The sequence below is a fragment of the Carettochelys insculpta genome, chromosome 15, assembly GCF_033958435.1.
Source record: "Carettochelys insculpta isolate YL-2023 chromosome 15, ASM3395843v1, whole genome shotgun sequence".
Lineage (NCBI taxonomy): Eukaryota > Metazoa > Chordata > Testudines > Carettochelyidae > Carettochelys > Carettochelys insculpta.
Genome location: NC_134151.1, coordinates 3,512,720 through 3,584,641, shown reverse-complemented (window position 1 = coordinate 3,584,641; position 71,922 = coordinate 3,512,720). Strand labels below are relative to the sequence as shown.

The following is a 71,922-nucleotide window of genomic DNA, read 5'->3' as shown; positions in this document are numbered from 1 at the left end:
ATGCCTCACCAGTGGCCACGCTAATACAGCCGAAAAAACGGCTGGGTTATTTTATTTGTGTTCGGTTTGCACAGTAACAGGTGGAGTCAGGTTAAAACTTAAACAGTTTTCTATTTAATTGATAAGGAAAAGCTTAACTTTTATGGTTACAAGGCTTATATTTTACTTCTTTAGTTACAAGCAGCTAGCATACAACAAAAGTACTTTAATTCATAGATCTATTATTAAATGTGCACAAAAGCAAAACACATAGCAGGTCTTATTCTCACCCCTGCGTTACCCAATGTGGCGTGGCCAGCATCTGTCACTCAATGCCTCGGGAAGAAGAGTACAAGGAGGGCGTCCCCTGGGACCTCGGGAGGCAAAGACCTTCCTGACTGGCAGGTTGAGGTAATTGGAGCTCAATTAGAGGGGGTTGCTGGGCCCTACTTTATACCAGTTGGGTGACGTACACTTCCTTATCTTTAAAGATGCCAATTGTGTTAGATCGTCTTGTGACGCTGGTTTTCACAGGGAGTTTCAAAGGCTCAATTCACACCTGTGAGGTGGAGATAATTTAGACTTTCTTTTCTTATGGGCGGGAGATTCCTCTCCTGGGACAATGTGTAGGCATATCAATCACCAGTACTAGCCAAGGGCAGCCTGAGGCCCTGGTTGTCTGCTAGCCCATTTGTCTTTTGTTGTCTGGTTTCGGTCTGTTCAGGGTCACAATGAGACAGTCCATCTGTGCTCTGAGGCATCAAAGACTGTGCTTGAGATTAGCGCGTCTGTGCTTTCAGGCATTCCAAGACTGGGCCGTTTCTTTTGTGCTCTGAAGCACCTGAGAGGCAAGATGGAGTAGAGTTGTGGGGGGGCGGGGCAGGGCGGGGCGGGGCGGATTCTGTCTGGCTACAAGGGGGTGAGTGCCCAGGGATGGGGCAGATCCATCAGAGACCCCCTGTCACTTCCACACTGGCCCCAATGAAGTAGCAACTGTTGTCTGGGGCCAGGAAGGCACAGACATCAATAACCTCTACAGGGTCCCCAAGTCATCCCAATGACACCATCCCTGCAAACTTTTGCAGAAATTCGGGAGGCACCTCATCTGCCGTGGGGTGAGGATGAACCCCAACAACATGACATTACCGCGGATCCCAAATCTGGCCAGCTATCTTGGTCAGCCCCTCCACCCCAGTCTTGGATGCAGAATCGTTCACCTGCTTCATGCTCCCCATCTTGCCCGCGATGCTGCCCAGGTTGATGCTATACCCTCCAGGGATTCCACTCTCCACCCCTTGTGCCACAGCCTGGGTGTCCAGGAGGGTTCTCTTGAGGTTGGTACGGAGCACCTCATTGAACACTGCCTCTAACTGCTTGAGCAAGAACTTAGAATCATAGAATCAGAGAACACTAGAACTGGAAGGGACCTCAAGAGGTCATCAAGTCCAGTTCCCTGCCCTCTTGGCAGGACCAAACGCCACCTAGACCATTCCCAACAGGTGTCTGTCTAACCTGCTCTTAAATATCTCCAGCGATGGAGATTCCACAACATCCCTAGGTGACTTATTCCCGTGTTTAACCACCCTGACAGGAAGTTTTTCCTAATATTTAAATTAAACCTCCCTTGCTGAAGTTTAAGCCCGTTGCTTCTTGTCCTATCCTCAGAGACCGAGAACAAAATTTTTCTCCCTCCTCCTTGTAACTCTTTTTGAGGTACTTGAAAACCACTATCATGTCCCCTCTTAGTTTTCTCATTTCTAAACTAAACAAGCCCAGTTCTTTCCATCTTCCCTCATAGCTCATGTTCTCTAGACCTCTAGTCATTCTTGTTGCTCTTCTCTGGACCTTCTCCAAATCTTTCTTGAAATGTGGTGCCCAGAACTGGACACAATACTTCAGCTGAGGCCTAATGAGCATGAGTAGAGCAGAAGAATGACTTCTTGTGTCTTGCTCTTAACACTCTTGTTAATTCATCCCAGAACCATGTTTGCTTTTTTGCATCAGCATCACACTGTTGACTCATATTTAGCTTGTGGTCCACTATGACCCCTAAACCCCTTTCCACAGAACTCCTTCCCAGACAGTTGCTTCATATTCTCTATGTATGAAGCTGATTGTTTCTCCCTGCGTGGAGCACTTTGCATTTGTCCGTATTAAACTTCATCCTGTTATCCTCAGACCATTTCTCCAGTTTGTCCGGATCATTTTGAGTTCTGACCCTGTCCTCCAAAGCAGTTGCAGCCCCGCCAGCTTGGTATCATCTGCAAACTTAATACGTGTTCTCTCTATGCCAATATCTAAATTGTTGGTGAAGATATTGAATAGAACTGGCCCCAAAACAGATCCCTGAAGAACCCCACTTGTTATGCCCTTCCCGCATGACTGCGAACCATGAGTAACTACTCTGAGAACGGTTATCCAGCCAGTTACGCCCCCACCCTATAGTGGCCCCATCTAAGTTGTATTTGCTTCGTTTATTCATAAGATCACGCGAGACCGTGTCAAACGCCTTACTAAAGGCAGCTCACGCAGACCCATGGTGGGGCAGAGAACCGGGCTTGGATCCGAGTCCTGAAGGCAGAGCTGAACCTCACCCTCAGATGCCTCGTGCTCCTGTCCTGGCTCCCCCACACCATCTCTGCAGCTCCCACTTCATTTCGACCAGTCATGGCCACCAGCGCCCCCTCCTGGGCCAACCAGCGCGGAGTACACCCAGTCCCACTGCCCCACCTGTCACCAGGGCCAGCGTGGAGCGGGGGCACAGCGTGGGCTGCCATGGGATGTCCTCGGAGCGTGACTCTCTGGTTCCATCTGCTGGTGGACAAAGGGAACAAGCCCATGCCACTATCGGAGATTAAAGATCGCCTAGGCACGGCCCAAAGCCCCAACAAATACTGTGCCTGTGCTTTTAATGAGAGTAATGAGGAGCTGTGACGCAGCTGATGGAAATGAGGATCTGGAAGAAGCAGAAACTACCACATCCGAGGTGGAGCTCAAACTCAAACAGCTTCGTAGGACCAAATGGGGGCAGATGGGTAAGCTCTAACCCAAAATATAGCAGGAACTGGCACGTGAAATCACAAGCCCAACAGCAAGGGGTTTACTACCGTAAACAGGGGGGCTCAGACCAAAGGAGTGGAGTATTGCTAATATAATGTGTTTTAAGAAGTGGGGTGGAGGCGGGGGGGGGCGAGAATTGAAGAGAACGTAAAGGACATAGAAGTAAATAGTAATCGGAATCAACTACAGCACCGTTTTAAAAATTGCACCAGGCCAACCTGATCTCTTTCCTTGAGACAATTACTGTATTTCCTTTGTCTAAGAATATTAGTTGATTTAATCTACCTGGTTCAGTAAGGCATTTGCTAGCATTCCCTCTGAGAAATTATTACACGTTGAACCTCTCTAGTTCGGCACTCTCGGGACCTGACTGGTGCTGAACAAGAAAATCTCCCAGATCATGGGAGCTCAGCAGCATCTAACAGCATTACTAATGCTTCTCCTGCTTACTTGGCTCTTAGACATTTGAGGCAAATGACAGCTAAATACCAGCAGAGAACACTGGGAGCCAGGTCTGTTGGCTAAACACATGGGACTGCAGGAAACTTGGTCCTGATAAGTGGTTGCCCAACTAACTAAAATCACGCTGGATTACAGATGTAGTCAGACCACAGAGTGCTGGACTAGAGAGGTTCAATCTGCAGTTAAATTGGAGAAGATGGGGATTAATATCCAAAACGAAAGGTGAATAAGGAACTGGCTCAAGGAAAAACTACAAAGTCCTACTGAAATGTGAACTGTCAGGCTGGAGGGAGATTACAAGTAGAGTTCCTTGGTGATTGGTCTTGGGACCAGTCTTATTTGAGATTTTTATCAATGACTGTCACAAAAAGTGGGAGCGTGGTAATAACGCTTGTGGATGACACACAGGTGGGAGGGATTGCCCATTCAGCAGAGGACCAGAATGTCTGGAGGACCTTGGAAACTGCAGTAATAGAAAGCATATGAAATTAATAGTATAAAGTCATGCACTATGGGGCTAATAACATGAATTTTTTATTATAAACTGGGGACCTTTGAGTTGGAAGCAACAGAAGAAGAGAAACACCTGGAGGGGCTGGTTGATCACAGGATGATTGTAAGCCACAAATGTGATGTGGCCATAAAAAGGTGAATGCAGTCTTAGACATCAGGAATGTTATCTCCAGCAGCGACAGGGAGGTGTTAGTACCATTGTATGAGGCACCGATGAGAGTGCCTCTGCAATGCTGGGTGCACTTCTGGGCCAGGTTTTAAGAAAGATGGATTGGAACTGGAAAAGTGCAGTAGAACAGTGTAATTTAGGGCCTCCCCTATCTGCACACAACAGATATGCTGGAGGGTAGGGATAGGGTCCAGAGTGACTTAAACAAATTGGAAGACTGGGCCACAAGAAATCTGATGAAGTTCAATAAGGACAAGTGCAGACTCCTGCACTTGGGCTGGAAGAATCCCAAGCATTGTTACAGGCTGGGGTCCGACTGGCTCAGTAGTAGTTCTGAAGAAGAGGACCTGGGAGTTGTAGTGGACAAGAGGCTGGACATGAGTCAACAGTGTGCCGTTGTAGCCAAAAAGGCTCATGGCGTATTAGGTGGCATCGAGAGGAAAGTTGCCAGTAGATCCAGAGAAGTGATTGTTCCTCTTTATTCGGCTTTGGTGAGGCCACATCTGGAGTACTGTGTCCAGTTCTGGGACCCCAGTTGTAAGAAGGATGTGGATACACTGGAGAGGGTCCAGCGGAGGATGACCAAAATAATTAGGGGACTGGAGCATATGACCTATGAAGAAAGGTTGTGGGACTTGGGTCTGTTTAGTCTGCAGAAGAGAAGACTGAGGGGGGACTTGATAACAGCCTTCAACTTACTTAAGGGAGGTTGCAAAGAGGCTGGAGAGAGGCTGTTCCCAGTGGTCACGGATGGCAGAACAGGGAACAATGGTCTCAGGTTGCGTTTGGGAAGGTCCAGGTTGAACATGAGGAAAAACTTTTTTCTAGGAGGATGGTGAAGCACTGGAATGTTCTACCCAGGGGAGTAGTGGAGTCTCGGTCCCTAGAGGTGTTTAAGTCTTGGCTCAACAAAGCCCTGGCTGGGCTGATCTGATGGAGTTTGGTCTTGCCTATGGCAGGGGGCTGCACTTGATGGCTTCTTAGGTCTCCTCCAGTTCTATTGTTCTATGAAAATAGGAGGTGTGGCAATGTAATTGCATGGTGTTAACAATGAAGTTGGCAAAGCTGCCCATCTACCTCACGGGTGTGTCCCCGGGCCAGACAAACTCATACAGAGGCACGAGAGGGCCAAAAGAAAGGGTAGCTTGTGCTGCTAATACATTCCCAGGCTCCGCAGTCAGGCCCATCGGATTGGATGGGCATCTGGCTGCCACGAGCCACTGTGATCGTGGTGGGTGTAAAATTACCCTGACCAGCAGCACCAGGAAATGAGCCAGGTGAGGGCACTTTGAAACACTCTGCAGACTAGGAGATACCCCTCTTCTGTTCACACATCACACGGGTACTAAGCTGGCACCAAAAGGGAGCTTACGTATGGGGCGACTGATGCCTGCAGTGTGGGTGCATGGACAGACAACCGGAGGCAGGGAAGGGACCTGTGGGGACATCCCATTTAGCAATTAAAGTTTTGGTGCGGGGGAAGGGAGAGGTGCATCTCCCAAGTGCTACCACGAGTCACCTCTGATTACATGTGTGCAAATACCATCTACACCTCCCCTCTGAATCACTTCTAGCGTGGAGCCATGTTCCTGGGACACGTAGCCAGGAGAGATTTCTTACATCCTGCACAGCCAAGAGTTATAGGACCTGTTGCCGCCATAAAATCAGAGAGGCCTGAAGGGCAAAGTAAGGCCTTTGATTTTTTTTGGCAGGAGGGTGGGATGTACATCTTAGCATTCAAGCAAATATCCTCACCAGCCCAAACGTCTCAGGGGGCTCATGGCTGGAGGTAGAAGGTACAAGATCCTGCAGATTGATGGCCCGTTCAGGACACTTGCTGTCCTCTGCAGAATCTGAGTCTTTATTTAAAAGGCCGTACTGGTTTCTGACACTGTACGGAGACCCAGTGCTTTTTTTCCTATTAAACAAGGGGCTGGAACTCAGCCCCAAGCCCCCAGGCTTAGCCCCCTCCCACCCCCAGGCTTACCTCCTCACAGCCCCCAACCTGGGTGCACTCCTGGTCCATGTTTTAAAGAAGATGGGTGCTACTCTGGAGTTTGCAGAAAGCAGCTATCTCCACATGGGTCTTTACTGGCTGCCTGCTTTTTATAGCGACTGTGCCAGGTCACTCATGTAAATGGGAGGGACTGACAGCTGGAAGCAAAGGTCAGCTCTTTCTTCAGGTGGGGGGAGGACAATGGGGGGGTTGGGTCACCTTGCACTCCCCCTGGAATTTCTTCATGCCCCCCCAGGGGAGCACACTCCTGTTTGCAAAACCATGACCTCGATAGTGCTTGAGCCTGCTGTAAGGGTCAGGGGACTGGACTTGATGACCTCTCAGGGTCCCTTCCAAGTCTAGTATTGGATGATTCCGTGATAAACATGTGGACAGAGTTGGCAACAGGGCCTGTTGCAGGGACTGGCTCCTGCATTAGTGTTTCTATTGTAGGGTGAGTGGTTGGTTTGAAGTGTTTCAGGTTGATGGTCTGTCTGTAAGCCAGGACTGGCCTGCCTCCTAAGGTCTAGGAGAGCTAGCAGTCATCAAAGATAGGTTGTAGATCCTGTGGCTGAGCCAGTCTCATTCCTGGGAACCAGGTCCTCTGTTTAGTCCGCTGGCCCCACCATATGAACCCCATTACCCTTGCTGGGGTAGGGAAACCAAGTCCCCACCCACTCGCTCTGGGTACCAGTCCAGGGACACTGGACAGCCACTACCCATGAGGGCTGACTCCCTTCACCCTGGCCCCTGTAGCTCCTCTCCCTCGGCCACTTCCCACAGACGCTTCCCCCTGGTACCTCCTCCCTCCAGTGGTAGCCATGGCAGCAAGTCCCCTCCTTTGTTTGGCTCCTTCAGCTGACCAGTTCCTCAAAGTCTCTGGTGGAGCTCCAGGCCCCACGCCCCAGGGGTTGGGGTAGTCCAGTCCCCTGGATTGCAGAGGCTCCTCTTTTCTTTCATGGTCCCTGGTGTTTCTCTATGTCTCCTTCCTTCTCCTCACTTGTCTCCCAAACTCTCCTTCTCCACCCTCCCCTTGCCCTGCATAGAGAAGAGCTTATAAAGGTAGCCCTGAGTGGGATCAGCTGGCCCTAATTGATTTAGGGCAGTCTACTCCTCAGCGGCTCCCACTTTGATGGCCAGCTCTGTCTCCACTCTATTTTTACTCCTGCCTCCCCTCTCCTGGCCGTGCCCTGCCACAATCCTTGATGATGTGTTGTAGTGGTTTTACCTGGGGGCTGTAGGTAATAGGCAATGGTGTTCTGTAGCTTTCTTTGTTGGTCTGTCCTGTAGTAGGTGACTTTTGGATACAAGCCTGGCTCTGTCAATGTTTCTTCACTTCCCCAAGTGGGCATTGTAATTTTAAGAATACTTGACAGAGTTTACGAAGGCATTTATCTCTGTGAGGAACTGAAGCAAATGCATTTGTATGTTAGGGCTTGGTTGTAGGTGATCCATAAGACATGGACACAAATCAGACCTCAAGAATGGTCACATACAAGAACTAGTGGAAGAGCATTTTAACCTCTTTGGAAATAAAGTTACAGAATTGAAATTTGCCATCCACATTCTCACCCTTCTTTACTTCATCCTTTAAAATAAAAAAAAAAAAACTTGAAAATCAGGCTGTAATGTGAAGCTGCTAAATTCATATGCAATTTGACACCATCAGAATGGGTCTGAATATGAACTGGGAATGGCTCTCTCATTACAATAAAACAAAGAAGCAGTCTTGTAGTTCTTTAAAGACTAACAAAATAATTTATTAGGTCGTGAGCTTTCATGGATCAGACCAAAATTTTCCAGAGTTGAAGAAGTGGATCTGTCCTACAATGAAAGCTCATCACCTAATATTTTGTTAGTCTTCAAAGTGCTACAGGACTGCTTTTTCATTTTGTGAGGCTACAGACTAACACGGCTACCTTTCAGTGACTAGTCATTACAGTAAGCAATTTCCACTGTGGGTATTCTCACCTTCTTATCTACATCCATCCTGAATGAATTAGGTGTGATGTAACTCTCCGATCTCTGCATCCCTACTCTGTTTCATTTTTTTCACTTCATGCATCTGACAAAGGGAGTTAAACCTCATGAAAGCTTATGTCATAATAAAATTATTAGTCTTTAAAATACCACTGGACTCTGAATCTTTGTAAGTGTTTTTTTTTAATTTTATTTTTATTTTTTTAAGACAAGTGCCAGGGAAGTAAAACAAGGGAATGACAACAAGAGTCCTTAAAGAGAACCAAAATGTATAGGTGCACAGGAGTTAACTGGAAATTCACCTTAAAGTTGGTCACCCAAGAAGAATTTCTGTAACATTGTAGGAAGGGCAGGAATTAAAGGCAGAAAGAGAACACTTGGCTAATGGTTTCCCCAACTAGGGGGCATGCCCCACTGGGGGGCATGAAGAAATTGCAGGGGGGGCACGAGGCCACCCAACCCCTGCTCTCCGTCGCCCACCATTCCACTCACCTGAAGAAAGTTTATGGAAAGCATTGAAGAAAGAAGTGGAAAGCATTCCGTTCAGGTGATAGTTACCAAGTCACAATATCAATTTTGCCTCCACCACCCAGCTAGAAGCTACTTCAATTACACTGTTGAAAAGTGCGGTCAGAACCTCACTTCTGAATTTGGCACACAGAATGGCTGGGGTGAGAAAAAGTGATCTATTGTTTTGGGAAGGAAAAACCTGACTTCCTCTCCATAGGCACTCTGCCTGCAATGTTAGAGCTTACAGCCCTTAACAATTCCACTAGAGTGGGCCAAACTCATCCCTAAATGACTCCATTGACGCTTGGAATGCATATGCTCCATTGTGTTTATTAACAGGATGTTAATAGTGTGCTATTGCAGAAGGTAACACCAGGAACGGAATAGTTTTACAACTGCATTGTTAACTAACTTGCAGTGCACAAATCCTGGGTTATCTGCAATGCTAGAGCCTGTGTTTTGGGGTTAAAGTTAACGCTGGGTGCTTATTGTTTTAAAATTAAAATTTCCCTTCTGCACTGTAGAAGGTCTTGCCTGGTTCCTGGCCTCTGCTAAGTGATTTAGCAATTGAGGTGCTCACAGATGGGGTGCTGCACTGAAAGCCAGGGCATGTGGGTTCAGTTCTATACAGTATCACAGACCTTCCCTGTGACTTTAATTCATTTCAGTGGCATTAGGAGCCTAAATACCTTTAAGCCTCAGAGCCTTTACTTCTGTTTTCCATCTGTACATTGGGGAGAATAGCGCTTGGCTGCTCACAGGATAATAGTAGGATAAATGTCTTAAAGACTGTGAAATGCTACAGTAATGGGCAGGGGGAGCATATATGCCAATTAACTTGCTTTAATTCCTCTTACCATTTGTCATCTTCTCCACAACTCCAAATCAAGCCAGGTGAAAGCCTGTGCTCTCCTACAGCTGCAATTGATCAAGTGTAAAAAAGCAGATGAGAACTTAAAATATTGGATGATGTGAGAGACTGCAGATCCCAGGGATGATCCCCGGGGATACTCTTAACAAAAAGACCCTTCAAGCATGCTTGTCCTTGTTTGTAGTGCTCCACAGAATGACTCAACGGACAGCATAGGCCTAACAGAATGACACACAGCGACAATCCTGAAATATTATTAGATAAGACAGAATGTGTATGTGTAGAGATTGTGATGGGGTCCTACCAGCAGCTCCCTGATCACTAACACGCTGCAACCCGAGGAAGGCTGCAAGCTCAGCTGAGGGCAGTTATACTTCTGGTGGGAGATTGGGAATAATAGGGCAACTGTCACCGGAGTAACAAGGATTGGGGAGGATATAAGGGGAGAAAGCAGGAAGTAAGGGGTAGCTCAGATGGTGGACCTGGGTGAGAAAGAATACTGCAAGGAAGCCTACAATAGGTGTTGGAACACGGGGTGTGGTTGCACCCTGTGATTTAAGCAGTTTCCAACATATATGGGATTTACAGTTTTGTTCTATAGCTTTCAGCATCCCCAACATATGAATTGTTCCAGAACCTCTGGCACCTATGCATAGCATAAGCTTTCATTGCCTGGTATTCCCGTGTAAGAGGGGAAGAAATGTGCATCTTGGTGAAAGATGACCCGTCTGGAGTATGTTTGTGACTGTGAAACCACCTGGCCTAAATGGGGTGTGGCTCAGCTGTGGGTGACAGAGATGCCCTGTGACAATGGCAGACAGCTGTGTTGGCTGCCCTCTGGTGTCTGGGTGGAATGTAACATGCTGGTTTTCACCTATAAAGCCCAAAGTGGCGTGAGACCTGTGTTCTTGAGGGTCTATCTTTCCTTCTGTGCCCGGCTGCCACAGTTATAAACTGAGTGCTGGAGCCCCCTTGGATTACTAAGACTGTAAGATATTTTCAAGGCCTTCTGCCTTCAACACAAAATCTACTTCTGCCTAAACTAGCCTGAATTTGGTGACCCACAGGTCTGGCTGCAAGGGACCTCTCTTTACCCAGGCTTTTGGAGGAGAGTGGGTTGTAACAGAGGCTCTTGTTTGCACAGTGTTGTCAGACTTGGTTATTTTTGGCTTGGCTGCACGCAGCAGTTGTAGTTCTGCTTTTGTTAAGTGCACTGTGTAGGACAGATGCTTGCTTGACCATACATTGGCTTTACATCAAAATAAATTAAAATGAATGGGTGGAATGTTATAATGAACACCAGTAAACAGGACTGAAATGTGCTTTCCGTTTAGTATAGACTGTGCTTAGCATTAAGTCCCACTGGCTCAAGTTAAGCACATGCAGTCAGGACCTTTGCTCCTGGCTCACCTCAGGATCTATTATTTGCTTTAAAACTGAAGTCATACTACGACTCAAGCTTGACTTCCCATGCACACATATAAGCAAACAGATGCCTTCTTCAGAGGTCTTGAGGGTTACAAATCTTTTCAGCATTCAGAAAGCAAGAGACTAGCCAAAAGGTAAAAAACCTGCTGCAGCGCTAGAAGCCCAGCCACACTACAGTAAGAACCCAAAAGAAAATCTCAGCGTGAGTTGCAACTGAATAGTCTCATTCTACAGTGTTGAGATGGTTGAGAAATATTATAGACCAGGAAAATATTAATTATGAAAACTGAAAATTTAAAATATTTCATCTAAGGAACTAGCAATAGCTCAGAGGTTAGGGGAGAAGCAGACAGATTTGTAAGAAGTTTTTAAGAGACTCTTTTAAGGATTTTGTTTTTAAAGGAATATTTACCTAGTCAGTCACTATTTCTAGCCCTGGCTCGATCTACTTAGTCCAGCACAGAAAGGAGGTTGCTCTTTTATTTTTTCTCTCTCTCATGATGATCAGCCATTCATGCCTTGATATTGCAGCTATGCAAATAGGAAGAGATTAGATGGCTCAGAAGTTTGGTAAAAAGACACAGCTCACAGTTACTGGTTTCACTTCATCCATGATTGCCTGTATATCACAAAACTGTAGCTATAATCTTCAGTTATTGGTACCCTTGATGTACAGGTCAACACCTGAACGGAACCTTTCCTTTCACTCCTAGATTTGGTAATCTTCTGGGCATGGTGGAGGACCCTCCCAGAGAATCTTGCATTTCTGCTATATATGTGGTCTGTACAGAAAACTTTATTCTCTGAGCCTCTCAGACTAGTGTTTTTCACAATCGATACATTTCCTTCAATAATGTAATGATTGGCTTTTCTTGGTACAACAGTTTCAACTGAGAAGCTCAATAAGCTTGAGGCTCAACACAGATTTTTTTTAACTATTGCAGGTAAAACATTGCTTGCATGATATAACTTCTTTTATAATACAGAGCAGTAAAATGAATGGCTGGGTATCCTTTCATCTAAAATTTCTTGCTTTGAAGTTAAAAAAGCAAGTTGCTATGAGTCATAAAATGTTGCTTCCTGAGTTTGAAAGGGCATAATCTAGCCCATTAGAGCCATTTAGCTGTTAGAACAAGTAGCCAGAAATATTTTCCATGTTCTTTGACACACTTCTTGGGTATTTCCATCTTCTGTCCTGGCCTTCATTTTTCTCAGCTGCTCTCAACACTTTTTTGCAAAGTCCCATATCATCTCCACTTCCCACCATTTCTGAGTGCTAATGAAAAATTACTCCATCCTGCTCTGATTAAGTCAGCAGCAGAACTCCCAATGACTTCAGTAGTGAAGGATCAGCCTATAAATCCTTTCACAGGACAGCTGTGTATTTACACCACCTTCTGCACAGTTTGATAGCCTATTTGTCCCCTCCAATGCCCCTTTTTGGGTGTGTAGGTAGAACCCACTGTAAAAAAATCTGACCCTCTATTCACTTACGCACAAACACTCACGAGCAACCACACAACACAAGTCACAGTGCAGGTATAACAGAGTTAAAAAACCAAAGGACATTGATTTCAGTTTCAAGCTACCAGGATCTATACAGACTTTACCATCAGAAGGGACCATCTTGATCATCTAATCTGACCTCCTGCATGTTTATAATACAACAGTGATCCTAACACCTGAACATTGTCCTTTTCCATAAGTCAGTCACTGGTTTTTGGGAATGCATAACCTGTGATGGACAGACAAAGGCAGCACTAGGAGTGAAATCAACAACTTTCTTTGACAGGGCTGCTCTCTGTTTACCCCACCAGGGAGTTCAAATTAGACCGCACACATTTGGGGGTAGAAAGCCTGTCGTTTTATACATCAGTGTGATATCTAGCATGTGCCCTCTCCCCACCCTAACTGGGGTCTTTAAGAGCTAGACAAATGAGTAAGTGTGGGATGTCTGAAAGCACATCAGCAATCTCTCCCTTCTGCTGCTAACTTCCCCTGAACCTGAGGGAAACATGCAGCACAGCATGTTACCTAGCAGCTTGTCATTGGTTTAAAAACTAGCACTGATCACAAATGGATGTGTAGGATTAACCCTGGTATAAAGGTAAACCTAACTCAGAGAGAGATCTGGGAGTTCTGTCATTTTTACAAGTGTGGCAATGTTTGCATGGCATGTCATACCCAGCAAATGTTTTGAGATGGATTTCACCCACAGGGTGTTTGGGTGCAGTGTTGAGCCTTGTTGGTCTGAGGATATTAGCAAAACAAGGAGGATAATAAACAACTTCTTTGGACAAACTTCTGTTAGCGAGACAAGTTTTGACGTACAAAGCTCTCTGGGAGAAGTTCAGTGTCACAACTAAATACAAGGGTAAATGAATCTTAGACTAACTAGTGAGCATATATTCTAAGGGACTATTTAAGGGGAAGTGGTTTGTTAACCCCTGTAGGACCGACCCAACCAACCAAAAAAAGAAAAAAGGAAGTTAGTAGCTTATAGATTGTTGTACTAAACCATAAAACCAGTCTCCTTATTAAGGCCATGATTTTTAGCTATCCATTTAAGATTCCCTGCTATACTTCTGATAGCGTGCAGGGCTCTTTTCAGGATGAGGGCTGATAGGTTAGACATAAGGGGATCTCCCACAGGTGATAAGGTGTTTGTTATCTTTTTCATTCTCTTGTGAGCTCATTTGAGAACCTAGTGATTGGTTTCACCTACATAAATGTTACAATGGCGTTTAATGCACTGGATGAGCTACACCGCATGTTGTGGTTGGCACATGTGGGACCCAGGGATCTTGAAAAGTGTTACAGAGGATGTTGATGTCAATGCTGCTTTGAGTATCTGCAGATTTTGCATCTGTTCTGATAGGGTCCGTGGGGAGCTTCCTTCTTATGAGCTCAAAGATGTTAGGGGATGATTTAAATAGGGGTTGAGGAAAGATTTCTTTCTGCATGGGGTCCCTAATGAATATGGCTTGTGGTTGTTACAACCCCATCCCAAAAGGGTGTTGAACATTTAACCTGGATTGCATTAGGGAGAGTGTGACTAAGGAAGTTTCCACATTATTTTGGCCAGACCTTCCAGTTTTGTGTCTGTAAGAGCAGATTACATGACAATGATTCACCCACCAGCTCACTTGAACTAATGAGCCACTTCCTCAGCTTTGGTCTCCAGATGGCTTGCAACTGTCACAAAAGAGGAGGATCCTTGCAAGGGAAGTGACTTCTTCCTGAAGTGCCACAGCAGCTTCCTTGAAGGAGTGCAAGCTAGAGCCAAATAGTAATAGGACTACATGCCCTGAACCAGAAATCACACAAAACCAAGTGGTCAGACCAATAAAGCAAGTTGATTTCCCCCCCGCCCCACTTTTCCTTACTCAAAGCTAGTGACTCATCTGTACCATGCTCCAAATGGGTAATAAGTCATGATCTAGATTTCCACTGTTATCAGTGGTAGAAGTGCTGGGATCACAAAAAACAACTTTGCTAAATGATCAGTGTGAAAAAAAAAAAACCATACTTCCAGCTAAGCAGCTGGTTAAATAGCTGGAATTGCTGTTTTTGTTTCCACACAGCACATGACAAAGCTGAGAAAAATGCCTACTCTTCTCTGAAGCAGCTGGTGACAAACTGTTCTTATTGTAATTTAAACCACAGCAGCACTTTCTACTGCATCATCTCTGCCATGCGTTAATTGGCTGTTTGCTCACTCGTCTCCAGATGTGTCCTGTTCCTCACTTGATTCCCTTCACTTTCCCTTTAGGTTACCCCTGCCTAAGTAAACCCGTTTCCCCACAAAATTCAGAGAACATGACACTTGCTGCAGTTGCTTTGTTCACTCTTGTGTCCTACCTCTTCCATCCACATGCACGTCTATTTAGCATGTTAGCTCTTCAGAGCAGGAATTGACTACTACTCTGTGTTTGTACACTGCCATGGGCCCTAAGGCCCTGCTGTAATAAACCTGATGAATTACTGTTCAAAAACACACGTCGAAGTTGTGGACAATCTCAAACCTTGCAATGAACTTGTCCTTTCAGGTACTCAATTGCATGAGTTTTCACTAGGTTCTTTAGGTGGATTAATTGGGTGTGCCATTCATTTTAAATCATGTTCAAATACCGTTACGTGGCACACTGACAAGGCACCAAATATACATCAAAGAGGCAAGCACTGGAAAGGCAAGAAAAGAGGATAAGAACAGCATAATGGGACAGAGCAAAGGTCCATCTTGCTCATTATCCTGTCCCACAACAGTGGCCAAAGCCAGATGTCCCAGGGGTAAGCAGAACAGGTAATCATCAAGTGATCCCTCTCCTGTCATCCACTTCCAGCCTCTGACAGAGGCTAAGGACACCATTTCTACCCATCCTGGCTACTAGCCATTGATGGATGTATCCTCCATGAATTTCTTTAGCTCTTTACTGAACGCTGTTAAAGTCCTGGTATTCACAACATCGTCCGGCAAAGAATGGCACAGAAAACAAATGCAACCCAAGGATACAGTCCTCCAGACACTTTCACATTTTGCAGCTGTGGGGCAAGAAATTATGCTATATAGAAGAACAGGCAGTGTCTAAGCCTGCTCTGTATGGTGAGAGGCTGCAGGAGGCTATATCCTGATTTATGCTACTGCAAAGTTGTGTAAAACCATGGGGGAAACACAACGGATTATTACAGCCTTTATCAAATTAATTTAGGACACAATGTCCTACCCCCACCCCCACCTAGGCCTTGTCATTTCAGTACTGTCTGCAGAGAAGAGCATCTAGGCTTTCACAGGGCCAGCCTTGGTTCAGGTGCCCACTACTCCAAGGAGCCTCTCCTTTCAGCCAGGCTTTCAGAGGAAGTAGGGTTACCACATAAAAAATGAAGTGGGTCTTCGCCCATGAAAGCTTATACTCCAAAATATCTGTTAGTCTATAAGGTGCCACAGGACTTCTTGTTGTTCTCGAAGACACAGACTAACATGGCTACCTCTCTGATACATATAAAAAAGTGGACACCCCTCAAAGGGAATGTATGTCAGTATCTACCAACTTCTGTTGTATTAGTGTGTTGTACGAAAACATGAACAAACAGTTTTGCTGGATTGGTCATGTTAGGAGGATGGATACCAAAGATGGTCTTCAACCTATGGCCAGGTTACTCTTGGAAAGCACTTGAGCAGTGGCCAGTATAAGTGACACAAAGACCTCTGAAAGGCCAATGCGAAGTCATGCGGCGTATCTCCCAATGATCTGGAGCCTCCAGTTCAAGACAGACTGTCCTGGTGGCAAACCATCATACAGGCTCTTAACTGCTTTGAGATTCAGCATATCCAGGCACTACAGGAAAAGCGTAGCTCCGAAAAGAACATACACCACCAGCAGCTGGTGGTGTTTTATGAGACCCGTCGTCAGCTCTGCCGACCGAGGACTGGTTTAGTCTGATGAAGCAGGTCTTCCCCATGCAAGATTATGCTCCAAAATATCTGTTAGTCAATAAGGCGCCACAGGTCTTCTTGTTGCTCTTGAAGACACAGACTAACCCGGCCACCTCTCTGACAAGGGCCGGCTTCGTTGCTCACCAACAGCGTCACAGAAGAGATCCCTCGATGGACGGCTCAGCCCAAGCAGAGGCAGTACTGCATTAACACCACCCACAGGCGCCCTCTTCCCTGAAAGGTCAAACAGGGGAGCCCGAGAGCGAGTCCAGGAGAGGCTCCATCTCCCCCGCAGCGCCGATCACAGAGCGGCCGGGGCAGCAGCTGGGGAAGATCCCAGGGCCTCGCTCGGAGAGGGGAGCACGGGGGCCCCGACCCCGGCGCGGGGCGCAGGAGCAGGGCGGGTGGGCGGCGACTCGCCCTTCCGCCCCCTGGGGCCCCAAGGGGATGGGGGGAAGGGCGGCTCGGGGGGGGAGGGGCAGTGAAGGGATAGGGGGAAGGGCGGCCCGGGGGGGGGGCGGGGGTGGGGACCGCCTCTGCCCTTTCCTGGCTGCACCGGGCTCGATGCGCAGACCGGGCGCAGAGCTCTCGGGGCCCCCGTCCGGCACACTCCCTACGCAGGCGCACTAGGCCCCTCTGCCTCTCCCGGAACCTCTTTCTTTCCGTTCTCGCGAGAAGTCACCTCACTCCCTCCCTTTCCGTCTCCGAATCGTATCCTTCCGCTTCTCCCGGCCCCTTTCTGGAGAGTTCTGTGTGCACGGAGAGTGGGAAAATAGTCCCTGGAGCCCGAGCGGGCCCCATCACCAGGTGCTGCTCCCCCTCCGCCCGGCGGCCCGGCTGGTGACTACTGGGATGGTGGCGCAGTGATACGGCCTGGGAAGCGGCGGCGCATAAAGGCCCCGCGGAGTGATGCGGTCGCAGCTGCGGCAGTGAGCAAGAACCCAGCGGCTGCCGGGGGGGGGGAGGAAAAAAAAAAAACAACAAAACAAAAAACACGGAGCGTGAGGCCCGTCCGCCGCACCGAGACTCCCGCCGCGCCCGTTCAGCAGGAGCAGCAGCAGCAGCAGCGCCGCCGCCGCCGCCGCCGCGCCCCTCCCCCCGCGAAATAATCCCGAGCGAGCCCCTCCCTCCCCCGCACCGCCCGAGTCGCGCGCCCCCTCCCCGCGCCGAGCCCCTCACACACACACAATGGCGCTGAAGAGAATCCACAAGGTAAGAGCCCGGCCCGGCTGGGGGCGCCGCGCGCAGGGAGGGCCCGGCCCGGCCCGGCTGCCACCTCGGCTTCCTCCTCCGCGCCGGCCCGAGCTCTAGGCCGCAGCCAGGGGCCGCGCTGCGGCCCGGCCCGGCCTCGCCCCAGGGGCAGCGCGGCGGCCCGGCCCGGCCCGGCCCCTAGTGTGCCGGGCAGGGGTCGCCGCCCGCGTTCCTCCTCTGCCCCGGCGCGGAGGGAGGCCGGGCTGGGGGCGGCCCGTCCGCCCTTACGTAACCTCGCCGGCTGGGGCTCCCCGCGCCGGAGCTGGGCCTGCCCGGCCAGGGGCCGCGGCAGAGATGCTCCTGGGCGCTGCCAGGCCTCGGAGCGGCCCTCCCCAGCCGGCGCCGGGCGAGGCGAGCGGGCCTGGCGGCGGCGCGGCCCGGCCCGGGGCTCTCGCCTCCCTTTGTTGCGCTGAGGCTCGAGGATGGCCCGGCAGGTGTCCTTCGGGGAGCCGGGCGGGCTCTCGCCTGCCCAGTGCGGGCTGTCGGGAGAGGCGAGTGACCCGCTCCGCTCCGCTCCGCTCCGCGCAGAAAGCGAAAGCCGAACCCGTGACCACGAGGGTTTGTAGCCAGGTTCCCCCAAACCCTCTGGGCTGGAACCAACACGTGTTTGAGGGCAGTAAGTCTTCACTGGAGCAAATCCTTGTTAAACCTGGGGGGCTGTTCCCCTGAGGGGGTTAGCGCTCCCGGCATGCTCCCGCGGAAGCTGGTATTGCTCATGGCACGCACGAAGGAAAAGCCTCTTGAGTACGTTGGAGTTGGAGGATGCAAACTATCTTTTAAGCTGGGTGACAGACTCTTGAGGCTGAGCAGTCTTGACTGCTCACTTGGTTGCATGTCTCTGCGTAACAAAGCAAGCAGTCCTGTAGCGCCTTGAGGCTAACAGCTTTATTTATTTAGGTAGTAAGCTTCCATGGGAAAGAACCACTTCAGATTCAGGAGCAGGGCTGACCTCAGGGGAGCTTTGCCACAAAAGCTCATTACCTAAAAAATAAAATTGTTAGTCTTTAAGGTGCTACAGGAGTCATTGTTTTTGTTTTGTGAAGATGCAGATTAACACAGATACCCCTCTGTGACTGTGTCGGCATAGTTCACAGGAGTAAAAAAAGAGAGACTAATTTTGGCTCTTAAAGTTGAGATTCTAATGCAGGGAATAAGCATATGGAAAAGAAGGCAGTATTTAGGAAAAAAAAAAAGTCAGTCCCAGAGCACAAAGCCTCTTAGGACTTGAGGAAGGCCTCAAAAGTTTCCTTTCTGCATGGAGGTAATGTAAATTGCAGCCCAGGAGTTTTCTTTTGAGGCTGGAGGTAGTCCTTTATGTAGGAGTTGCCATCTAACCCCAGTCCCTGAAACTCCGGAAGTTCTTCCCAAGTGCAAATTTGCTTTTTGTTTAACTTCATTGTCAAGTGTGGCCACACTAATAGGCTTATACATTTGAGCTTGAGGATTTTTCCAGCTGAGGGAAAAATACCAAGTAAGAATCCTAAAACTTTAAGGGAAAGCCATAATTGATCTTTGTAACTGTTGTATTTAGGAGACTGTTACTCTGCATAAACCTGGCCCTGCCCAGTTTGATATTTGCTAATCTGAAGCTACACTGTATCAGATTCTTACATCATGGTAGACTAGTACCTGCTAAATTCTCATCTCCTCCCCCCTTGTAATCAGTTATGCTGGTAGTGGTGTAACAGTTTAGCTGCTAGTGAAAGAACAAATAACAAGCAGTCCTGTAGCACTTTAAAGACTAACACGTTTATTTATTAGGTAATGAGCTTTTGTGGCTAAGACACACTTTCTCAGATTCTGTTAGTGGAAGGTGACATGACTATCAGTTTCTGACATTTGGCTAGCCATATTAGTACAATGACACTTATTGTATGCTACTGGTCATTTACAAGTGGCTTCATCAGAACTTAGATATTTAACATAGGACAATACACCTAAAAGCTTGTCCTTGCGGGCTATAATATACAAACACCTGTGTCTCAAACTTTTTTCAGGAGACTCTCACTTTCTCTCTTACTCTGGAAAGCCTTACAAGAAGTTACTAAGTAGTCATCACCATGGTTCCTAATAAAGATCTGCAAAGAACAGCTGCCTAAGAGTAGACTCTCGAGGAATCTTTTGCTAACCTGCTTAGTCTGCCAAACAAATGGTGCACGTATCCAAAACAAAATCCAGCCTTGAACTGACTTCTGTGTCCAAACTGACTGTGCAATCTTAATGTCTGTTTTCAAATGTAGATTACTTGTTTAGATTATAATGTAAAAATTGGATAAAATACACAGCTCATGGCTGATGTGGTGATCTTTGGGGTGTTCTGCTGCAGCATTTGTGTCACAGATGCAGGCCAACTTTTTTCTGTTGCAATTGTATGGCATTTCTAAGTATTCAGAGCGCTTTCTTTTAATGTTTTGTATTGATTACATTAAAGTAGCTCATTGAGTGCCAGAAAGTATCACTTTGAGAAAAGCTTATAAGCTTAAGATTTGTCTGCAGAAAAAACTTACTGGTATAATTGTACCGGGTTACTTATAACAACATAACTTGTAAAAATAAGAGTGCCCTTCTTTCTGATGGGCCTTGTGTTGCTTTGGCCAACTTTAAAGTGTCTGATTTGCGGGTCTTTGCCCATGAAAAGCTTATGCTCCAAAATATCAGTTAGTCTATAAGGTGCCAGAAGACTTCCTGTTGTTCTTGAAGGTACAGACTAACATGGCTACCTTTCTGATACATGTGACTTGGAAAAAGGCACTTGTCCGGAATAAAGCTGTAAACACGGGGAATTAAATTACCACTATAATTAGCAAGTAGCTTCCTGTATTGAAAATAATTGAGATTTTTAACAGATGCTTAAGGATACCACTGGGTTTACACATGTTCACGAACTGATATGCCTGTTAAATACCGCTTGGATTGTGTTTGTTTTAGGCTGGGGTAAATACCAGTTTCATTGGTATCCTTGCTGTCTGCACCCGTGTAGCACCCATGTCAACAGCACTAACACAAGAGGTTCAGACAATTCTCTCCGGCTATGTCTGCGCTATGCCAGAACTTTGAAATGGCCATGCAAATGAAGTTTACTAATGAAGTGCTGAAATACATATTCAGCACCTCATTAGAATGTTGGCAGCCGCGGCACTTCGAAAATGATGTGGCTCGCAGCCGCGTGGCTCATCCAGATGGCGCTCCTTTTTGAAAGGATCCTGGCAACTTCAAAATCCCCCTATTCCTAACAGCAGATAGGAATAAGGGGATTTTGAAGTTGCCGGGGTGCTTTTGAAAAGGAGCTGTGCGGCTGCGAGCCACGTCAATTTCGAAGTGCCACCGCTGCTGGCATTCTAACAAGGTGCTGAATATGTATTTCAGCGCTTCATTAGTAAACTTTGAAATGGCCATTTTGAAGTTTTGGCGTCATGTAGACAGCCTCCAAGTGGTCTTGTGACGTTTTCAGTCTCCTTGAGTCCACTGTCTCTCTAGGTCTGTGCCAGGAACTGAGAAGAATCCAGAGGGAGTTCTAGCTAACTATAGAACAACACTAGAATGAATACCCTGCAGAACAGGGGTAGACGTTACGAGAGGGGACTTTTGTCTTTTGTACGAGGCACCCATGTTTCCTGTAAACTTGGCACTTGTGTGGCCATTCAGGAGAAATTCAAATGCTGCCCAGCTGATTAGCAGAGCATCCACAGCTAGGTTTTTTGTTTCTACTGATGGTGCACGTTGGCACATGCCTTGGTGCACACAAAACTATTCTGCACATGGATGGGGGGGAAAACTGCACATGAATGGAGAAGATAAGAGGGAACATTGCTAGGAACTTGTTTCAATGCTAAAATTGAGACCTAAGTGGTGAGGCCATGACATGGCTTACCTTAGTTGCTCAACCTTGAATTTTGTGTATTTAACAACCCAAGACTTGAAGAAATTCCAGTCCTCGTAACAGAGGGAAGAATGAAACTGAATAATTATGTATTCACAAGGGTGCTGGTACTATGGCTGCCCATGAATTCTGATTTTGTATTGCAAGATTATAGTGGAGGGGACAGGAGGGAGGGGGGAAATGGGACACTTTAATCATATAAGCCAAATCTTGGCACAAGATAATGTCTAAATATTTGTAAGATGGTTGTGCCATGTAGTACAACAACTAAATCTACATATAACCTCTTTAATCTAACATAGGAGCCATTCCAGTGGAATGAAATGCACATTCCAAAATGCTAGCTTACACAGGGGATGGTGTTAAGGTGGGGAAACACATCCCTTTGTGTGGGACGGTCTCCCTAACCTGTACATTTCTACAGAATTTAAGCTTTGATTGAAAAGGTTTCTAGCCCTTTAAAGTAGTTTGACACCTAACCCACATGGTATATGTGGACAAGGGTTTTTTCTCTTTTCCAGTTTGGATTGTGGGCAGTGTGCAGTGCAGGGAAGTGCTGAGCAGTAACTTCACGTGGATGCTGCAGGCACTAAGTATAGAATCTGTACTTTACTTTGAAGTTCTAAAGAAGTATCAGAATTTTTCTTAGAGGAAAACCTCCCTTAACTACCTCAGAAGCTGAAATAGCAAATTATCTCTCAAACTTTACTAGAGGGGGGAGTTGTGAGAAGTGGCAAAAGTAGTTAGTAGCAGTCCAGTCAACTCTGGAGTATGGGATAGGGAAGATTTGTAGATATGTTAGCAAATAGGGTATCAGTCTGTGGCCTGCAGGAAGAAGTTCATAGTGAGTAAGGCACTGAACAGGGATTTGAAATACCAAGATGTAAGTTCTCAGGTTCTGCTAAAGAGCTTTGGACCTTAGTCAAAATCTGGTTTCTCTTTGCCTTGAAGGAGTGGGTGGGTGACTAGTTCATTAATGATGTGTCCTGGGGATGAGAGTTACAGAAGTACCTGCATTTGTGATCCAAACATTGAAGTCACTGGTCAGTTTACCAGGACAGTACCCTAGTGGAGTGATGGCCTTTTGGGAATCGGTCGCTTCAGAGAGCAAAGCAGAGTTGCTTCATGTCTGTCAAGAGTTGCAGGTACTCTTAGAGGGGACCTCCTGTGAGGTATGAAATCTGATATTTGGCCTTGTCTCACTCAGCAGGTGCCCCCAGCAGAGACATCTGGCTTTTGGAGTTCTGTGCTCTCCAGGCATAGTATTGAGTTTGTGCTTTGAAGAAAATTTAGTTCTAAGAGAGCTGTTAGATCTGTTGGGTTTGTTAGTCTGTTCTTAGAAGAAAACTTTGCTTCAGATTGGACAAGAGGCAATCTTTGCACACTTTACATGTTTGATTCCTGTACCCTAGACAGCTTGTGAAGCATTACTCTGTTGGCAGAAGCAGATCCTGCACATCCTCAGGTTTGTGTGAAGATGACCCTCCAAACCAGTCAGCAAATCCACAGTTGTTTCTTCCTCCCCCTATCTAGGGAATATTTGTCCCAGCACCTTGTGAAACCGGTTTGCGTGATGAGCTGGTCAAAGTAATATACCAAATTCCAGCTCTCTTTCATGGATCTATTGTGAGAAAAGATCTTGATTGTGTTGAAAACAACCTTTAGAAGTGATGTTTGAGCTTTGTGAAGGGAAAAAACTCTCTTATTCTAGTACAGTAGTAGGCAACCTGTAATCCATTGGATTGTGTGTGTGGACCAAGAGACTTTAGTTTACAATTGTGTACACACAGGGTTGCCAGGTTTTGTGAGTTTCTATCTATGTAGTTTTTTCCCTACTGGTATTACTAACGTGACACAATGAGCAAGGGCAGGTGAAGTGAGATGTTGATTGCACACAACATTGGGTGCGGAGGGAGCGTGTGCTTCTCAGTCAGTGTTGCTACAGTTTAATTGACGCTTCCTGCAAATTCTAGGTACGCAAGCACGGGAAGTAAAACTACCCTGTCCTGGGAGACCATCTTGGTTATGACAATCTTGTAACCCACTGAGAGGGAGGGCTGCTCGTGTGGCCCAATCGCTGTTGCCTATTGCTGTTATATTTCCTTATCCTTAAGAGGATCTGTATTCTGTGGCAGGATTCTGGATCACTGCAAACATCTAAAGAAAACAAATCTGTAGCACCTCTTTTGGAGATAACTTATCAACATGAGAAAGCAAGCAAAGGCTCAGGTACCAGCTCAAATCAAAGTTTACAACTGTAATTGTTGGCACAGGATACCACCCTTAGATATTGTCATAAAAGCAGGGAGTTGAATCACTGGTGTCTGAATAGATTGCTGTGTTTAGTGCACACGGTGTTCTGCACTTGAGCTACCTGTGTTGGATTGATTTAAATTTTGTCCTGTGTTTACACTGCTCAAAACACTTGCAATACCGTGTGGGTACTAAACCCACAACTCCAGCTCTGCTCCTCAAATCGTATGTTTGTATGTTTTGGGAGACTTCAAAAGGTCACTGATGTATTGTGGAAGGATTATATGTATCATCTGCATCTACACTGAAACCAGTCTATACTGTCTAAGCATTAACTCGTAGATTTTCCTTAAAATTTGCCACCAGAGAGGCTCTCTCAACCTCTGAGCACTCTTGACACATAGTGAGACTTACAAGCAGGTGATATTTGAAAAGTGATCAAAGCAGCAGCAGCAGCATTCATCATGAGCAGTAACTCTTGTTCTCAAAACAAGATGCTTACATTGAAATAATTTGTCCTGCCCACTCTCTTCTGCAATCCAGCTCCAAAGACCTCCCCAGATGTGGGAATGGGGTTGGGTATTGTTATTATACCCCAATCTATGGAATGCAGGACTTGTTCCGAACGTGCCCTTAAACTCAACTAATGGTTAATGTTCTGTGGCTTGTCATGTGAAATAGTTTTTATAGAAGTAATAGGCCTGGTATATAATCCTTATCAGTTCTTTCCAGAGAATGTTTTGTTGGAAATTTAATTGCTCTGATCAGTTTTAAGGTACATGTTGAACCTTTCTAATCCAGAACTCTCTTCCTGCAAACTTCATAATCCAACATGATTTTAGTTAGCAGGATGACCACTTTTCATGAGTGTAGCCAAGTTTCCCATGGTCCCACAAAGTTTGTTTACAGATACCAGTTCTGGCTTTCAGTGTGTTCTGTGCTGTTGTTTAGCTGTAATTTACCCCTGAATGTCTTCTAAGGACCCAGTAAGCAGTGGAAGTGGTGGTAATGTGCGGAAAACATTGACCTCCCATCATCTGGCTCTGGTCAGGTCCCGAGGGTGCAGGACAAGAGAGGTTCAACCTGTACAGGCAAGTGCCACTATTCTCTTTACCGTACCAGTAACTTTGCTGCCACTTCACATTTACCTACTCTGTTCCCCACGCAACCGTAATAAAATCAGTTCTTTTGGCTGTATACCTTTTAAATAGCTTTATCTGTTAGCTTCATAGGTCTTACATAAATTCTGTTAAAGTGAACAATAACTTGAGTATCTGTAGGGCTGAAACACAATGAAACAAAGGTATAGAAGAGAATGAGAAAACAAAAAATTGCTTTATATCCCATGAGGGACCTTTCAGAGTGCTTACAAGCTATGACAGTGGACTGTGAATCTCCTGAGGTTTATCGTACATGGTACTTAAAGCTTTGCTGGCAGAGCTGGTGGAATTTGAAAGTACACTGAGAAGTAGATGATTGTTAACTGCTAGGTACATATAGCGCTTAGAACTGCTGTGACAAATAAGAGTCATGAGCCACATTTATGAGCAGTGCATGGCGGCAAAACCAAAAAGCTCATCTCTCGCTGAACTGAACTCCAATGAAACTGGTGGACCCTGTGGATTTGGTTAGAGGAGGACACCGCTGTTGTATTTTGTGGATGGGGGTAGGGCTGAATGACTGAGGGTTAAGTTGCTGAATACAGCAGGTCTTTACATCCACTCTAGATAAACATTAACCTTGAGTAAGTTCTGATACTTGGCTGATGTTCTTAGGCTTTAACTTAGGACTAGTTGTTGGTAGAATCTCTTGCAGATGAGCTGGCTGAACTTGAAACTGCATTCTGTCTTGAGCCCATAGGGTTCTTAAAAGGTGTTCATAAAGGCAAACTTGCTTGGTGGTTCAGCTGAAGGTTTTTCACATAGCTCTACCAGTTTACCTGCCCTAGTAATCAAGAACTTGTTTGTCAGGAATTAGTTTAAGAAGCAGTTTAAGAAAGATGGCAGACTTCATTATTCATTCATCTTGGAGCAAGGCCTTTGTAAACTAAGGGAGTCTTTTTTAGCGGGTCTTGTAAGTCATGAAAGTCTCTGGCATATGTGGTGACAATTACTTTTTGTACCAGCTGACCCATAATGGAGTACTAGGTGCACCTCGAGTTAAGCTCATACCTGATGTAGTTTTGAATCATTCCTTTTAGCTGATGGCAAACCAGATTCTCAGTTAGTCAACCTCTAGAAATCATGCACAAGTTCTAAATTCTGGAACTTTCTGCACAATCAAAGGCACTTTCAGTAATGTTTCCATAGGCATCTGCCCACTAAGTGGGTGCACGTTTTTTGCACAAACTTACGAAACTAGTGTTGGTGCAGGCCCATTTCTCTTGCACTTGTAATTGTATGGGCAAATGCAGCTTTTCTGAATTCTGAAACAATTAGAGAAATCAAACCATTGGCATGTTGATAGACACAGTGGCACATGAAGATTATTGGTGCCTAGGTTTTGCCAGCAGATTTTGTAATCTTAGTCTCTTAGGGGTTCAGTCCTTTGCCTACTGAAGTTAATGCAATCCATGGAGATGGGGGTGGAGGAGCAAAATACAACTTGCTGTCTGAATCTAGCATTCCCACAGCCCATCAGGAGTCTGACAGGTTCCCTGGCTGCCGTGGCTGGCAGCAGGGCCCAGGTGCTCTTAGCTTGCTGGGGGGCTTTGTGCACTCCCTGGCCCCCCAGTCTCAGAGCTTCTATTGTCCACAAACCAGCCTGGGCCATACTTGCAGTGCATGCCAGAGGGGGGCCCCCCCACTGAAGTGCATAATTTGCAGAGAACACATGGCTCCTGCAGACAGCCACTTTGAGTGCCACATGGAGCCATGGCAGGCAGGGAGGCTGCCTGACAATCCCACTGGGCTGCTGGCCTGGAATCGCCAGAGGTAAGTGCCTCCTGGCCAGAGCCTGTACCTAGGATCCAACCTTCTCCCCGCCCCAGGTCACAACCCAAACCTTTGCGCACCCTTCTGTACTCCTGCTCAGGATCACAACTCTAACCCTCTACACCTCTGCTCCTGTACCCCCAGCTGCTGCCCCAGGCACAACTGTCTCCTGTAGGTCCCTGTGCAAACCTCTATGCCCCTCCCAGATCCTGCACCCTTCTTATACTCCTTCCCCAGGTCAGAATCCTCTCCTGCACCCCAGACCCGAACTTCCTCCATTAATAGCATGGAAGAGTGGCCACTTTCCAAATTCTTGGAGTGGCCCCAAGCAAAAATTATTGCCCAACTCTGATACAACCAGAGCTTTAAAGAGAATGTCTTGTGGACTTTAATTCCTCATGTCATTCTAAAGCATCAAGAACTTTGCTACTTTTTTTGAGACAAGCAGGGCCTGTAATAAAAGACTTGGGTTACTCAGGTCTACCAGATTCAGTGACCGTATGCATCAAATTCCACACAACTCCTCGGAATGTGTGATGCACACAGACGCGAATCTGTAGACCAAACCTGAACTTGCAACTTAGAGTAAGTGTTACATCATTAACATGACTACATATGTATGACTTGTTCTAATGAATCATGGCTTTCCTATGGAAAATACAGTGCACAGCTTTATTCACTGAGTTCCTTTTTAAGTGTAGGAAATAGCATTTTGGTAACAGCTCATTTTCTAATGCCATAACTCTGTACTGTATTCTCACCTATTATATATCCCACAGGACCCTGGAGGTCAGCATGATAGTAGCAGATTTTTACATATAATAGCAGCACTGCAAGATAAGTTTTGAAAAACTGTCTCTTAATATAGTGCATTCAGTGAATAGGTTTCATGTTAAAAATACAGCTTGTTTGTCGTACTCATTGCCGTAAAGCAAAGGCAGGGAGGCTGTACAGTGGGTTCTTAGGCCTGTAGTGGGTGGTGGACCAGAAGAGTTATGACTCTAATAAGGAGGCCTAGCCTGTTAGGGAGGTATGGTAGTCTTGGTCCTGTGTATCGTAGTGGTCCAACAATGCAATGTACAGTAGAAGCTTGATTATTCAGCATACCTGGGGAGCAAGTGTTGCCAGATAATCAAATTTTCCAGTTATCTGGTTGGCTGACCCAGGCAGGATGGGGACTGGCCTTGCTCCTGAGTTCTGGATAACATGGCCTTTATTGTGTTGTTGAGAGAGTGGGTGACTTAAAGTGGTGGGAGAGGTTTAGTATGCAAGATATATTTTGGATGGCAGAAATTTCAAGTATTAATCAGTCCTAGAATGGTTTAGTTATCTTGTTCAAATGACAGTTAAAGCAATAGTGGGCTCATGATGATATCTCCCTCTTTAGTCTTTGTTTGAGGTTAGGATCTATTTCAAAGTGACAAGGTATCGCATCAGCTGGAGATGGGGTGGGTAACTTTTGCTTGGGGGGGGGAGGGGGGCGCAACTGAAATTTTGGAAGGGTGCCAGGGCCACACTTGAGTGAAATTTACTCATCTATTGCAGGGGTGGGCAAGGTATGGCCTGAAGGCTGCATCTGGCCCACATGCTATTTATAGGCTGCTGCTGGGATGGGGTGGGTCCAGGAGCTGCAGGCATTTTAAATAGCTGCAGGAACCCCAGGTGGCAGCCAAGCAGCAAAGTAGTGGCTGGGAGCCAAGAGCCTGGAGCCCTTTAAATTTCTGCTGTTTAAAGATCCTTGACCTCTGCCACTACCATGCTGCCTGGCCACCACCTGGGGGTTTGTGCAGCTATTTAAAGGGTTTGTGGGTCCCAGCCCTGCTGTTAACTGGGGTCAAGTCATTACAGGGTGGCTAAGAATAATTTTTTTTAAATTTAAAAATAATCAATAAAATACTAAATTTCTTAGTTACAATTAAATCATCACAAACATGCTACATCTACACATCCAGTCTCATAAAAATGAGTTAGTGGCTCTAGTCTGTCTAGCCAGCTCTTGCTGCTTGAGAAGTTCTGGGATGTCAGTGTGCTGAGAAACAAATTAACATGCACAGACTGGATAGGATTGTTTTTATTCTTTGCTTTTGTAGTGGTAGACCTGAGCCAAGCCAAGCTAAAGACTGTGTAAAGGGAAGGAAATAAGGAGCATGGAAAGGAACAGAGGAGTGAACTGGAGAGAGAGGGGAAATATTACTCAGCACTCATACAACTTCCTATATTCCCCCACACTTTTACCATAGAAAAGCTGTCATGGCTTCTGGACCTGAGAGCCCTGTCTGTGAATATTTGAAGAAATTTGTTCCCTGGGTGAAAAAAAGAAAATGTGTGAAGAGTCAGCAGTGCAAGATGATGATGCAGGGTCTGACTGAAGGAATGAACAATAAGAAACTGCTTATTGGGAGAAAATGTGTGCCTATGTCTGAAGAACAATGTAAATCAACTGGCTAGTAACTTAAATAATTCACTTTGAGAGCATTGTTTTTTCAAGACCATCTCTATGCCTGTTGGTATGAGTAGTTTAAAGAGTAAATTCCCAAACTATGTTGGATGTTAGGGAGAAAAATGAGCCTAGCTAATCCTTATGGCTTATTTAATTAACTGGGTTTAGACTCTTATCCAAGTGTACAATTTGGAAACCTGTAGTAAGAGAAATCTAGAGTTGCCAGTTATCACTGACATTCTTATTGTTGTCAAGATGCCATAGATGAAAAGAAATGGTTCATTTAATTCACAAATTCTCCTTTTTCCATTGTTAATCATGTCAGAGAAGGTGTTCAAGTTCTTATGGTCAGCCTGTGCTCCACCTGGTAGAGCAGATGTTGGTGAAAGGTTGCTGGGTGGTGTAAGAAGAAACAGGAATAGCGTGCAAGAAATAACTGAGGGGAAATCTGTCCATTTAAGCCTTGATGGGGTGGAGCAATGCACACAGTGAACCAGTTATGTCAATGTGGCAGCAGAAGATGGAGTTGCATATCTTTCAGGAAAAACAGGTTTATTGGGGGAATGCTCACATAACAGAACATTTAAAAAGCAGTGGCAGTGAAAACTGTAAAGCTATGAACAAAAACTCAGTCACATGCACGGTTTGTCCTCATCTTTGCCACTTTTGTAATGTTGATAAGACACAGTAGATCCCCGACTTGCGCTGTTTTGACTTATGTTTCCTGCAATAACCTGAGTTGAAATTGAGTGGCCTGGTCTCCCCAGTGCTTGAAACTGACCAGCACAGCCGTGTTGTCAGTTTCCTAGCTCCTGCAAGCAGAGGAGAGCTGCAGGCCAGGCTGCTGCCTGGGTCCCCAGGCACAGCCAGGACTGGGGGATGGAAGGTGATAGGGCCCCACTTCCACCCAGTCCCAACTTGAGCAAAATTTCACTTACCCATGGTTGCCCAGGAACTCAACCTATGTGTAAGTTGGGTGTCTGCTGTAATTTGAAGAAATGTTAAGGAGCATATGGCTGCGGTGCTCATTTAATGCATGTTTTTGCCAAGTGCTTAAGTATGGGTTCTCAGGAAATAAAAGAAAATGTTGAAATCTTGATACTTTCGTAACGGTTTTTTACTTCAGCTTCACTGAAGAGAACAGGATGATCCAAACTGGTTCTCCCTCAGAATGTTTGATGGAACTTTGTGGTTGATTATTTTGAGCAGTTTAAGAATTGTCCTATTCTCATAAAACTTGGTGGAAAAAAGACTGTGGTTAAGTAGATCTTATCCATGGCCTCTAACATTGGCTTAAAGAGGGAATGTAGCAAATATGCTTTGCATACTGAAACCTATTATCCATAACCTAAAATTGCAGAGAAATGGTGGCTACATTGTTGATGCCTTTTAAAATTTGGAAGGCACTTCAAGAGACATTGAAATGTCAATCCACTATAAATGTAGATGCCTAACCTCTAAAGATGCTGCTGCTGCCATCGCATGGCATAGTCATTGGCATCACAAAAATTACTTCAGTTGTGCTAGTCATAATAAATTTCAGGGATGGGTCAAAACCATGTAATCAGTACATCTTTACTGATGGTGTGATCTCACTCCCCTGTATTGGTGGGAATCATTAGCCAGCCAACTTGAACCAAAGTTTTAGTTGCTAAATCAACTGTTCATAGCAGTAGCTTCCTCTGCAAGCAGAGAATGTTTTCATTGTTTGCTGTTATTCATTTAAAGCAATTTGATTGGCAGTTGAAAAAGCAGGAAAACTCATGTTTCACTATAAATCAAAGTGACAGTGGGAATGGGGCAGATGAGCTTGTTGAAGAAGTTTTAAGAATGCTATATATCTAGTTCTGAGGACGTGTCTATTGGAGTAAATGAAAATTAAACAACTGGCAGCAGGTTGGAGACTGCTGCTGCAAATGTGAAACATTTATGTAACATTTAATCTTTAGTTTAATAAAATATAAGTGCTGTTTGTGTATGATTTAGTTCTTCCCATTCCCAGTGTAGTGGTGTGCATCTGCTGTTTGACACAGGTAATAAGTATTATACCAATTCCTAAATCAAAATCGAATTACTTTGAAAAAAGTGTGACATCCTAGATGTTAGAAAGTGCTGCAGTTAGTTGTAAATTAACATGTTGTAGTGATAAAATTTGCACAGTTAGAGAGGTGAAGTATCAGTGGGAAACTTGATTTACATCAGTGATTTTATTTGCCTTGGTCTAAATAAATCCATCCTGCTCCAATAAGACTGATTTGTGATTCAGGGCCTCTTTTTAAGGTGTGCATTAACTTCTATGACCCATGCTATGGGAGGTAGAAGTTAAATCATATGGACTTATTTTAGAGACTTGTTCTAGTGATGTTTTTAATAGAGGAAATGTGCATAAACAGCATGTTACTGTAACTGAATCTTTGCTAGCACTTAATGTGGCTAGTTCTTGGTTTATCAGATGACTGGTTTCAGATCTATTGTAGGTAAACATTTAATTCAGTGCCAAAAAATGGATTAGATTAAAAAGCCATAATATTTAACTTGAAGTTAGAAGGCTCTTAAAATTGAGATTCTATATGAATGCTCCCTGGGTCATGCTGCTGTCCACCCATTCAGATTGTAGCTCCCAAGAACCATACTTCAGCAGTAGATGACTTAATTTTGTAAGAAATTTAGACTGTAAGCAGCATTGGTATAACTAAATTGGTGGGAAGGCAGAAAAACTTGGATATGAGGAAAGAAAGCTCTGGCCAGAGCTATGCTAGGGATCGAAATTTGTCCCAGATACATAATTCTAGCCATGCAACTTGCGTGGCTAGAAAAGACTTATCAGGACTGACCTTCTTCCCTGGTGTAGATCAGGACTCTTCGCCAACATTCCTTATTCTACATGTCAGCATGGAGTACCAGAGTCAATGGCAATGCCCAGAGAGATCATCTTCACACACACACAGCAAAATTGATCCCTGGAAGATCAGTCGTAGCATGCTGCCCTTTGCCTCCATAAGTGTAGACATACTGTAAGTCCCTTTTCCACAAGCTTGTCAACCAGAAGCAATAGGGGAGTCAGGTGCTGCACTCCCTCAAGAGTGGGGCTTGGGAGCTCTGAGTCTTTCAGGCATGAGAAGGAACAGAAGTTCGAAGCCTAAACGGTCCTTTTAGGCTGCAAAGATCAACTTCTCTTTATGCACACACTATTTGAGGGAGGCTAGAGGGTGCTGGATATTGGTACTCTGTTGTGCATTGTCTGCTGGCTAGAAAGAAATGTGGTCAATGTTCCAAATGGAAAACTACTTTGTTTATGTAGCTTTCTAGGCCATGAGCCAGTGCTGTCAAAATTTAACTAAAAGTATGGTGCCCTAGCATAAAATTTCCAAAACTATCCTGATGTTTTAATCCAAATAGCCAATTTTATAATACCTTGAAATAAAGGTATTCAGTAAATGTCAGGAAACTCATAACAAGAACCCCTTTCAGCACGAAACTTCTCCAATCTGACATCTAGCTCAGTAGATCTGAGTTCTTGACAAAGGAAATTAGCATCCCTGTTTCATAGGGGGGAAAGCTGAGTTACAGAGGCAGCATAAATGTCCTACAGTCACTAAGTGGATCAATAGTCAGAAATAGAACCCACATCTGAGTTCTGGTCAGTAGCTCTGTTTGTTGTGCAACACTGCTACCTGCTTAAATCCCCACGACTGAACTGTGTAAGAGGAAGTCTTCTAAAGACAAGAAGATGTCTAGGAAAAACAAATGGGCCTGACTTGTTAACATTTGGATTCAGTGACTGCTTACATAAAGATAAATCGGAAGAAATGTTTTTGAAAACTCTAAAGCATGAAGCTTTTACAATTTTCTCTGTTCTGTACTCACGCGAGAACGTTGTGGTTGACGCAGCCCTCGATGCCGTCGAGCTCCTACCAGTAATGCACCAACTGGATCAGGAACCGACTGTGGATGAACTGAAGAGAGCCATCGACAGCATTGCAGCAGGAAGGGACCCTGGCCAGAATGGTATACTGGTAATCACGTGTGCCGCAGACACACTCCTGGAACCCCTACATGAGCTACTGTGCCTGTGCTGGAAAGAGGGTGAGGTTCCACAGGATATGCACGATGCTAACATTGTAACGTTGTATAAGAACAAAGGAGACAGAAGCGACTGCAACAACTACCGTGGAATCTCCCTCCTAAGCGTCACTGGTAAACTGTTCGCTCGCGTCATCCTTGGCAGACTCCAGAAGATTGCTGAGAGGGTGTACCCCGAATCGCAGTGCAGTCTACCGTTGACATGGTCTTCTCTCTAAGGCAGCTGCAGGAGAAGTGCAGGGAGCAGAGGAAGCCACTCGACATAGCCTTCATCGACCTGACCAAGGCCTTTGACTTGGTCAGCAGGGATGGTCTGTTCAAACTGCTCCACAAGATAGGCTGTCCTCCACGGTTACTCAAGATGATCCAGTTGTTCCACGAAGACATGAGGAACCATCCAATGTGACGGCGCATTATTGGATGCTTTCAGAATCAGGAGCGGCGTCAAACAAGGATGCGTGCTTGCTCTGACATTCTTTGGGATCTTCTTCGCTCTCCTCCTGAAGCATGCCTTTGGATCTTCAACAGAGGGCATCTTGCTGCACACAAAATCTGATGGGAAACTGTTTAATCTTGCAAGGCTGAAAGCTAAGTCTAAGGTGTGGGAAGTCCTCATCAGAGACATGCTGTTAGCAGACGATGCTGCTGTAGTGTGTGTCACAGAAGACCAGCTTCAAAAACTGCTGGATCAGTTCTCCAAAGCATGCAAGGACTTTGGGCTTACCATCAGCCTAAAGAAGACAAACGTACTCGGTCAGGATGTTGCTGAATCCCCAATAATCAGCGTTGACAACTATACATTAGAGGTCGTCCACGAGTTCGTTTACCTCAGGTCCACCATCACTGACACCCTGTCGTTGGACACTGAGCTAAATAGGTGGATTGGAAAAGCGGCCACAACTCTGTCCAGACTCGTTAAGAGAGTGTGGAATAACAACAAGCTGTACACTCACACCAAAATGCAAGTCTACAGAGCCTGCATCCTCAGCACCCTCCTTTATGGCAGTGAGACTTGGACCCTGTATGCCCGCCAGGAAAAGAGGCTGAACGTCTTCCACTTGCACTGCCTCAGGCGCATCCTTGGAATATCATGGAAGGACAGAGTGACCAACACCGCTGTCCTCGAGCAAGCTGGAATCCCAACCATGCACACCCTCCTCAGGCAGCATCGGGTCCGCTGGCTTGGCCATGTCCACAGGATGAATGATGGAAGGATTCCAAAAGACATCCTGTATGGTGAGCTAGCCTCTGGCAAAAGACCTCCCAGATGCCCCCAGTTGCGCTACAAAGACGTCTGCAAGAGAGACCTCAGAGAGGTAGACATCGAGCTGGACAACTGGGAAGAACTAGCAGACGACCGCAGCAGATGGAGGCAGGCGTTACACAAGAGCCTTCAGAAGGGCGAGATGAGGATCAGACAGCTAGCAGAGGAGAAGCGAGCGCACAGAAAGCACGCTAAGGACTTGCCAGACACCCACCACATCTGGAAGAGATGCAGCAAGGACTGTCTCTTGTGTGGGTCTTCATAGTCACAGTAGATGCTGTAAATGAACTCCTCAGGTGAAACTATAAAGGGTGCGATCCATAGTCTGTGCAGACTGAAGGATGCCTACTGTTCTGGACTGAAGTTCAAAATATGTGGCTACTAAGAACACTTCTGAAGAAATTTCAATACAGGTGTAAACCATGAAACACTGACTTCAGCATAGGTTTAGTCTACGCTAATAGTTAAGTTGGCATAACTACATGGCTGAAGGGTGTGAAAGAGCCTGAAAGATGAAGTTAAGTTGACCTCTGTCTACCTGTAGACACTGTGAAGTCAGTGAAAGGGTTCTACTGCCTCTTATGTAGCTGGGTGACCTCCCCAATATGAGAACTCCTCTTCTGGGTATAGGCAATGTCTAAACTGAAGCACTAAAGTATGGCATCTGCAGTGGTGCATGTGCTGTAGCATTCAAGTGTAGACAACCCCATAGGTGCCTGAGACTTCCAAACAGATTTTTTTCAGTGCAACTTGACTGTTGGTTGGGCATTTATAAGAAAGTTTTGAGGGTGTGTGTGTGTGAGAGGGAGAGGGAGGGAGAGAAGAAAAACCAGGTCAAATTATGAGGATGATCTTCCTCAGTCTGTGGGAGTAGAGGAGGATGGGCTAGCAAAATAGGGATCCACTGCCTTAAGGCTGTAGAGCAGAGGTTCACAACTGGGGAGCTGTGAGCGCTTTCAAGGGTGTGTGTGGAGGGGGTATCCCATGGCTGAAACCCAGAGCTTGATCCTGGGTGTGCTTCCACAGAGCTGAAGCCCTGATCCCTAGTGGACCCCCCCCCCCCATTAGGCTGAATTATGGAGCCCTGATGCTCTGGGGCAGAAGCCCAGAGCTCCTGGTCAGAATTGTAGACATGGAATGGAGGGCTTTGTTCCCCTTCTCCGCAGCTGCAGTATGAGAGCATGGCAGTCCCAGGAGCAGCTACCCACTTGCTGTCTCCCAGTCCCCCCTCTCTGGGAAACAGGAGCTGAGCAATGAGGGGCAGCTGCTGCTCTGGTACGTGCCATGGAGCAGGCAGCATCAGCAGCATTCTGGTGTCTCCTGCTGATGTCCCAGGTTGAAGCTCCTCTGCTTTCAGCCCCTTTACTCCTGCAGAGCCATCTCTGACTCTCATACGCTTGAGAACAGAGACCACAGAGGAGCTTCCTACCCTCCAGCCAGGAATGCTCCTAGGATGGTGCAAGGACCTGTATAACCCTATCTCTTCCCCAGGCCCGGCCCTGCCGTGCCCTTTTGACATCCCTTCCCCAGAGCTCCTGACCCCTTCTTTCCTAAGTGATGCTGGGAGCCACTGAGGCAGAGCAGGTCTGTTGGTTTTGCTGCTGGCCCCTAAGCCCCCCTACCCCCACATCCCCTGATGCAGGAAGCAGGCCCAAGCTTAGCAGGGGTCAGTAGCACTGTGGCTGAGCAGTGGGGGACCTCCCCATGTGTAGGTCCCAGGGCAGCTCTCATACGGATGGTATGGCTCTGCTCTCCAATACACGGCCTTAATACCCCCTCCCTACAATGAGCTGTCCCCTGTCTGCACACTGTCCCTCCACTTTGAGCTACCACCATCTGCACACAACCCCTAGATACCCTCTTCCTGAACCCTAAGTTTTGAGCATCTGAGCTGACCTACACCCCCCACCTCTGAGTTAGTTTTTTAGTTACACCCCCTACTCCCCCATAGGCTGGGTGGCCTGCCGAGGAGAGTTTTGGATGGAGGGGTACTCCCTCTGTGGACCTTACCATTCAGAGATGGCTCAAGCCACCCCGAAACCTCCTCTTTGCTGTGCCCCACCAGTCAGACTATCTGTGTTCAAGATCCTGGTGTTTCTATAGCGTGTTGAGGGGTCCGCCAAGAGGGAAAGGCTGAGACCCCCTGCTGCAGAAAGTAATGCTACTTCATACACAGGAAAATGCAAGTTATCTGCATGTTTCACTCGGGCTACTTTATGCTTGGGTAAAAATCTTACTTTTTGGAAAGCTTTGCTACTAGATTAATGCATGGTTTTTAGCTTTATCTTTGTGGCCTGGCATAAAAAGTGAGATTAATGTCACCTATTTTAAATGTAAATGTTCACAATCAAAGCACAAATAGCTGAACAGAAATAACTTGGAAGCAGGGTGCTAGACTTTTCAGGTCAGTTTAGTTTTTGTCAGATTCGATCTCTGATTGTATTAATATGGTACGGAACAGTCTAAAGGGAGGCAACTAAAGGTAAAGGTACAAGGGATTTGAGGCTAAGATGGCTCATGGGGTCTTCTGAGCATGTTGGCTGACAGGGAAACTAGTTCAGCACTGCTTACGGAGCACACACAATGGATGTCATAAGTGCAGGTTTTGGTTAAACTTCAAAACCAGCTTCATTTACCTGGTGAGGACTGTGTCTTAGTATGTTTTATTTGAGACTTAAGAATAGGCCACTAAGTTGAACGTGCTGCTGAAGTACCAATGTTGGGGTTTTTTGTGAGCAAAGTGACTTGATTTTTTTTTTTTTTTTTTTTGAATTAACTGTCCCTCCGTTCTTTTTTTAGGAGTTGAATGACCTGGCACGTGATCCCCCAGCACAGTGTTCAGCAGGGCCTGTTGGAGATGACAGTAAGTACTTCCTGAGTAGCAAGACATCAAGCACGCACGTTCATAGGCAATACTGGAGTGGAGGCCCCTATCTCTAAAATGGGAATACCTAATTTGTCAGAGTCTGCAGCCTTAGAAAATGCTTGTAAAGTTTCTTCTGAATAGAATGTCCTAAAGTGCTAGATGGTGCCCCACATATACTTCCAGATGTTAGTCCAGGGATTCCCGCCTATGGGTTGGGACCCAAACATGGTGCACGATTACAGTTGTTCAGGGTCCCTAGCAGCCCCAAGCTGTGTGTGGCTCTTAAAGCCATTTACAGCTCCTTAATACCGCCACATCCAGCAGCTATCTCTGTCAATAGAGAAACAATTACAGCTTCTCCACCTCTGATGTTCATAGCCATCCTATGCAAGCCATTTAATAGACTTGTGCAGTAACTTTCACCTCCTCCCCTTTTGTTGTGTGCTGATATGTCATTTTTCATGTTGTTTGGGAATGTCCCACCAGCCTGAGTGTGACCCTTCCAGCCACCACCCCAGCCCTGAAGTGTGACCGCCTCCAGTCTTTGAATGTGGGGCTTAAGCTGGGGGGACTGGGGTGGTGGTTTGGGGATGAGGGTCTTCCCCCACCACAACTCAAGTCAACTATAACAATAACTACATTTATTATTTCATAGAAAAAAGGGAAAATACATTAACAATAACTACTATGAATATATAAATGAGGGGGTGCAATTTTTATATTCTCACCTCAGGCGTAAATAAGGTAGTTACTTCACTGCTCTCCCCCACTCATCCATTTTTGAATTGTCTTGGGCCACAAGTCTTTCTGAATTGTCAAAATGGGTCCCTGTCTGGTAAAGGTTGGGAACCGCTGTATTAATCCAACACCTTAGTATTGTCCTGCTGGCAGTGGAGGTATTCCAATCACTCTTAATTATTGCCAGCCTCTTAAAAATCTACCATTAATTTATGCATTTTCTTGTATGAACAGTGTTAGCCTTGGCTTGCTGCTACAGCAGCGGATGAAATGCTGTAGTAACAAGTTACTAGCTAAACCAGCAAGGTACCTTGGTTTAATATATTCTGTGATCCATTATCTGCCTTTATATAGAGGGTGCCATCAGGATTACAATGTATACAGGATCATCTTTGAACGAACAGTGTCACATCAGATACAACCTTTACTTAAAATTGTATAACCCTTGCACAAAAGAGATGATAAATCCTAGTTTAAAAACGCTGTAGCATTGTTGTAGTCAATGCAAACAGCACAGTCCAATTTCCTCTACTTTTTTGCTTTGAAGAGGGTTATGTGTGAGGGTACTTTCTTCCTGTGATCAAACAAGTTGCGCACAAACAATCCCCATCCTCACTCTGAGCATTGAGCTCTCTCTCTATTAAGGATAGATCTGAGTCGTCCTTTTTTGGGTAAAGTAAGGAAATCAGGGATCCATGGTATGCATTAAAATGGGTGTTATCACCAGGACTCTAGTTCTTCTAGGGTAGTGTTTCTCAATCAGGGATTTGAGTACCCCTGGTGGTACAGGTGTCTTTTGGGGGACCATCAGCTCCCCCTGGTATTTGCCTACTTTTACAACATGCTGTACAAAGGGCTTGTCTGCACCACTTCCCTACTTCGAAGGGCAGATGTTAAATAGGGTGTTGCTAGTTCATTAATGAAGTTGTGTGGTGCATAGGCAGCACTTAATTAAGCAAATTCCCTGCATGGCAACTTCGAAGTATTAAACTTCGAAGTGCCAGCTTGCATCTTTTACAATTTACAAAATTTTGAGGAGTAAAGGGACTTTGAAGTTGCCCAAGCACTTAGAAGTACCAGCGGGTTAGCCATGGCTAGATGCAAGCAGGCACTTTGAAGTTTAATACTTCAAAGTTGCTGCAGCGGGGGAATCTGCTTAGTGAAGTGCTGCATATGCACCGCAGCCCTTCATTAATAACCTCCCAACATGCTACTTACCATCCTCCCTTCGAAATAGGGAGGTCGTGTAGATACAGCCAATAAATACTAGCAAGTCGGTAGAAACTAAAATGCTATACTGACAATGACTTGTTTAAAATGTTGTGTATACTTTATGCTGAAATCAAGTGTGTTATATTTCAAACAGTATTTTATAATATGATTAAAAATTAGAACAGTTTTATAAGCCTTTTATGTTTGATTTTGTAAGCAAGTAGTTTTAAGTGAGGTGAAACTTGGGGTACACAAGACAAATAGGACTCCTGAAAGGGGTGTTAAATAACTCATATTTTGAGTTTGTTTAAATAAATGTTCTGATTTTTTTAATTAGTTTCTAACTTTAAAACACTAGTGACTTTTTTTTATCCATCCTTGTTCTTAATGGTGTAGGTTAAATGGCTGGCTAGATCAGCCTGCCATTCCCATTTATGCACGTCAAGTTTATAAAAGTATCTGTATGTCTAAAGAGGCAGCTAGGATCCCAGTGGATTTTACAGACGTACCTGTTTAAATCTTTAGGCAACTAAATAACTTTGTAAATCTGGCCCGTGCTTTCCAGACTTGATGGCCACGCCTACCTGTCCATTCCATTACTGACTGGGGCTCCTGGTCCATTTCTTTGTTCACTGTTCAATTTAACATTTTAAAAACTATATTTAAAGAGCTCATGTTACTATGATAAATGTGGGTATTTATGGAAAGGAGTGCAGGTGACCAGGGAGTATGAAGGAGTCTTAGGGAGAGGAGGACTGCAGGAATGGGAGCATGGGAAGGATGACTTCTGATGACTGATCTTTGAAAGAGTGGAGTGTTGGGAACTCTTTAATTTTAGAAGTTCCACAAAAGCATTTCCCATTAATGCAGTTACTGCCAAAAAAAAAAAAAAATCTAAGCATCCAGTCCATCCTCATGCTATCTTCAGAACTGCATAATGTGCATGTATTGCCTTTCTCATGTCACCAGGACACGAAAATCATAGAATGTAGGGCTGGAGGTGATCTCCAGCAGTCATTTAGCTCATTCTTCCTCACTGAGGCAGGACTAAGACAGTCTTGGCAGGTGTTTGTCTAACATGTTCTTAACCTGCTAGTGATGAGAATTTAACCTGTTCTAGTACTTAACTATCCTTATAGTTAAGCTTTTCTCTATATTTAATCTAAACCCCCCTTGCTGCAGATTAAGCCCATTACTGCGTGTCATACATTCAGTGAACAAGGAGAAGAATTGAACTCAATCCTATTTATAATCATCTTTTGATATCTTTTAAGGCTTTTCAGGTTCCCCTCAGCTGTGAGAAGGAGCAACTAAATATACCCAATAGAACAATGCCTCATGCCAGTTTTTATCACTTTTGCTCTTTTGGACCCATCAGTTGATCTACACCTCTCCCAAAGTTTGGAGCCCAGAACTGGATGTGTTGCTAGACTAAACTAATGTACCCAGGCTATTTCTCTCTCACATTTGTATTGCTGTTGGCTCATACTTAGTCTGTGACACCCTGTAATCCCTCAGATCCTTTTCAGCAGCATTACTGCATGGTCCGTGTTCTCCATGTTTGTATTTGATTTATTCCTCCCTAAGGTTAGTGTGTAGCACTTGTCTATTGAATTTGTTCTTGTTGATGTCAGACAAATTCTGAAGTTTACCAGGATCCATGTGCATTCTAAGGCTGTCCTCCAAAGTGCTTGCACTTTCCTAGCTTGGTATCTGGGAATTTTGTAAGTGTACTCTCCACTCCAATATCCAAGACAGCAATGAAAATATTGAACAGTTCCAGATGATGCAAGAAGAATGCAAAGGAGGTACTGATTTTGCATATCGTGCTTCATTTGCAAAGTCTCTTCAGAAGAGATTCTTTCGAAAGAAGAAAGCAGTGTAGACAGGTCTCTTTTGAAAATAAACCCCATCTTTGAAAGAACCCTTCTTCCTATTTTGTTTCAGGAAGAAGAGTTCTTTTGAAGATGAGGTTTATTTTCAAAAGAGCCCTGTCTACGCACCTTTCTTCTTTAGAAAGAATCTCTTCTGAAAAGATTATGTGGATGAGGCACTTGCTTACATCGTGTGCTTCATTTGATTCCTCTTTCGAAAGAGGAATGCAAGTAAAGATACAGCCAATAATGGAAAGCCAGACAGGGCAAGTTTGAGTGATACCATGACCTCCTTTGCCGGGTCACAATACTGCTCTGACCAATCCAGGCCTGGCCAGCTCCTGTCAGGGAGTGTAGGCCAGACCTGAGCAGCACTGTGACATGAAAGGTTGTGATGCCTGAAGCAGGGAGCTAAGCATTGCTCGACCCATGGGATAAGAGTAAGGATGGGGCAGTTGGTATCGTAGTGGGAAATACTGTGGGGCCCTCAGCATAACTCATGTGCTGCAACCCAGGCCATCTTCTGTACTTCTTGCTTGCTCTGTCCTAAACCGCTGAGATGATTTCCCCTCATAGTGGGATGATGGTTGTTATACCACTCCTTTATTCTGTGCCCCCACGGGCCTTATGTGGAAGCTGTTTTGGGAGAAACCATTTGCTCTCCACCTATTTGCCCCCTAGTTCTTTCCCAAATCCAAAACTCCTTTCATGCTATACCTCCGTTTCTCCAGTTTTCATTCAGATCCCCAAATTTCTCCTGTCCAGTTCCATGTATCTTCCCCAGGCTATTGAAGAGAGGTTGGGTTTTTTGGGATAGCTCAGCCCATCACTTCAGTTATGGCTGTGAGGTCCTTTTGCTGAGTATTTGGAGTCTTAGTTCTGAACATCCCAGTTGACCCCTGCAGGGGAGGCATCAGGTCTGGGGAAGTCCCTCTATGATGAGGGGGTGTGGTGGACTTTCTGTGTGACAGGCTACCAGGATTTTACAAATGTCTTTTGAACCCAAAGAGGTTGAAGCCTGTTTACTTTTTCAGTTGTCTTTTAGCAGTAACCTAGGTACGCTACATGATGTACAACCAATTAGGAAAGGCAATAAGCTTCACTAGCCATAAATTGTTTAGCCAACTAAAATTTCTGAAATATCAGTCTTTGTACATTCATTGTACTCTTCGGCTACATCTACACTAGCCCAGATATTCAAAATGGCCATGCAAATGGCTATTTTGAAGATTACCAATGAGGTGCTGAAATGCATAAATCTGTTGATAGGAATAAAAGGATTTCAAAGTTGGCGCCCCTGTCTGGATGAGCCATGTGGCAGGAAAAAGCAGCAATTTTGAAGAGCCACGGCCGGTGGCATGCTAATGAGGCACCGAATATGCGTTTTGGTGTCTCATTAGTAATCTTCGAAATGGCCATTTTGAAAATTTGGGCTAGTGTAGACACAGACTTCATGTTTGTCGTGGTCTTAAAACTCAACTTAGACCCTTGTGCTAGACCCAATGGCTTCTGTGCAAGGCTGTATTAAATTTCAGGACTGTGCAGGTTGAACCTCTCTTGTCCGGCACCCCTGGGACCTGATCAGTGCCGGATGAGAGAATTTGCTGGGCCACGGGAGGTCAATGTTGCCTAGCACATTACAAACGAGCATTGTTAACTGGGTTCATAGAAGACATTTAGGGTTAAATTACAGCTAGGTAATAAAGAACACAGAGCCAGGACTGGTGGCTCTAAACAAACTTATGGGCTTATGGGAAACTTGGTCACATCGAGTGGTTGTCTGGCAAACTCAAATCATGCCAGATTATGCATGTTGCTGGACAAGATAGTTCTGTATTAGAGAGGTTCATCCTGCATTTGATTTTTGCCTTGTGAGTTGTACTATGGTATCGGAACTAAAACTAATACTTCAGTATTGCTGGGACTGAGAGCGCATTAGTTAACTTAGTATGTTTGATAAACTAGTCAGTTTTCCTTTTTGCCTGTATAGTAGGTCAAGCTATTTTCTTGCACAAAAGTTTCTTTAAAACCCCCAAAGATTATTCAGTCTTCCATCTTAAGAGGTTTTTAAAAACTATTTAAATCACGTCAACTGACCTAGTGTAGATGAATATTTTGATCTTGCATGATTGGATATGTGGCAGTGCATATTTGTACTGTAGCAGAAGGTGCGGTGCCTTTATAGGGTGGGAGTGTAGATGGCATGTGAATGGTTTTGATTTTAGACTTCTGGGATTGCTTTGCTGGCTTGGCACTAAGTATTTCTGCTTGCATAAATGGTGGCCTTCATGTAGGAGTTTCCTGGCTTACTACACGCTGCCTTCAGAAGACATTTTTTTTTTCTTATTGAAGTATGCATGTAGTTTACTGACCAGTGTCTTCATGACGACTGCAACTACTTGAACTTCTCAGATAAGACACATCAAGTAATTTTGTGTTACCTTTTTTCAGTGTTCCATTGGCAAGCTACAATAATGGGACCAGTAAGTATATGAATTTCTCATTTTGGTGTAAAACTCTTGAAGTTGATTCTCTTCTAATAATGATTCTTTATTTTAACAGAATGACAGTCCCTATCAGGGTGGGGTATTTTTCTTGACAATTCACTTCCCAACAGATTACCCCTTTAAACCACCTAAGGTGAGTGGCTTGTATAAATCTTAGTGTCATGTTGTATAACCTACATCAATGAGCCTAAACTGAAATTTCCCCTCTTTCGCAGGTTGCATTTACAACAAGAATCTATCATCCAAATATTAACAGTAATGGCAGCATTTGTCTCGATATTCTACGGTCACAGTGGTCTCCAGCATTAACTATTTCAAAAGGTAACTAAATGAGTATTGGCAATAATCCTACTTAGTTAAATTATTTTATATGGATTATTGTGGAAAAACTGCCAGGTGCCTGGTCACAACTTCTAGTCAAATATTTAATTCCACAAGTGCTGTGTATAGTCTTCATGTAAAATCTTAAACACTGTCCCTATGGCTCAATTATATCAATAGGTCCTTGATTTATCCCAGTGATCTAAGTAGGGGTAATTCCATCTCATTACCATTTCTTGTTGGTCTCTACGTTAGTTCAGATACATTTGAAAAATGAAATTGTTCAGGAATTTAAGAACATGGGGTGTCATCTTTAATGGTGAATTTTCATTACTATACTGTAAGCGCTTTGCAGCACAAAACACACATGGCGGATTTAATCTTTTACCCTATGAAAAATGCATTTGCTATAGTAAGTTCTTTATGTGGAAGGGAATAAATCATGTTGTATAGGCACTGTTCTGGAGTAATGTGTAACAAAATAAGCTGTTTTATAAACTGGTTCAAGTAGTATGATTTTTTTGAGGGAAAACCTCTTAAAGCTGGTTTCCTTTATTGAAAGGAAAATATGTACTGGGACAAAGTCTTATATCTTTTCGTGGTGCTGAATGATAAAACAATGGGAGTATGGGTTTGCTAAGATCACATTATTCCAAAACAAATTGTCTTGCACAAAAGTTTTTTTTAAAAAACCCAAAGATTTAACCTTGCATCTTAAGAGGTTTTTAAAAACTACTTAAAGTCATGTCAACTGGCAAATTGCAAGACATATTGTTTAGTGTTTGACTAAACACACAATGGCATGGATGGCATTCTTTCAAACTGGAGGATCTTGCTTTGTCCAGTATTGGGCTGGTAATATCTGTTAAAGGGCTATTCATGTCCAGTTTGACATAATCTTTTCCAGGCTAGTACATGGATTTTTCAGGTTCTTAATCTCTTCTCTAGATGTTTGTCTAAGGCCATTAGTAGCCCAAGAAGGCAGCTCCTTTTTAACACTTGTTTTATAGTAAAAGCTCCAAATTGGGGCGGTTAGGCTGGCTCGCTTTCAGCTACTGTCCTTAAAGTGTGAATTTCAAGAACCTGTGCATCTGCAGAAATAGTTGGAAACAAAGAGTTAGTACCACGTGACTTGCCAGCTCACCAGGGATTGCTGCTAGTCCATGAAGCTGAAACTGTTACTGCTATGAAGTGAAGGTCCAGCATCAATAGGGAAAATAAACTAGATTTAAGTCTCTTAACTGTTGCATGATACCAGTTTTCTTAATTATGACCTTTGCCTACAGTGAAGATTTGTATCAGTGAAATTTGCCAAGGTGTGGGGAGAATAGGTAACTTTGGTCACCACAGACCTCATTTATTTTTTTCTGAAGCAAATACATTTTTCTCTCTGCAGGGAACAAAATAATAAAGGAACAGTGAGCAAAGTATATAAATAGCATGCATATATATATATATAGTGTGTGTGTGTGTAAGTAGAAAAAGAGACAGAAGAAGCTGGAATCAAGAGGGTTAACAGCATAATTGTAAATAGCTAATTTGTGTATAATATGTGGTATAAAATGAAAGGTGCAAGGTGTGAAAGCACCCTGTGCTGATCTTTGGGTTCTGATAAGCTATAATTAGATACTTACTAAGCTTCCCTGAGTCTCAGTGGACTTAGCCACCATCTTTGGCTTCATGTACCCTGGTACGCTTCCTACTCCAGTCTGTTAATCTTTCTTGGAATTGGGTCCTCCAAATACTGCAGTAGCTCAAGTACACCCTTCAGAGATCCAACCTTTTGAGCACTTCATGGTACCTTTCCAGGGATACATAATAAGCAAGCTTTGCAAAAGCTTCTTATCAATATAAGGAGAAGTTGTTAATACTAGAAATAGGTATAGATAGACAACACACACATCCATTTCCTTTCAATTTCCTACCCGCTCTGTGTTCCTCGGGACTGGAGTAAGTCTTCTACCACCTCTGTAGATGGGTTCTTCCCTGGAACCTGGCATTTCTCTCTGCCATGTCCTTTCTGACTTTTATTAGCAAGATCTTTCCTTGAACTTCCAGTCAACTTTGTTGGACTCCTAAGTCTCATCAGGTGCCCTTCCCTACCAGATGATCCACTGTTCAGTCTAGTCTTCTGGGGTCCTAGACTAAAATGTTGAGGCTTGCTGAGCGGTAGTTATCTGTGTGGCTTCCTCGTGACTAGAGGTCATCAAAAGTTTAGTGACCTCCCCTGGTTAGCCTAGTCACTATCCCTTGGAAATTCAGCCATGAATGGAGCTAAAAATGCAACAAAGCATTCAGCCCCACATTCAAATTGGAGTTTAGTTTGATAAACTCTTTATCATCCCAAGCTGGAATTCATAAATTTACAGATTCCCCAAATGGCTATACTGGGACAAACCATCAGCCCACTAAAAAGTAGACAGTGGAAATGTCAACTTTGTCATGTCCTCTCTGAATACCAGCTCTCAGTGTTGAGACAGAGGAGAATCAACTTGAGTTTCCTGAACTTTTTGTGACTAGAGTTAATAAAGAAACTGGTGCTCCATGGAAATTCTGTCACTTCTGAAGTGCTTGCTGTGAATTTTAACAGACAGAATTTACCCATGAGAGAATCTGTTTGAAAAAGTTGACTTTCAGTAGGTTTGAAACCTAATACAAAAATATTTACTACTTTAACTATATTTGGCCTTCATCCACTCAATCTTTGGCAAAACTGACATTTTGGCAGTGCTCACTTTTTTTTGACAAGTGAATTTTTTGACAATTTTTCCATTAGCATTAACATTCAGGTTAGTTGAACCTTTTAGAGAAGTGAATAACTGAATCATCAGTATGCACGGCACTGCAGTATGCTAACATTTTTGTGGCAGACTTAGAACGACTCCTTAGCGTTTGTCACCGATCTAGCATAAGTAAAGGAGGGGTGACAGGGGACATCTTTATCACTTGGACCCATAGTATGGAGACTCTGGAAGAGTTCCACAGATTTTAGCAACCTGTATCCTACCATCAATCTGAGCCTTGACTGTTCCGCATGAGAAATACATTTCCTGGATGCAACAGTACAGTGGCCCCACTGATGGCCACATCAACATCGCCCTCTACTGGAAACCCACTGACTGCTATACTTACATGCCTCCAGCTTCCATCCATCCAGCTCACACCACACAATCATTTACAGTTAAACCCTTAGATACAATCACATTTGCTCTGATCCTACTGACAGACCAAAAACTACAAGACCTCTACCAAGTATTTATAAAACTGAATTACCCACTGGGAGAAGCAAAAAAACAAAAAAAACCTCCACAAATTGACAGGGCCAGATGAATACCCAGAAAACAGCTACTTCAAGATAGGCTTAAGAAGATCAACAACACAACACTAATTGTCATCACCTATCGCCCCCAACTCAAAGTCTTGCAATGCATCATTTAAAAATCTACAGCCTACTCTGGATCAGGATGCTACACTCCAGAAGGCTCTAGGTGACAGGCCCCTCCTTTCCTATGGACAACCTCCTAGCTTGAGAGAGGTTCTCACCAGCAATCACAGGCTACACCACAGTAATACTAATCCTGGAACTGTTACTTGAAACAAACCCCACTGCCAACTTTGCCCACATATTTATTCTGGGGTTACCACAATTGGACTTAATCATGTTAGTTACAAGATCAGAAGCACGTTCTCGTGCACTTCCAGCAACATTATATATGCCATTATGTGCCAACAATGCCCTGCCATTATGCACATCGGATAGACTGGGCAAAACCTTCGTGAAAGAATAAATGGACGCAGAGCAGACATCAAACTCAATACACATAAGCTGGTCAGTGAACACTTCATAGTAGTGGGCCATTCTGTTAGACCTGAGAATTTGTGTTCTAGAACCAAAAGAATTTAGCATATTAAACGAGATTTGTGAATTAGAGTCAGTATTCAAATTTGACACAGTAACACATGGTCTGAACAGAGAAGTCAGTTACCTCACGCATGACAAGGACTGCTTCCTTCCTTTGATGCTTTTTTTAGATGTTCTGTTATAATGTCTAGCTAACACTTAGCTTCTTAACTTGAGTTCCCTGAAGCTGAGGCCCTTCGTAAAAATGTTCTGCTTTTAGTTCCTGAAACGTTCACCCTCGTACCCTGTTTGCTACAACAGCTGTACCCACTGTAAATGTTGTAGTACAAAACATCCGAGTGGTCTGACACTGCAAATTCTTAACCTATTGAGGCCGTCCCAAATAGGATCAAGTTTAACTAGATCCAGGAACTAACATTAAAATTCTGAGGTGCATAGACCATTTGTAAGCTAACCATAGCAGCTCTCCCATGAAGTGGAAAAAACTGCTCCATTGCACAAACTGAAGCTTATATGTGGTCTTTTTTAGACTTGGGAAGAGGGTATTACCATAGTTGAACTCGGGTTTTGATGGACACGCGTGCGTGTGCACACAGGAGGCTGTATAGTCACTGTAGACTATGCCAGGAACCATAACCCTGTTCATCTTAGACTCTCTGGCTTTTAGTAGGGTGAGTGATAGCTTTAAAAATTACTTTAGTGAGACTCATCTGTCTTAAACTGATACAATAGAGCCTTCAAATTATGGAATACTAGACTTGCACGCTGATGGGTCAATGACTCACCTGACTAAGAAGCGGAAAGATGCAATCAGGCAGCAGATGCAGAGGAAATACTGTACAGTGCTGTTAAAGGTAAACTAAAAGTTTATTTAAAACATTTAATAAGGAAACTATTTCTGTGCTTCTTTCATTTAACTTAAGATATTAGAAGCATTTTTTCTTCCGAAAAAGAAAGTTTTAAAGCTATATTATGCAATGTTCACTTGTAAGCTTTTGGAAGAACAAGCATGATGGTTTTGTTCTGAGATGTACAGCCTCCATTCCTGGTATGTTAATGCTGCTGTTCTGCTTTGTTAAATGAGAAGGAGCAGGATCTGCCCCATAAGTGGGGCTTTGTAGCCTGTATGGATACTGCAGAAACATTTTTGCCTCTATGAAACTTCTTAGGCTCTTCTGGGAGGGTGAAGTGAAAGCTTTCAGTCTGTTTGGGAAAGTCCTTCCCTAACTCTGGAAGACAAAAGGAACTCAGGAAAATGAATGTCTGGAAAAGGCTAGTCTGTTCAGTTTGTAGTGGTAACAATGGCAGTAGGGCCTCTTATCCTGGTCGGTGTCTTGGAGAAATAATATGCAAAATACATGGGATATTAATCCTAGTAACTTGTGAAGAGAAGGCCAAAGGCTACCAAGGTACTGCTTAACCTGACGTCTGTATTTTAGGAATCATGTTGGTAAAATGCCTGGTATGCAACTCCACGGACTGACAAATTCAATCTTAGATTATTAATGTACTGTTTTTGAGGCCTAACTTCTTCAGGGACTGGGAATAGTCCTTTTCTATACAAGATATCAGATGCCGCACCTCTTCTACAAAAGTGACTTGTTTAAAGCCATTGGAGAACCACCAATTTGAATATTACTCCATTTTTCTTTTTCCGTAAATTTAATCCCCAGGCTATTGAGTCTTAAGTGTGCCAAAACTCGGGATCCCCATTCTGTTGACCTTCAGAAAAGTTCTTAAATAGGAAGTCAGTGCTCCAGTATGGACTAAGAATCAGTGTCCAGTTTCAGAATGTTAGAGGAGTTGAAAGTATTTGAAGATGAAGTTCTGTAGTTTCTCTAGAAGACAAATTACATCCTTAAACTCTCAGGGCTTGTTTGAGCACTCAGTGAAGTATTCATGTCCTAATCTCAAGGATAAACATGCATTGTGGAAGTTCCTTTGGCTCAGAGCAGGAAGTGACCGCTCAGTATACTACCAGTATTGGAGTTGCTAGCAGCTCTGTCTATACCAAGTAATTGGCAGATACTGTTCCACCTTCCTTATCTAAGCCTATAACTCTAAAATAGGGCTTGAGCGTGAGTAACTTGCTACCCACTCTGCTTCTGAATGTATGTTCTTCCTCGAGTGTCCCCGTGGGTGCTCCACGATAGGTGTCGGGCTCGCCCCAGCGCCGCAGATCGGATCTTTCCAGCAGTTTCTGCCAGACCGCGTATGCGCCAGCGTGCACCACTCCCTTGCGCGCTCCTGGCCACGTGCGCGATCCGGTTCCCGCCAGTTCCTTCTTAACCACCATCTGCTCAGGCTGCGGCCAGAGTCAGCGTATTTAGTGTTTTTAGAGTTTCTTTTCAGTCTTTCAGTTAGCTTGTTTTCTCTTATTGCGCAAAAAAAAAAAAAAAAAAAAAAGTATATAACAGCATAGGCAGAAAGCCTTAGTAACCAGAGGAGCAGCGGAGGGCCGGGGACGTAAGGCCATTAGGCCTCCTGCCGCAGCAGGCTGGGTCCGAGAGAGGGGAACAAGCACAGAGAAGGTGCTAAGTACCCTATTAACAACTCAAAGACTTACCGCAATGTCCTCTTCAGGATTCAAGAAGTGTGAGTCATGCCGCGAAGCTATGCCGGCCTCCGATGGGCACAGTCAATGTATTAGGTGCCTGGGGGAATCTCACGTCACCCAGAAATGCTCCTTCTGCGCAAAGCTCACGGCCAGAGCCAGGAAGGACAGAGAAATGTGGCTAAAAATGCTGCTCTTTGATAAGGCCCTCCAGCCAGACGTGCTGGAGCGGCCTCAACAAGAGGGACCCACAGGGCCCCATAAAAGGAAGGTGGCCTTCCTCACCCCATCAGTGCAAAAACGGAGGAAGCTTTCTCCAACCCGATCCCTGCCAGCAGCCACAGCGAGCAGGACGGGTGCAGCACATAGCCCCCAGCTGCAATTACAAACAAGTGGCGGCACGGAAGCGCACGTGGCAGAGGCTGAGCCTCCGATGATTAAACAGCCGGCCCGCACCGCGGTCAGAGCGGTGGCCAGGCAAACGCCGGAACCGGCGGCACGGCAGCTAGCGGCACAGACCCCCGGGGCGCTGACGGTGCAGGGCTTGCAGGCATGCGGCCTGCAGGCGCCGGGGGAGACCACCCGCGCGGCACCACAGTTAAGCGTGCCGAGCACGGCTCCGACAGCAGGGCCGAGATCCCTGGCGTGGAAAGGGGCGGAGTCAGCCCCACAGGGGAGGGGAAAGGCAGCAGAGAAAACCCGGCACCTCAGCCCTTCTCTAGACTGGGCTGCAGGGCTGCTCTCTCTAAGCCCTCCCCTTACTCTGCAAACTCCAACAAGGAGACAGGGGTCTCCCCCAGTCTTCCCTGAGCCTCCCTCCCTGTTCCTCCAGCCAGCGTCACCATGGCTCGGGCCACCCTCGCCTCTTCTGGGATTTGACCCCCTGGAGTACTACCACAAATCAGTTTCACCACTGTCTCAATCACCCAGACGATCTCGCTCCCCCAGACGCTGGGGGTATGCGCCTCGAGAGTGATCCAGGTCTCCATCCCAGGAACCGTGCCCGTGTTGCCATGGTCGCCCCTATCACGCTGGGCATAGACAGCACACCCCCAGGGACAGGTCCCCCCAGACGGTTCACTATCCCTGAAGGCAATCGCGGACAGGGACGGATACGCAGCTATCTCAGGGGGAGTTGGTTCTGGAACCCCGAGATTTTTCCCTCGCAAACCTCCAGCGAGAGGATGTATCATCGTCAACAGGACCCTGAGGGCTCAAGGGAGGCTTACCCCAGTGGTTCCTCTCTGTCCTCCCCCGACGAGGCTATGGCCCCAGGGGATGTCCACCCCCCGGACGATCTCAAACAGTTCCAAGAGCTATTTAAAAGGGTGGCCTTTACGCAAGGCATCCAAACAGCAGAGGTGCAGGAGAAGCGCCATAAGCTCCTCAACAACCTGAGACCTCCGGCCTCTTCTAAAATAGCTGTTCCGCTCGACGAAGCAATTATGGAGTCCACTACCATGATATAGCAGACCCCAGCGTCCGCTCCACCTATAAACAAGAGAGTGGATAAGACATACTTCGTCTTGGCGAAGGGCATGGAGTTCCTGTTTAGTCACCCACAACCAAATTCACTGGTGGTGGAATCATCTCAACAGAGGTCGAAAACTTCCCAGTACAAGGCAGGGGGAACGGACAAAGATGCCAAGAAGCTAGAGCTATTCGGCAGAAAGGTCTACTCCTCCTCTACCCTACTGTTGAGAATGGCAAATTATGCAGCACACCTAGCAAACCATAATTTTGAAAATTACTCCAGACTGACTTCTCTCATGGACTCGCTTCCAGAGGATAAGAAGCCGGTGCTGAAGGCCATCGTGCAGGAAGGCTACGCAGCCTCGAGGACAGGAGTTCAGATCGCCCTGGATGTAGCAGATACACAGTAATAATAGGAGATTTCAATTATCCCCATATTGATTGGGTGCATGTCACCTCAGGATGGGATTCAGAGATTAAATTTCTTGATGCCTTAAATGACTGCTTCTTGGAGCAGCTAGTACAGGAACCCACAAGGGGAGAGTCGATTCTCGATCTAGTCTTGACTGGAACGCAGGATCTGGTCCAAGAGGTAACTGTTACTGGACCGCTTGGAAATAGTGACCACAATATAATAACTTTTAATATTCCTGTGTTGGGAAGAACACCGCAGCGGTCAAACACTCTGGCATTTAATTTCAAAAAGGGGAATTACACTAAAATGAGGAAGCTAGTTAAACAGAAACTAAAAGGTAGAGTAATTAAACTAAAATCCCTGGAAGCTGCATGGAAACTGTTTAAAGACACCATACTAGAGGCCCAACTTAGATGTATACCCCAAATAAAAAAACACAGTAAGAGACCTAACAAAGAACCACCATGGCTAAACAGCCATGTTAAAAAGGCAGAGAGAGAGAAAAGGGCAGCTTTTAAAAAGTGGAAGTCAAATCCTAGTGAGGAAAATAGAAAGGAACATAAACACTCCCAAATCAAGTGTCCTAATGTAGTAAGAAAAGCCAAAAAAGAGTTTGAGGAACAGCTAGCCAAAAATTCAAAAAACGATAGTAAAATGTTTTTTAAATACATTAGAAGCAGGAAGCCTGCTAAAAAAGCAGTGGGGCCCTTGGATGATAAAGATATAAAAGGAGCGATCAAGGAAGACAGTGCCATTGCGGAGCGATTAAATGATTTCTTTGCTTCAGTCTTCACGGCTGAAGATGTTACAGAGGTTCCTAAATCTGAGCCAGCCTTTTTAGGTGACAAATCTGAGGAACTCACTCAGATTGAAGTGACATTAGAGGAGGTTTTGGAATTAATTGATAAGCTGAATAGTAACAAGTCTCCAGGACCAGACGGCATTCACCCAAGGGTTCTGAAAGAACTCAAATGTGAAATTGCGGAGTTATTAACAGTGGTTTGTAACCTATCCTTTAAATCCACTTTGGTACCAAATGACTGGAAGACGGCCAATATAACACCAATATTTAAAAAAGGCTCTAGAGGAGATCCTGGCAATTATAGACCGATAAGTTTTTAACATCAGTACCAGGCAAATTAGTAGAAACACTAGTAAAGAGTAAAATTGCAAGGCACGTAGAAGAGCACGAATTGTTGGGCAAAAGTCAGCATGGTTTCTGCAGAGGGAAGTCGTGTCTAACTAATCTATTAGAATTCTTTGAAGGGGTTAATAAACATGCGGACAAGGGGCACCCAGTGGACATAATATACCTAGATTTCCAGAAAGCCTTTGACACGGTCCCACACCAAAGGCTTTTATGTAAATTAGGTGGTCATGGGATAGGAGGAAAGGTCCTTTCATGGATCGGGAATTGGTTAAAAGACAGAAAACAAAGGGTGGGAATAAATGGTAAATTTTCACAATGGAGGAGGGTAACTAGTGGTGTTCCCCAGGGGTCAGTCCTGGGACCGATCCTGTTCAACTTGTTCATCAATGATCTAGAAAATGAGGTAAGCAGTGAGGTGGCAAAGTTTGCAGATGACACCAAGTTGTTCAGGACAGTCAAAAGCAAAAGGGATTGTGAAGAACTACAAAAAGATCTCAGCAAACTGAGTGATTGGGCAGCAAAATGGCAAATGAAATTTAATGTGGGTAAGTGTAAGGTAATGCATGTTGGAAAAAATAACCCAAATTACACGTACTACATGATGGGGTCAAATTTAGCTACAACAGATCAGGAAAGGGATCTTGGAGTTATAGTGGATAGTTCTCTGAAGACATCCACGCAGTGTGCAGCGGCAGTTAGTAAGGCAAATAGGATGTTAGGAATTATTAAAAAAGGGATCGATAATAAGACAAAAGATATCATACTTCCCCTATATAAAACTATGGTACGCCCACATCTCGAGTACTGCGTGCAGATGTGGTCTCCTCACCTCAAAAAAGATACATTGGCATTAGAAAAGGTTCAGAAAAGGGCGACTAAGATGATTAGGGGCTTGGAAAGGGTCCCATATGGGGAGAGGCTAGAGAGACTGGGACTTTTCAGTTTGGAAAAAAGGCGATTGAGGGGCGATATGATAGAGGTATATAAAATCATGAATGGTGTGGAGAAAGTGAATATAGAAAAATTATTTACCTTTTCCCATAATACAAGAACTAGGAGACACCAAATGAAATTGATGGGTAGTAGGTTCAAAACTAATAAAAGGAAATTTTTCTTCACACAGCGCACAGTCAACCTGTGGAACTCCTTGCCTGAGGAGGCTGTGAAGGCCAGGACTCTATTAGGGTTTAAAAAAGAGCTTGATAAATTTTTGCAGGTTAGGTCCATAAATGGCTATTAGCCAGGGATAAAGTATGGTGCCCTAGCCTTCAGAACAAGGGCAGGAGCTGGATGGCAGGAGATAAATCACTTGATCATTGTCTTCTGTTCTCCTTCTCTGGGGCACCTGGCATTGGCCACCGTCGGCAGATGGGATGCTGGGCTCGATGGACCTTTGGTCTGACCCAGTATGGCCATTCTTATGTTCTTATGGGTTCGCTTCCTAGTCTGTCACAGACTTGATAATGTGGTCCTGTCACTGTCTTAGTGTTAGCCGTATTTTACAAGATACACTTTTTTTTTCCTGTTTGACCCTACAGCTGTATGGGAGAAGGACTGCTACTCCTACGTGCTTGTTCAGTGCATGGTTTGACTTGAGGTGGAAATACTGGTTGAGGTTTCCATGCCACCAGAATAGAAATAAACACACTGACAGATATCTGCCTGAATACCCAGTAGGATTGCCTTTTTGATCCTGGAGTTTATGCACTCATGTGAGTGTCTGCACCCATCTTGCATAACATTGAATAAGTTGAACAGCAATAATATCTGAGGCTCTTAATGAAATTACTTGTCTCTTTGAACAGTTTGCAATGTAATCTTTGCGTGCACCTTTCTCTTCACGGTCATCTCTAGTTTTATACAGCTGTGTTTCCATAAATTGACATCTCGCTCCAAGCTAGTTAGGGTATACGCCATTGGTATTGAAAACTGTTAAATTTGCTCTCATATACTTTTAAATACCAAATCAAAGGTCAGACCTTGCAAGATTCTCTAGTTACTTCCATGTAATATCTGAGCACACAGCTGGAATTACCATTACAATGTTAAGAGCCCCCTATCAATGGTTAAAAGTACTCTATGAAATAACCTTGTCATTCTTTCTCATTGAAACCAGGCATTCCTTAGCGGGCAACTTTAAATTGCTCAGACTGGCCACCACATGCTCCCTGTAGAATTTTGGGTAGGTGGGTTAACTTTAGCCTGACAGGAACTAGTTAAAACAGAACAGTGCAAAATGTCTCATTTCAAAGGATGTAGAATCTCACTCAATTGCATGTTCGTTTTCTGTTGGAGGAGGTGACGTCTGATTCCAAACTTTGAGACTGTGGGTCAGTATGCAGGCAAACTGATCTCCTGCTTGTGATCGAACTTTCAAATCGGAAGGAACAGGAATGTCCTTGATAGCTTTCTCCATCTTTATCAACTCCGGCCTTTGCTATAAAAATGTGTATGTTTTGAACTTGTCCTTTCCATCTGGGAGATTGCCATGTTGCTGAGAGAGATTCTTACCTGAATAGGTCATCGTGGCCAAGCAATAAAACTTACATAATAAAGCATTTCCTGCACTCTAAATGAAAGTACTAGAAGGATTCCTCCTGAATGCTGTCTGTCTGGGTTTCATTTTATTCCTCACTGCAGTGCAGAAAGACCACCCTGAAGTTAATGAAAAGTCATCTGTTTGCCACGTTCCTGTTGAGATGGCCTTTTGTTAACCTCCTCATGAAATTGTCCCAGAAAAGGTTAAATTTATAGTTCGGTTTGGAAAGCCTGAGTATTTTTCAGACTCAATCTTGGTGCTCGCTGAGCTCACGTAAGGTTTTGTCTTTTTTCTCTTTCCTGGTGACTGTCATATCATCCACTAGTATTTTGGAGCTAGAGACTTGCCTCTCATTTTCCCTTATGAAGACAATGGTAAAATACCATTAGACATGTATGGTATACTGTTACCATAATTAATAATGGTAGCTTGCTCTAAAGTAAGCCTGGCTAAAATGCCTGGATTCTTTTGTAGGTTGAGCCTTCTATACTATTTCTCTAGCTTTCTTTTGAATAGCAAATTTGAAGTAGACTACATTCCTATTTAAATACATTGGTTAGACTGTTTTTGGTTTTTAATGTGACTCTCAAAAGTTTCAAGTCAAGGAATTGTCCTAACAATTGTTTTTCCCTTCAAATTAAGAACCTGCACTTTTTGGCACTCAACCTTTTGAGTTCAGGTTATTCTGCTTTTAAAAAAAATGAACTGAATTCACTGCACCACAAACACCTCTTTGAATGTAGACAGCTTGTCATTGCCACTCTATGGTGAAGTTGGTCCAGTAGGATCCCATTATTTTTCTGAATTAACTTGAATCATTGTTTTAGACTCAAAAAATTAGGGCAGTATTCCCTATTCTCACTTAAGAACAAAGAAGCTATTGGTTGCCTAAACTATGAAGGCACAAAGAGTTCTGTAGATTAAGGAAGAAAGGCACCTGGATCATCATGACCTCGTTGGACACTGTATGGTAGTTGAGACATGTATCTTCTAGTAGTAAAAGTTCTGTTCTTTAAGCCTATACAAGATATAGAGCATGCCTCTTTCAGAAGTTAGTCTCTCTAGTGCATGAGCCTTGAAAGCTTTCATGGGCCTCAGTCTGACATTCCGTATGGGAAGACAAGCTGGAAAATACAAGCAGTTTAAGAACCTGTGATGGCTTTAATGGTGAAGTGGAGGAGCTACTGTGTCCATGATGTCATTCTGAAAGAGTTCTCCTTAAAATATATTCATGACTTAGTAAATAGCACAGCCTATCTTTAGCATATTGAGTAGCCTAACTATGTATAGCCAAACTCGAAGTGTAACAGGGCAGGGATGAAGATATGAGTTGATTGTTTCTTTGGGAAGGGGTAGGAGTGCTAGGGCCCAGCACTAAATCAATTTGAAGCTCTGTATTGCGTGTTTTACTTCTGTATTTTTAATTCAAGTACTACATGGCTTGACCATGGTCTCATACAGCTGTGCTTGAGGCAGAACTGGCATGGTGGAGGCAGGAGAACTATGCATGCCTAACAAAACCCAGGGTCTTTGGCTTCAGAGTTCTGTGTTAAAGGTGCCAGCAGCTCCAAGGGAAAGGTCTGCTAGCCAGGGTTGCTGAGGCACTTCAGCATGGGGAAGTCCCCAGGATCAGCAAGTGCCTGAAGGAATCTGCAGTGGGCCAGTTAGGCTAGAGCTCCTCTCTTTTTCCTAGAATGGTGGGCGGGGGTCTTACTCCAATTTCATGAGCTACTTGAAGGTGCACTTCAGTGTAGTCCAAAAAAGCATTCATATTTCTGTAGTTGATTGCCATATTGCACTTGCTCCTTTCTCAAAGCGGTCAAGCTAGAAGGAATTGCATTCTCACCATAACTGAAATTGCAGTGAGAGACGTTGTTCTGCGGGTGATACGCAAGATAGCACCATGGACATAAACCCTGCTCCTCTATTCCAACGGTAAAGTAAATCGTGAAACTCTTAATGGAATGGCTACACAGGGAAGCATCTCTTAAGGTTCTGTGAGTCCTAACCATTGCTCTTTAGAGCATGGTTTCCCAAATTGGAGGGGCATGAAGAAATTCTGTGGTGGGAGGGATTCATGAGGCAGTCTGCCAGCGTTTGCTTTTGGCTCTCAGCCCTTGCCACTTTTGGTGGGTGACCTGGTGCAGCTGCTATAAAAAGCACGCAGCCGCTGAAGATGTGCAAAAATGAGCGAGTGTGGGTTGGGAAGGAGGAGGATGGGGTGCTAGGGGTGCATGGTTTGGGAGAGGGGGAATGAGGTAAGAGTGGAGGGCTGGTGGGTGCCTGGCTTTAGCGAGGGGGTGCTCGGGCAGCTGGCCCTGGCATCGTGGGGCTGGTGGGCAGGCGGCTGGCCACAGAATTGTGGGGCTTGGGTGGCTGGAGCTGACAGGTAGGTGGCTGGCCTTGGCAGCAGGCATCCACAAGGGCCAAGAAAACTATTTGTGCTTATTTTTAATTTTAAATAACTTTTATCAAGAGTTTGTGTTTAACAAAAAAAAAAAAAAAAAAAAAAAGAGATTCAGTTCCTAATTTTAAAATAAAGGGTGGGGGTGGGATGATAAAGAGAGGTGTGTGTGTGTGTGTGTGTGTGTTCTCAAAAATCAAAAGGGGATATCATGCCGAAAAGTTTGGGAACCCCTGCTTTAGAGCATGCAAACAAGCTCCCAGACCTGCCCTCTCCCTTCTTTCCCCAATGTCACCCACCTCCAAGGGATGTAGCTGTGGGAAGTATGTGCAGGCATCTGCTGCTGCTCCCTTGCATCACCCCTGAGGTCTTGTTCCCAGGGAGTGGCGTGGAAAGGAGGCGGAGTGCTGGCAGGAGGGGGCAGAGCTTGGGGACCGGTAAGACGTGCTTGCTATTAGTACTCCTGTACTGGATTGTGCAACTGCTGTGGCCAAGAACAGCCTGTGCCCCAGGAATTGCAGATCTCTGCTTTAGAGAAGGGTCTCTTGCCTCTTCGGTCTTTACTTCCATGGTTTTTGCTTTTGGACACTACAGAGATGGTGGGATTTGCCTTTACCACTGTAGAATCAGACTGACAAAACTAAGGTTTGGGAGAACTTATTCAAATGGTAGTATGCACACTAGGCGGTGGGGTGGGGATGGTGTTGATGTGTATGAAGTATGCAAGTCCTGAATTAAAGATTATTGCCATATTTCAGTAAAGGGTAGAACAAATTACAGATGAGCTGGAAAAGGTGGTCATCAAAAGTGAAATTCTCAACGTGTTTTGAGTTAAATAAGAACATTGTCAAAAATAAAATTTGAGACCAGGATTCGAAGCTCAAAAGCACAACTAGCTGAAATGCCTGCCTGATGGTCGAACAGGTTCTTGAAAATGTCATACCACCACATTTCAACACTGTGTTAACATTTGGGGTGGGGGTGTACATCAATACCTGGTCATAAACTAAATTGAACACACAAAGCTGTAGTGGTGAGGAGTACTGAAAGATTGCATAAAATCTAGTGAAAGGAATTGAGTGGAAAAACCCCAGATGACTTCTGTAGGTACAAATTCAAAGCTGTCAGAATAAAAATACTTTTGGCCTTCTAAGCAGAAAGAGTGCACAACACAGGTTAAATTGGCAGCTGCACTGTGGTACCTTTTAAAAACCCAAACGTTTAAGAACCGCTGGTTCCAGAGTACAAAGAAGATGCTCATTAGTTCAGTAATACACAAGAATTGATTCTGGAAGTAACTAGAGGGAGAAGTGGCTGCAACATAAATTTTCTTCATTGAAGAAAATTGACAAACTAGGGTAGGGGAGGGATTTTCAAGTTAAATTTCTTATAGTCAAAAGTAGGGAAAAGTGATGCACCAATTTCTTAAATGAATCTTGTGTCACAAATTGATGCATATACTTAACAAAAAAAGGAAGTGAAAAGCCACATAGTTATTTATACATATTTGTTTACTACTTTCAAGAGGTTACTTGCACAAACATGTTACCTTTTAGAAAATGGAAGACAAGAATGCTTCTTTAGGCAAAACACCCAGGAAGGAAACTAAGAAGGTAAAAAGAGGCTATGAAGAGCAAATGGCTAAATAATTTTTTTTTAAATTAATACAACCAGCACGTGTGAACACAAGGAAGCTTGCAAGCTTCTTTAAAGTAATCTAGGTCGCTAGACATTTGAACAGATCAGTTGACCATAAGGGTACGGTAGAGAAGCCAAATGATTGATTGCAAAAGCCTTCACCACCATGGTTGTGCAGGTACCTGCTCATCTCACCTAATGAAGTGCTGTAAGGACTGAGGTGCTGCAGTAACTTGATTAAAGCACAGGTGACCAGGACTGGTTTGTTTTTATCCAAGAGTTCAGAAAGCAGTTAAGAATGGGCGTGGCTGAGTGACTAGCAAACCAGATGATGTCCTTTAAACCAGCTGTTCTGCTGGAAGATTGTAGTGTGGCAGATGTGTAAACTCACTTTTTAAAAAAAAAGAAGGCCTAGAGGCTACATTGGGATTAAGACCAACAAAAAATTAACAAAGGGGTTCTGAGGTGCTGTACCAGGACAGGACAGATATCTGCACAGGTTAAACATCTTTTTCAGAAGCCTTGGGACCTTATCAGTACCAAACTAGGGAATTTGCCAAACCACAGAATGCCAGTGTTGTCTAGCGGCATTGCCAACGCTTCTGGTGCATATTGGGCTCCTAGACATGTGGGGTAAATTACAGCTAAATAACAACATAGAACACTCGGAGTCAGGAGTGGTGGCTGTAGACAAACTTGATGGGCCCGGAGGAAACTTGGTCACCTCCATAAGCCATCATCTAACTACAAAAACTAGCAGTCCTCTGGCACCTTAGAGACTACCAGATATTTTGGAGCATAAACTTTCATGGGCAAAGCTGACTAAGTGGTTTTATAAGTTTAGTCTATAAGGTGCCACAGGACTTTTTGTTGTTTTTAGAGATACGGACTAACTCAGCTACAGCTCTGATATGGCTAATTACAATCATGCTGGACCCTGGATGTTGCCTTATTAGAGTGCCATACAAGAGAGATTCAACCTGTACTAATGAATGAACTACAAAATCAAGAAAATTTTGCTGTTGTCTTTGTCAAAGACCTAAAAAGCAAATGTGATCAGGCTGTGTAATGGTAGATGAAAATCTTAAATGCAGTGTGGTGCAAAATGGAAAAACTTCTCGTGGTCTTCACTGGGTTCTAATTATTTAGGTATATGGGGGAAGAGCTACTTATCATTGTGGTCAATTCAAATCAGGCCTGCTATTGTCTAGGTTAAAAGTAATATTAAAATCCCCAGGGGAAAAGGCTAGCCAACAGTGAAATAAAACTACTGTGTAAATCAGTGAGAACCTCACCTGGAATACTATGTTCTATTCAGGGTACATGGCTAAAATAAGAATAGGGGCAGGTGGGAATAGAAGTAGTTGAGGCAGTGAGTGACTAGCCAAGCAAAAACCTCATGTGAAGAGATTGAAAAGACTGAGCCTGCTGTGGAGTGGAAGTAAACAAAGAGCTTGATACTCAGAACAATAGCATAAAGATGAAACAGGCAACTGCTTTTCATCACCTTCTAAGAAGAGAATTGGGGAATAGTGAATGAAATACTTGGGAACTCCTTGCTAGTGAATGTTACGAATACCAGGATATTAATCTAATATTAAAGATTAAGACCAGGACTTTTCCAGGGTTCAAATAAGAGCTAGATAAGTACATGGGACTGGGTACATCAATGACTATCATCCAGGATGGATAGAAATGATGTTCCTAGTGTCTCTTTATTGGAAGCTGGAAATGAGTGATTACCTGTTCTGCTCATTCCTCTGAGACACCCGGCATTGGCCCCTGTTGGGGGACTGGATAATGGGCTATTTAGACCTTTGGTTTGACCCAGTATGGCCGTTCTTAATGTTAACTCTGTTTTTCCCTGGCTTTGTTGGAGGGCCTGTTCGATGTCTCAGACTAGGTCCAGTCTTGGAAGCCTGTTCATACTTAAAAATACTTAGCAAAAGTTTTAACAAATAGCTTTAAGTAGGGCTTTGTACCTGGTTCAAACAGGGAAGGTCATGTTACTTTATGAATATGACTTACCCTGTTTACACTAGATGCAGAACAGTGTTTAAAACAAGTTGGCATATCTCTTCTTAATCAAGACATGGTCTCAGGTTTCTGATCTTAGATTTAAATGAGTAAAATTAAAGACAAAGAATATTAAAGTATTGAAAGAAAGTTGTGAACAGTTGGTCTTAAAATCTCTTCCCCTTTCTCAGTTGCTCTTTCATTCTTTGACTTGTTATTAGTTCTTTGGTTACCTTCCTGGTAAGTCAGGACCAAAATTTCTGTTTTTTAAAACTGTCTTCAGACCTTCCATGCAACTTTATACATAGTACTAGATGGATTTTTAATCACATGACACCTTTTTAAAGATGTTTCCAACTTGTAATTAGGCTGTTCTGTCTAGCTGTTGCCATGCTGGCAGGGTACACTCAAAATAATTTTGTGGTCCTGCAAAGTCTTTGTTCATCTGTGAAATACATACGTTAGTATGTAAAGTCATTGGCCTAAATTTTCTGGAATTTACTGTTCATTAATCTGTTTTTGGGTCACCACATCCTCACTCCAGATGTCAAGGGTTAAACTTGTAAGCAAGGAGGTTTACTTCCTATAGGTATTTTCAGCAGCATTTAAATTCTAATGCGGTGTTTTTTTTCTCTTTTTAGTACTTTTGTCCATCTGTTCTTTGTTGTGTGATCCCAATCCAGATGATCCTTTAGTGCCTGAGATTGCACGGATCTACAAAACAGATAGAGAAAAGTGAGTATGGAAGCCAAAAACTTTTGTTAAATAGTTAATGTGAATACAGACGAATCCGTACTCAAATAGATGGGGGCAGGGGGAAAGGAATTACTTTACAAAAACTTACGAATTTATTAAACTCAGTCTTGATGGGTTGGTAACCTTAGTCTTCTAAAGACTGAGTAGAACAGGCACTGCAGGCACAGTGCACAATGACACTAGTTTTTAATCTAGTATTATCTAGTGACATGTCTATGGGAAAGTCTGTATTTCTAGTGCAAATCTGCATGCAGGGATTTTTTAAGTAAGCCATCTTTTACATACACACATCTCCAACCCTGTACTCAGTTCTGTGTCCATAAAGCAAGTAAACAGACTTGCTTAACTACAGGCTTAAGCCTTCATGATAGTGGTTAAAGCTGCAAGAATCTCTTCAATGTAATCTGTGTGAAGGTTTTGCAGCATCAGTTTGAGGTACACCCTTCACTTGTCTTCATTTCTCTCTTATATAGCCAGCAGAAGAACAAGTGAAATTCCTTGTTAGGGTGTTCCAGTGGTGATAGTGCACAAACATAGAATTAAGCAGTACCCTGTTTTAGCATCGTTGACAACGCACATAGTGTGCAAGGGAAGGATAAGAGTGGTAAAGAGAGGCAGGGAAGACTTACAAGCTTTAAAGGTGCAAATTGCAAAAATCAGAAGATCTTTTGTGTTTAATGTAACTCATGCTGCTTCAGTTTAAAAGGGAACTTCTTGTCTGAGCAATTACTTGATGATTATAGTAAACTAATTCCCCGCCTAGAGCTGTTCTCACTCCAGAACTGATCAGCAGTTCCATTAGATGACTGACTAATGGAGTCGAGACAGCACTTCAGCAATCTGAGTATGGAGGGAGGTGAAGTTTAAGCAAGTTTCTAAATAATCTGTTTAGTAATTCAGAAGTAGTTATTGGGGATAGTCAGTGCATCTTGTCTGCATTATTAGTGTTCAGCAAGAGGTACAACTGTGAAAGGTAACAAATTCATTGAATTTGTATGTTCAGTTCTGCTCTTGTACGCTGCAGGAGTATGAAAGTGAGCTTTAGATGCATTTGAATTTTGGTGTCTGAACCATTCAAAAATGTTAATATTGTAATGGGTTGTCTAAAGCTGTTCGTTGACGGGGTCATTCTCTGATCAAGTTAGCTTTATTGCAACAGAGATCCACTTGGAACTCTGTAAAGTGGTCAATTGTCCTCTGACTTACAGAACATAGTCTCCATCTGTCTCTCCTGCAAACTCTGAAAAGGAGATGTCCTAAATATCAGAAGTGCATTAAATATTATGATGCTGTGGCTTTTACTTAAGACTCTATCCAGGGTGTGCTTTGTACACCAGTTCCTGACCTTAAAGGGTGCACTAGGTGCAAAATTGATTGGATTAGATCTATGAGCAGCAGGTTGCACCTTAGAAGTTGAAATTTGTCATGACCCAGGTTTTTTCCCTTCCTTTGCTTGGGTGATGTAGTCAACTGTAGTAGCTAGGACCACATAAACACATGCTCTAACACAATTCTAAATCTGGCAATATCTTGCAGCTCAGTATCTGTGGGAAACTATTACCACTTTTTCCTTACAGAAGATGACAGAAAGAAAGCAGAAGCAAAACAACTTGCATCAGACTGAGTTTTCTCAGAGTACCGTATTGTGAAAATAAAATTTACAAGAGTAACATGTTAGCCAAAGATAGTGGCTAGAAAACATGTACATTTAAGTCTTCCTGTCAGATGAACTGTTATGTAACTCTGCCCCCTCTGTGGTGGTGCTGCTTGCTGAAATAATTATAAATTTTGCAAATATTACTCTGCCCTGATTCAGGATTAAGCTGGCACTTGCTTTTATGAAACTTTATTTTGCTATTAAAATTATTTGACTGGTCTGATGTTGCTGAAGAGAACTTAGCTTAAATGCATACATAGACCGTTCCATTGGAATTTAAAAAAAAAAAATTTGCACGTGAGTGGATGATATACGTTAAGCAAATCCTCTTTTTATACATACAGGTACAACAGAATAGCTCGGGAATGGACTCAGAAGTATGCGATGTAATTAAAGAAATTATTGGATAACCTCTACAAATAAAGATAGGGGAACTCTGAAAGAGAAAGTCCTTTTGATTTCCATTTGACTGCTTTCTATGAGCCCACGCCTCATCTTCCCCTGTGCACATGTTTACCTGATACAGCAGTGCTGCGTGTTGTACATACTTGGAACAACAAAATAGAAATACTGTATTCCCCGTACCAACATTGACTCCTAGCAAAGAAGTGTGTGTGTGTGTGTGCGTGCGCGCGTGTGAAAAGCCAGTTCTTCAGTCATAATCTAGTTATGAGCCTAAAAGTATTCCTTATTGGTTTAAATTGGGTAATAAAGGGGGTGGGTGGGGAAGAATGGAGGGTTTTATGGTTTTCAGGGGATAGTTTACTGACTCATGGGTTTTTTTTAAAAACAGAATCCTTTTAAACTCATAACAGTTATTGAAAAACGAGGTGAAGAACTTGAAGCTGTTTCTATATTCATTTTATTCTGAAGGATCTACTTCTTAAGTAAAAGTTGCGACCAACAAGATGAACCCATACCCACATCCTGTGTTCAGGTCTAAGTTTAAATGGTCAACATTTAAATGGATTGGAGCTATTAGTGCATCAAGTGACTGATTTATTTCAACTCTTCTCTCCCCTCTCTCATACTTTATTTTTTTGGGTGGGGGGTTGGATGTGGTTTCTCAGTTAATACATAGCTAATAGCTCTTATTTTTCTTAATTTTTTTTAACTACTTAGGTCTTTCTGGATGTAAGGGTAAAAATTAATTTGACAGAGAACTCGTGTATATTTAAAGACCCAAATGCTCCCCTGGGGCTTGTACGTTCAAGAATGATTAATCTGTGTAATAAACTGATTACTACAGTCATTACATATAACTTTGTGTGAATAAGCTTTTAATTTTAAAGCCAGTTTGTTACAGGCTAAAATGAATGGTGGCTTGTCCTTAAACATCTGCATTCACAAACAGTTGCATTTTAGAGTCATGAAGCAATTTGGTTTGCATCAGAAAAGATTATGCACTTGAATGAGACAAACATAAGGTTTAAATGCTTACATGAAATCAAGATATGCAATGTGCCAGCAACTTGACTGTTAAACCAAAAAAGCAGTTTACTTAAGGATCTGAGCAACATTTTACAAAGCCTAATGGTATTATTCCTGCTTACATGGGATTTAACACAATGCATATGTAGGTAAGTGAAACCTTATGTAACTAAACCTAATGGATGTAAAAGGGTAAAAATGATCAAACATACTTTGGCACAAATGTTCTTAAAATGTAGCTTTTACATGCTTACTTTGCACTGAACGTTTCCAAATGTTCATATGGTTTTAAATTGTACTTGTTATGTGTCTTTTATTTGAACAAAGTCTTCACTTGAACTTAGTGAAAATGTAGTTTGAAATTTTACTTTGTCAACAAGTGTATTGCCAGCAACATTCATATGAAGTAGGCGAGTCTGCAAATTTATCTCCTTTTAGTATAATTGTAAACCAAGCCATCAAAACGGAGAGGCTGTAGCCTCCAGCTCTCCAGCCACAGGGTTCTGTCCCAGCCATTTTCAATGCATCTTTACACTCTTGCACAAATGAGGAATAAATGTCCACTGCTTTTGGTCTAAATTTGTTCCATTTGTCTCATCTCTCAACATCCTTGGTTATCCTTGGTTTAGCAGTCTCTGGAGCCTTCTGTGCAGCAGGCTACAGGAAAAATTTACATACTCAAATGAGTCTTGATAGCAGGCACATGGTAACTGCTGTTTTACACTTGGCAGACTTGGGTGTTTTTTATATCTACTGCATGGAGGAGAAGCGAAATGCTCTGATCAAAATGACTGAAACAGAGCAGTCACTTGCAGAGACCTAGAGAATATGCAGCTATGTTTTGAATAAGCGATGCGCTAAGGGTGCAGCACCTTTCTTGGTAAACTGTTATGTGAAGTAGCTTGTACTGAAGTGGGCAAGGCTTGCTTTGAGAGCATGCTCCAGTAATTCGTAATTGTATTTGCTTATATTCATATATTAGTCACAGAAAAATGAGCTGTTAATGGAGACTGCAGACTGGTTTGACTCACTTACCATGCATAGTGTTACTAAGTTAAGCTACAGCTAACTGTTAGGCATTAGGTTTTATAAAACAAACAAAAAAACCCAAAAAACCTAACAAAAAATCCTCCAGTGTTTAGTCACTGGCGCCCTGTTGTGGCACTAGGGAAACTACAGAGTACTGTGAAGTCACCAGCTTAATGTTTTTTTACACCATGTTTGGTCTGTCTTGCCACTTTCATTTGATGAGCAAAACTCAATTTTTGCCTTTGACCACGTGTGTTTTAAGCATCTTGGATGACGTTAGTGGCGCATATAATCTAGATTAATTCTTTTTATGTGATCATAAATTAATTTACTAACAGGGAGAAGAGAGAAATGGAGGGGAGGGATGTTGAGAGGGGGAGACAGAAGGTGCCTGTTTCAGATGTAGGGTGTGGCTTTTGCGTGCATTGTGTAACAGAATGGGTGGCAGGAGTCTATATTACGGTAGAGTACATAATGTGCAATCAAGGGGTTATTCCATTTTCTGCATAATTCTGGTTTTACTTAGGGCTAGCAACACTTGGACTAAAGTGACTTGTTTGCTCTGCAGCTGAAGGGAAGTCTTTTTAATCCCTTGGGACTAGAGTGCATGCACTCTTCCAGGTGACATTTAGTGGTGCTATAGCTTCATTACAGCCACAGGTGTGAATAACAGCTTGTAAGAATGTGTGCATGCTAGCTGTATTCTAGCTAGCTTGTTAAAAATAGCGGTGAGGGTGCCATAGCACAGGGCTTTAGCCCTTGCTGCACAACTGCATATGCATTTATGGAGGCAGATGGGCTTGGGCAACCTCTGCTAAAGCCCATTCCATGATGTGCACTTCAAATAGCTTGCTGCAAATTAGAATACAGGTAACGTTTGTCTGAGCTGGCATTCACGTCCGTGGCTACAAAATAGACTCATGGTGTCCAATATGCGAGCCATATGTGGCAATTTGGCTCGTTGAGTGTGGCTAGTTGGCTTGAATGATAACTATATCTTCAGACTAACGTGGCTAATTTGCTGCAGGAATATCCACAATAGTGGCTACTGCTTCAACTGTTTGTTTGGACACCATGAATCTATCATCAATCACGGGCTCAGCGCTCATTAGTGCTGAGTGCAGGGGGGAGGGATAGCTCAGTGGTTTGAGCATTGGCCTTGTAAAACCAGGGTTGTGAGTTCAGGCCTTGAGGCCATTTAGGGATTGGGGCAAATAGTGTCTGATGCCTCTGTCATTATTTCCTTTCATCTTTCCCCATCCAGTGTGGGGTGGCTTAGTTTCTAGTGCAGAGCTGGTCTGCAGTCTGCTAGATCATCTACCCATTCACTGCGGGAGCTGCCTCGCTTATTCAAACTGTACATTGCGCCAAATAGCAGGGTCTGGATTTTTCATTCATTCTGCGGATATGCCCACATAGCTGTAACTTGCATTGTATAACTTTCTGCAGTAGGTTCTCTTTTGGCTGTATCTTCCTTCATAATTCCTTGTTGGCGATCCTGAGAATAGGATGGATGCAGAAGATCTTTCTATTGCCACTCATTTCGAATACCAATATCCTTCTCTTTGAATCTTTCATTACCACCCATGTCTCCTATTCGTACAACATGCTGCTGAATACACACATTTTCTTGATGCTCAGCTTTGTTCCTAAGCTAATCTCTTTGGTCTTCCCAGATCTTATTCATTGCCTTCAAACTCACTCTTGCTTTTGCTATTCTAGTTGCTATTTCCTTAGTTTAGATCATACGTTATATTGCTCCCGGGATAAGTGAACTTCTTGAGTTCAATCCCATTTACACTGATCTTCCTTCATGTTTCCTTCTTTCCAAATACCACTTTTGTTTTATCGATGTTAGCAATCAGGCCATACTGCTTCCCTTCCTTGTTTAGCACCTGCACTGTTATCACTGGCTTCTCCATCTTCAATGATAACTATATAATCTGTGTACCTCAAATTGTTCATTCTCATCCTGTGTGGAGCTCTCTCTTCTACTTTTTCCTTGATCTTCTCCATCGCGCGCTCTAGGTGCGTGATGAAGATACTCTGCAACACTGGCTCCCCTTGTCTCATATCTCTACTCGTTCTAAACCAGCTTTCCAACTCTGCACGTTCTCAGCACTGCCTCAATGTTGTCGTTGATATTTTTCAACAACTGTCTCCGTCTATCCACTCCAACACTGCCCATGTCACTTGCTGATCTGCACTGTCAAGTGTCTTCTGAAAATGGAAGAAATTGTAGATGTTCTTCATTCGTCGAGCTTTCTCTAGCAATCTTAGTGCCAATAACTGTGGTATGGTATTTCTGTCTTGTCTGAATCCAGCTTGCTTGTCCACTAAATGTTCTATCTGTGATCTGTCTCTCTCAGTACCATCAGCAGCACCTTGCCTAGATGACTTGTTGGGGCAATTGTTCTGTGGTTCTTACACTCCAATTCACTTCCTTTTTTGTGTATTGTCACTAGGATGGGTCTTGCCCATTCCTTAGGTGCCTTCCCTTATTTCCATGCTAGATTACATAGTTGCTGTATTTCCTGAATCGTACTTTCTCCTGGAACATATATAGTGTGTAGTTAAAAAAACAAAAACAAAAAAAAAAACCACCACCCTGAAGCTGAAGTTTCTTGCAACTGTTGATGATGTCCAACCAAGTACCTAGCAGATCTTGGCTTAATTTTACTGTTGCAGATAACTAGTTTAAGTGTTACTTCTGTGACTTACAAGGTTGTGCTTTCAGAGGCACTCTGCATCCAGCAGTTCCCATTTTCCTTGGTCCTAATTGTGTCTGCTTAAAAACCACACATCTTGGCTGTCTGAGCCTTGTTGAACTCTGGCTGTAAATGTATCTGAAGGTAGAGCTAATCATGTAAATGCTTTTATTCAGACGGGTATAATGCAGGAAAACAGGTAGAAGGATAAACGGTTTCAGATTGTGAAACATTAACCTGTCATCCAGCTAAGGTAATTCCAGCAGCCTCATGAAACTACCTGCCAATGCTGTACCTGTAACAATGGTGTGCTCTATAGTTGTATTACCTATGAATTTAGTCAAATTGCTGCTTTCTGCTGTCACTTCTGTATAAGCTTAAATCGTTCAGTGCTGGATGTTCGAGTGTGAAAGCTCGATTTACAGAACTCAGCTCATGCAGGCTGTTGTATTAAATGGCTATAATTCAGTCTGAATTTCAATTTGAAACACCTGGGACCATTCTGGATTTTACTTTTTGTGATGGGCTCACAGCAATCGTGTCTAGGACTATAACAACAAAAGGCCAGATTTTAAAGGCACTACTGCCTTCAGCATTGCATCATCTCACCAATAGAGGAGCCTACCCATTTTTCAAAGTAGTTTAGGCACGTCAGTGGGGGTAGTCTTAAATTGGTTTGAAAATAAAATACAAGCTTCCAAATTGGATATTGCTGTGTCTGTTATAAAGCCTCATTCTCGAAATCTTTCATGTTACACTCAAATCCTCTCATCAAGTCAAGTAACAGGATGAAATTGTCCATTTCCATCTAGTGAAGTGGGTTTTTTACCCATGAAAACTCACATAATAAATTTGTAAGATGCCACAGGACTGCTTGTTTAGAACCTACCCTACAATAACTAAACTTCAACATGGATGATAAGTTACGCTACCTCCAATTTTGGAACAAATTGGAAAACTCTGCCCTTTTCCTTACTACTTAGTAAGGAATTCAGTAATCGGTCTGCTCTAGCACTGAAAATGAGGCCATTCAGTAACTGAGCTGATATGCTGAAAAGAAGCTGAATGCTTAAGTGTGTTTGAGACTTACTGTTCGCTGATTACTGTAGACAATATTTTACATACCATGAAATAGCCTTGTCACTTTCTATCGAGGTTCTTGCTTCATGTCACCACTAGGTAATGTAAGTATTAAGCAAATGAGTGGTCTTTACATCTTAGCCTGCAGGTGCAAGGGAGTGGCTTCCACACAGCCTGCAGCAGTTTCTCCAACATATGTCCTGCCCTACCTGCCTTCTTGATGACCTCAGTTGTTTTGCTGTTCAGAGCAGTTAAGTAGCTCCAGTGATGCCCTGCTGACATCAGGCTTCTTGATGTGGAGAACGGATCATTTGTGCACTGCACTCCCCTCCCCCCCCATGCACTTGTGGGAGCAGTGCTTGCTACCTGGGCTTGGGGGAGGTGCTGCAGTGGAAAAGTTGTGCATCTTTACTCAGAGTAGTTACAAATCTCTGAATATGCTTTGCTGTCAGTTACTTCAAGGATGTGAAACAAGCTTTGCTCCTGCTGACCTTGAATGAAATTTCACTGCAGCCAGCAGAGGCCTGTGGTGAAGGCTTGGGGGCCGGGCGTGACATCTAGCAGAGAATGGCAACTTACCTGCAGTAACAGGATTTCTAAATGCTGGATAAGACTCCTGTCTTTCCTCCCTCCCCACACCCTGCTAAGGTCCACTTCCCTGAAGATCTCAAATTCCAGCTAAGGTGGATCCCTACCTTGTACCTTGCCTCTGTCCTTTAATAGTTTTAAGGAAAATTGTTTCTTCTCTCCCTCCACCCCCTCTGGGAGTCGTGAGTTGTAGATGGAAGTTGTTCTGGGTGACAGTTTCTGCCAAACCTGCAAGAAGGTGCAAGAAATTGTTCGGATAATCTAAAGTTGCTTTGTGGGCATGTTGAAGGGAGAACCTGCCACTTTAGTACAGTCTACAGCCTTCTGTAGCTGCAGAGGCCAAACCTGGCATGAATAACGGCATCCATAAGGGGGAAAACCCCTATTGCCACTGCACCTGTGAGTCAGGTAGTATGTTCACAAACCTGCATGTGTGACTGTAATGTCTTGAAGCTCCTCTCCACCAAATAATTGCATTAAACTGGGTGTTGTGTGACTGCTTCATTTGCTTAACTTCATTGTTTTCCTCTTTTTAAGGCTTGTCTTTCCTTTTGTCTGCCTGATCCACTCATTTCTCCACCTTTGCCTATATCCAGGC

At 44.0% G+C, this 71,922-nt stretch overlaps 1 protein-coding gene and 1 pseudogene across 1 annotated transcript; one reads left to right on the top strand and one right to left on the bottom strand.

Annotated features, from left to right (window-relative positions):
* Positions 1-926: 926 nt before the first annotated feature.
* On the bottom strand, positions 927-8,697 carry LOC142021367 ((3R)-3-hydroxyacyl-CoA dehydrogenase-like; annotated as a pseudogene).
* Positions 8,698-17,156: 8,459 nt separating this feature from the next.
* On the top strand, positions 17,157-66,262 carry UBE2D2 (ubiquitin conjugating enzyme E2 D2). The gene is made up of 7 exons (XM_075010183.1): positions 17,157-17,614; positions 37,306-37,369; positions 43,648-43,679; positions 43,759-43,836; positions 43,919-44,024; positions 62,717-62,810; positions 64,833-66,262. The coding sequence occupies exons 1-7, from the start codon at positions 17,591-17,593 to the stop codon at positions 64,876-64,878; spliced, it is 444 nt and encodes a 147-aa protein (XP_074866284.1). The 5' UTR covers positions 17,157-17,590; the 3' UTR covers positions 64,879-66,262.
* Positions 66,263-71,922: the final 5,660 nt, after the last annotated feature.

Bases quoted from the DNA above. Each gene is read 5' to 3' on its own strand.
- UBE2D2 (XM_075010183.1), top strand. From the start codon at position 17,591: ATGGCGCTGAAGAGAATCCACAAG. The intron at 37,370-43,647 runs GTAAGTACTTCC...ACCTTTTTTCAG, and splicing joins AGGGCCTGTTGGAGATGACA to TGTTCCATTGGCAAGCTACA. The intron at 44,025-62,716 runs GTAACTAAATGA...TTCTCTTTTTAG, and splicing joins AGCATTAACTATTTCAAAAG to TACTTTTGTCCATCTGTTCT.